Raw genomic sequence first — 54,811 nt, 5'->3', positions numbered from 1 at the left:
ACCATCTGTCAGCGTACAGTTACCAGGTGCCCAATAACAAACTCGTTTCAGAGCTTATGTGGTAAGCATTTAAACAGAAACAGCTAGTATTAAAGTATTTGACCTTCTTGTAAAGAATACAGATCTACTAATCTATATTAATATACTATACTGAACTATTTTAAGCTATATTAGTATTGCCTTTGGTTAAAAATCTAAAACAAGTTAAATTAGACATTGTTAATGAAATTACGCACTTCATATTTAAAACCAGTTTTGGTCCTAATATAGCTACAATTAAGACCTAATAATTAAATAATAGATATTTCAGTTAAAATACTAACCACATATGCTCTCAAACAAGTTAAAACAAATAATGACTTTTTCCAACGGGTTTCTCGAATATGCACCTTCTTCTATTGGTTGAAACACACAGATAGCCCCGTCCCAAACACCTGCAATTGGTTGAGGCAATTTCTCGAATATGCACCTTCTTCTATTGGTTGAAACACACAGATAGCCCCGTCCCAAACACCTGCCATTGGTTGAGGCAATTTAACGAATATGCACCTTCTTCTATTGGTTGAAACACACAGATAGCCCCGTCCCAAACACCTGCAATTGGCTGAGGCAATTTCTCGAATATGCACCTTCTTCTATTGGTTGAAACACACAGATAGCCCCGTCCCAAACACCTGCCATTGGTTGAGGCAATTTAACGAATATGCACCTTCTTCTATTGGTTGAAACACACAGATAGCCCCGTCCCAAACACCTGCCATTGGTTGAGGCAATTTCTCGAATATGCACCTTCTTCTATTGGTTGAAACACACAGATAGCCCCGTCCCAAACACCTGCAATTGGTTGAGGCAATTTCTCGAATATGCACCTTCTTCTATTGGTTGAAACACACAGATAGCCCCGTCCCAAACACCTGCCATTGGTTGAGGCAATTTCTCGAATATGCACCTTCTTCTATTGGTTGAAACACACAGATAGCCCCGTCCCAAACACCTGCAATTGGTTGAGGCAATTTCTCGAATATGCACCTTCTTCTATTGGTTGAAACACACAGATAGCCCCGTCCCAAACACCTGCCATTGGTTGAGGCAATTTCTCGAATATGCACCTTCTATTGGTTGAAACACACAGATAGCCCCGTCCCAAACACCTGCCATTGGTTGAGACAATTTCTCGAATATGCACCTTCTTCTATTGGTTGAAACACACAGATAGCCCCGTCCCAAACACATGCCATTGGTTGAGGCAATTTCTCGAATATGCACCTTCTTCTATTGGTTGAAACACACAGATAGCCCCGTCCCAAACACCTGCCATTGGTTGAGGCAATTTCTCGAATATGCACCTTCTTCTATTGGTTGAAACACACAGATAGCCCCGTCCCAAACACCTGCAATTGGTTGAGGCAATTTCTCGAATATGCACCTTCTTCTATTGGTTGAAACACACAGATAGCCCCGCCCCAAACACCTGCCATTGGTTGAGGCAATTTCTCGAATATGCACCTTCTTCTATTGGTTGAAACACACAGATAGCCCCGTCCCAAACACCTGCCATTGGCTGAGGCAATTTCTCGAATATGCACCTTCTTCTATTGGTTGAAACACACAGATAGCCCCGTCCCAAACACCTGCAATTGGTTGAGGCAATTTCTCGAATATGCACCTTCTTCTATTGGTTGAAACACACAGATAGCCCCGTCCCAAACACCTGCAATTGGTTGAGGCAATTTAACGAATATGCACCTTCTTCTATTGGTTGAAACACACAGATAGCCCCGTCCCAAACACCTGCCATTGGTGGAGCCAATTTCATGAATATGCACCTTCTTCTATTGGTTGAAACACACAGATAGCCCCGTCCCAAACACCTGCCATTGGCTGAGGCAATTTCTCGAATATGCACCTTCTTCTATTGGTTGAAACACACAGATAGCCCCGCCCCAAACACCTGCCATTGGTTGAGACAATTTCTCGAATATGCACCTTCTTCTATTGGTTGAAACACACAGATAGCCCCGTCCCAAACACCTGCCATTGGTTGAGGCAATTTCTCGAATATGCACCTTCTATTGGTTGAAACACACAGATAGCCCCGTCCCAAACACCTGCCATTGGTTGAGGCAATTTCTCGAATATGCACCTTCTATTGGTTGAAACACACAGATAGCCCCATCCCAAACACCTGCCATTGGTTGAGCCAATGTTGACATTTGTCAAACAAGTTTCTTGAACATGCTTCCAGCCTTTCATATGTCGAAACACACAGACTGACCAGTCCCAAACACCTGCCATAGGTTGAGCCAATGTTGACGTTTTCAAACTGGTTTCTTGAATATGCCCCCTTTCCAGGACAGAAGAAAGTATGAGAAAATATGAGTGATGTCCTTACAAAGCTTGATTTTTGGGGGTTGCCAGGACGTTGCCAAGTGGTTGCTACAACATTGCTAGGTAGTTACTGGCCCATTTTAAAAGAGTCCACCTTCAAATCCCTTCTTCATTGTTAGTATGACATTTTTTTAACGTTTAATATTTCACCAGGCGAAAATCTTAAGTCAAATCTTATAGAAAAGCAATAGCACACCGTCCTCAACAAGCTGCATGGTATGAGGTTTCATTCATGTCTGTAGCACAAATGGTGCGAGTTAAACACTGAAGTTTAGAACTTATGTTTAAGGGCTTGTTCAAAACCCTAACATTAAATAATAGTAAGATGGCAAACTTCCTTGCACAAGGCCTTTCAGAACACTTCAATGCAACTTGCGCTGATTTAAGACTTCAGGCAGTTTTGCTGGCAGCCCTAATTATGAATCTGCTCTTTTGAAAGGGTCAGTTTACAGAAGAAATGACAAATGAAATGAACGCTTAAAGATGAAGTATGTCTGAGACAGAAAGAGAGATGTCAGTGGGTGCGGCTATCTAATCAGAGCTTGCATCTCCACACAGTCTTCTTCATTAGAAGTAATTACACCACAATAATGGGAAATGAGCGCGTATGCGAGCGAGAGAGACGGAGAGATCAGACAGAGTCTATGTGCTCCGCGTAACAATGACAAAAACTACGGGAGTTTAAGTATTGGAATCAGTGTTTGTATTTACTACAAAGGGTTTAAAGTCCTATTTATCTTACTTCTGTACATCCCATTCAAATCCAGCTCACAGGCAAACGTTGTTAGTGACGTTTATGTATTTAACTCTGAAGCTGTTTTAACCTAAAGTCTCTGATGCCCTTAATGGCATCACTATCATTTGCCCTTTTGACATTCAATCATGTGCAGGAAATGAATTGTAGATATCAGTAATTAGATTTGCAATCGTTAAAAATATTCATTTCTTACTTAATTCAACAATGCACTACTTACTAGTAAAAACAATATTTTTTTTTTTTTACATACACATCAGCCAAATAAATTTAAACTCAGTTTTTCACAATTCCTGACATTTAATCGTAGAAAACATTCCCTGTCTTGGGTCAGTTAGGATCACTACTTTATTTTAAGAATGTAAAATGTTGGGGACCTGGGTAGCTCAGTGAGTGTTGATGCGGACTATCACCCCTGGAGTCGCGAGTTCATGTGTGTAAACCTCACTCTCACTCTCCTGACCTCAAGAGGTGCACTAGCGACTGATGCTAGAGGCTGTAGCCTTTAGCCTACTTGTTAGCGCACCCGCCTCCCACGTCGGAGATGCTGGTTTGAGTCCCGTATAGAGTGGGTAGAACAGGAGCGTCAGAGTGGTGCCGTGACCCGGATGGGAGTGAGGTTTAGGGGGGTGAGTGTAAAGGTAGCTAGCTGATAGATAGCTGTGCAATATGTATAAACCTCACTCTCCTGACCTCAAAAGGTGCACTAGCGACTGATGCTAAAGGCTGTAGCCTTTAGCCTCTTTGTTAGCACACCCCATGCCAGAGACGCTGGTTCGAGTCCCATACGGAGCGGGTAGAACAGGAGCGGTATACTAGCACGTCCCCATTGACTTCCATTGTAAGTGCCTCACTGGAACCCACATTTTTGCTTTTTAAAAGAAATGGTAAACCCTAGGGCAATAAACAATAACACACACAAGCAGATGTCGTGTGTGCTGAATCAGGTGATCAGTGGGAGAGCGAGTTCGAATCCAGGGCATGCTGAGTGACTCACCAGGTCTCCTAAGCAACCAAATTGGCCCGGTTGCTAGGGTGGGTAGAGTCACATGGGGTAACCTCCTCGTGGTCACTACAATGTGGTTCGCTCTCTGTGGGGCTTGTGGTGAGTTGCGTGTGGATGCCGCAGAGAATAACATGAAGCCTCCACATGTGCTAGGTCTCTGTGGTAACACGCTCAACAAGCCACGTGATAAGATGTGCGGATTGACTGTCTCAGACGTGGAGGCAACTGAGATTCATCACTATGCCACCACGAGGACTTACAGAGCATTGGGAATTGGGCATTCCAAAAAAGAATGCGAAGTGTCAGAATATGGGTCACCATATGACCGTAACGTGGTGATTCGACTACAGAGATGTTATGCATTGTATGCATGTTGTTTTTACGGTGTAATTTTTGTGTGGACCCCAGAAAGACTAGCAACCACTCCTGGAAGCTAATGGGGATCTGAATAAAGAATAAAGCTGGTCATTATAGCAAAAAAAAAAAAAAAAACACTTTCAGAGAGATTTTCCTCCATGTTGCTTTTGGGTTTAATATGCAATCCGAAAAAATCAAACTCACATGATCTATCGGTGCCAATTGTTGACATGTCGAGCTGTTCAAATAAACAGCAATGTTTTAATAGCGCCACAGTCTTACAGTCTTTTCTGTGTATTAAACTGATACGACTGGAGGAATCATTTTAACAACCAAAAATGACACACTATACCTTTAAGGGTGCAGGCATAATGCTCTGATGGGATGTGCACTCACTAAAGAGCACATCTCTTTCACTGCCACCCTCTTTAGCATAGTCAAACCACAAGACTCAATCCACCCCACTGATGTTTAAATGGTTGAACGGGGTTAGAAGCCTCTGTCAGAGATAAGAGGAAGAGAGAAAGCGAAAGGTTAAACAGAACAGAACGGATAAGAAGACGGGCTGACGTGAGGAGATAAAGAATTCTCCCTTCACAGTTTTCATTTCATTCAGAATCTCTTTCTGTGTGTGTGTGTGTGTGTGTGTGTGTGTGTGTGTGTGTGTGTGTGTGTGTGTGTGTGTGTGTGTGTTTCCAGGCCTAATTGGGTGGCATGTCGAAGCAGCTGAGACATAAAAAGACACCCACCCCTGAGCACATCTGAACACCTCAAAGAACTGCAAATGACAGAAACCACCAACTGAAATGTGCCATTCTGCTCCGAGACCTTCTGAGACAACAGAAGAGAAATTCGAGTCATGCTGAGCATGAAGCAAAGGTGTTCGGGATGGTTACTAGGGTGTTTCTAGGTGGTTGCTTACAGTTCCATGTTTAAAGAGTCCATCTCCAAGTCTCTAGATTTGGCTTGGGTGTTTTTGGATAGTTTTATCATACGCCAGGTGAAAAACATTAATAGTAGTACAGCACACTTTTCCTCAGCGAGCCACAGAATTTGATGTGCAACATGAGTTAAGGGCCGTTCACATGCATTTTTGCCCACGTCTGCGCTGTTTGTAGCAGGCAGACATGCGCTAGATGGACATCTTTGCATTTCTAAAACGCAGTCAATAAATGAACAACAATAAAACCAAAACGTGCCTGCATTCAGTTCTATCATTGCACAAAGGGGCTGTTTAAACCAAACGCATTCTTGCCTTTAAAAAACTTCATGCAGCAGAATAAATGGACGAGAATGCAGGTGTTGAGAGAAAACAGGTGTTTAAATTGACATGGCGTTCATAAAGACACTGTTAAACAGCAAGAGACAGCGCAACGGTCAAATACATCTACGTATCTAGAATGTTTACAGATGAAAACATAACGTGTTGTGTGTGAATGGACCCTTTGACTTTCATACTTCTGAGAACACTAATTAAGATATTTAGAAGAATATCTCAGCTCGGTTGGTCCATATAATGCAAGTCAACAGGGTCCAAAACTTTGAAGCTCCAAAAAGCATATAAAGGCAGCATAAAAGTCATCTATAAGTCTCCAGTGGTTTAATCCATGTCTTCTGGTGTGTTTGAGAAAGGGATCAATATTTAAGTCCTTTTTTTACAATACACATCACCACCTTCTGGGCAGAGAGGAGAATTTATAGTAAAGGAAGGACTTGCATTTTGAACCGTTTCTCTCCCACACCTATCATATCGTTTCTGAAGACATGGATTAAACCACTGGGGTCTCATAGATTACATTTATGCTGCCTTTATATGGTTTTTGGAGATTCAAAGCTTTGGTCACCATTCACTTGCATTGTATGGACCAACAGAGCTTAAATATTCTTCTAAAAATCTTCATTTGTGTGCAGAAGAGGAAAGAAAGACACACATCTGGGATGGCATGATGGTGAGTAAATGATGATTTTTGGGTGAACTATCCCTTTAAATCTACTCTTCTTAACACAAGTGGAAATTTGTCTTGGGCATGTTATTACTTAAAAACAAAAATCATAAAAACTCAATCTAAACATCATGAAACAGTAAAAACATCTTTAACACAGTTAATATCAAATCCCAGAATGCTGTCTGGGATTTTCCATGCAATCGAACACTACAAACCCTCGGGCCAGTAACTATTTAAAGATAAATAGACATTAAATAATTACTCTTTTAAATTTAATAGGAAGCTATAACCAGGCTACGTGAATCCAGCGGATCTTGGACTTGTGTTTTTTCAGCTGGTGAAAATTCATAAAAGTGCTCCGGCTAAGTAAGGCCGTGACTTACATCGGCAAACAATGAACGCACATTTCCGCATGGAAATGACAAAGATGAAGCTCATAGATACTACAGCAATGTGATTACATTATCAATAGCACCAATGCAAAGACAAGCGTGTGAGAAACAGGTCTGTGAGCGGAGACCTTTGTAGGTTTTATTATGTTCACTCAGTTTCGTTTGCATCACATATTTAGCAACTGAGTGTCTCTTCACCTATATGCACGTTTGGCGCTGTGGACCTTTAGAAAACAGTCATTTTTGTCACATCTCAAATTCTGTATTGCATTCAATAGCATTCTGGGGTGCCTCCTTGTTAGCACACCCGCCTCCTATGCTGGAGACGCCGGTTTGAGTCCCGTATGGAGTGGGTAGAACAGGAGTCTCACAATGGTGCCGTGACCCGGATGGGAGTGAGGTTTAGGGGGTGAGTGTAATGGTGGCCAGCTGATAGATCGCTGTGCAATGTGGGTAAACCTCACTCTCACTCTCCTGACCTCAAGAGGTGCACTAGCGACTGATGCTAGAGGCTGTAGCATTTAGCCTCCTTGTTAGCGCACCCCATGCCAGAGACGCCGGTTCGAGTCCCATACGGAGCGGGTAGAACAGGAGCGTTATACTAGCACGTCCCCATTGACTTCCATTGTAAGTGCCTCACTGGAACCCACATTTTTGCTTTTTAAAAGAAATGGTAAACCCTAGGGCAATAAACAATAACACACACAAGCAGATGTTGTGTGTGCTGAATCTGGTGATCAGTGGGAGAGCGAGATAAAGAGGAGCCGGAGACACCAGTTCGAGAGAGATAGAGACGCACGTGGCCGCGCAGCATGTGTGCCTGTTTGTCTTATGCTTAAATTTTAACTGTTATATTGTGTCATTAGCAATTAGCTCTAAATTAACCACTATCAAATCTTAATGAGGATGTTGCGATATCAGCCTCATCACCGTTTATCTTCACTTGCGCTATTAACGTCCATCAATTCGTCGCAAACAGCAGACTGAGATACCATCGTTAACAAGGACCACTGGACAGATGATGGATGTGAAAACAACTAGCGGAGATGAGCCTGAGAGATTCAACCATTTTCACCATGTGCACATGTCGCCAAACATAAACGAGCAGAGAAAATAAAATAAACTCGACAGGTGCGCAACATTTGAGCCAAAAGTAATAAAAGTGTTTGCTTTGTTGGCAGATTTTAAGCTCATATTTTCCAGTTTTACATAAACACATACAGTGTACAGGATGCCGTCAACGGCATGTTTAAAACTCAGATGATAAAGCGCACATACTCAAGACTGAATACGTGTTAAACTCAACAAATGATCCATCTCTTGGACAATGTGCTGGTTTTTTTCTTGCTTTGTGACCTCATTCATACAAATCAAATCATCTATTGAATCTACACATACTGATTAGTTAGACAACCACATGATCCATCCATTTAAAGGCATAGTTCATCCAAATATGATCATTCTGTCATAAATAACCCACCCTCATGTTGTTCCAAACCCGTATGACTTGCTTACTTCCTTCAAACACAAAAGGAGAAGAATCTTCTTGCAGCTCTTTTCCATACAATAACAGGGCATAATTATTTTTTTAAAAAGCAGTCCATAATTCGATAGCTTTGTGCGAAGACTGAAATGTTAGCTGTTATTCACTGATAATCTTGGGTTGGATTTATGAAACGTTAAAGGGATAGTTCACCCCAAAATGTTAAATATCTCATTATTTACTCACCCTCATGATATCCCAGGTGTGTATGACTTTCTTTCATCAGCAGAACACATTTGAAGAAAAATAGAAAAATATCTCAGCTCAGTTGGTCCTTAAAATCCAAATGAATGGAGATTTCTAAAATATAGATCTTTTTTGCTCCAAAAGCAGTTGTGTCAATTTAGAAGGCATTATCCACTTGCATTTTAAGGACCGGCTGAGCTGAGATATTTTTCAATTTTTCTTCAAATGTGTTCTGCTGATGAAAGAAAGTCATACACACCTGGGATATCACGAGGGTGAGTAAATAATGAGAGAATTTTAATTTTGACTTAAAGGGGTGAACTATCCCTTTAAGAATAAAATTCTTCTTTATTATTTTCCATCTTAAGAATATTTGACTTCTTATTTCTTACTTGTTATTATACAGATCCACTTATAGGACAAGGAGGGAATTTATTTTCCGAAAAACGTTTGCGTTCCCTTGCAATAGTTGGTGTTACTTTAAAGCCTGGATCCACAGGGGGGGGGGCTGGTCATAAACTTGGCCCACCTTGAGAACTACACCTACACCCACCCACCCCAACTTTTCGGACGACCCGACGGGTCCCATGGCCCACTTTACATCTTAGAGCTGGAGCCAGGCCTGGTTCCCTTGCATTTATTTAACTTAATTACGGTTTTACTACAATAACAATATTTTAACTACAGTCATGGTTGCTACAATATTACACTCAAAAAATTATATTTTAAGATTCATAGAATTTCTTAAATCTCCATAAAATCAAAAAGATGTTTTGACAAAATGTAAAAAAAATGTTTTAAAATAAAAATGGCACAATTAAATTTGATGGATTTTTTTAAATGAAATTAAAATGCATAAATCTTGCAAATAGGCTAAAATATTTTTTGAGTGTGCTCAAGTAAAACCATGCTTAATTTATCACGAGGGAGCGCAAAAACGTATGTGAGAAAATGAATTCCCTCCCTGTCCTCTAAAGGGGCTCCGTAGTGTATCCTAATTTTTCTAATGATTTTCGAGAATTCAACCTCTTCTCCTTCGCTGTAGCTCTTAAATCTCAGGTTTGACCTCAATGACTCTAAATGACATTCATCCTTGAGTGTGTCGTTACCAAACGTGTCGTGCCAGTTTGAATGTGTCAGTATTTTGTTTAAGTGTTTAAACGAAGGCTTTACATTTACATTTGTATTACTAACAGACTATTAGGCTGCATCTAAACGTAGCTATGTTACAAGTACATTGTGTACATACCGAAGAGTTCATCAACTCAGAGGACTCGTAAATGATATTGTCGTTTTTAATAACCCAGTTTAACGGCTTCATCTTCACATTCTAAACAGTTTTCTCGCTGCAGTCCAAGTGTGCAATAACCGCACTTAAAAATACATCCTTGTTCTTTGGCAGACATGCCGCACACTTGCATGCACACTCAGATTGATTGTGTTCCCAGCAGCATTTTATGGGTTCTGTCCAAAAGCCTGCTGGGAGAATGAATCAGGGGCTGCACACGACCAATTTACAGAGACACTGCCTCCGCACGTACAAAGACTCGCCATTAAAGGACACGAGAGAACACTGACCTTGTTTGTGCTTACATCTGTTCAACTGGTTAAAGACAGATTATTAAGACATGTATTAGCAGTGTTTGCTCATACTTAAAGTGAGTGATTTGAACAAACCCCAAACACAAAGTATTCAACTTTAGCACCTAACACATGCCACATTGTTTGTGTTACCAACATTAATGATTCCCCAAATCATGTGGCTTGTTGAGATATCTTTTTTTTATAAACAAGAGGACAATTTTTCCCTGTTGGATGATAAAATCTCATAACTTACATCGAAAGAGGGACCTGAGCTATATATAAGGACAAGAGACTTCCAGATGGATTCTTGTGACTTGGACCCATTAGCAACCACCTAGCAACCATCAAGAGCACCCTAGCAACCACCCAGAAAAACACTTTAATCCTTACTCAGACACTTTCGCCCCAAACTATCAGTGTAATTATTGCTAACGACTTTCAAAAACACTTTCTGGGAAACGATTGCATTCGGAAAGTGAAACAATGAAAAGGGATTAGTGTTTGGATGTGGCCTGAAGCGAACCTGACGCCACATACACATTCATTTAGCTACGTTTACCGCTTTCATCCACAGTAGAATGGCGTTTTCCTCCAATAAAAATGGACTCTCTCCATAACCACATACTTTGGAAAATAATGACATTTGCGACATTCTAGAATGATCTAGAACATTCTAGAACGTTCTAGAACATTCTAGAACTTTTCAACTTAAATAACAAATGACCATAAATTACATTTAATTAGAATTTTTATACAAAGCAATAATAACCTTAAAGGAATATGTCAGGTTCAATACAAGTAAAGCTCATGAGACAGAATTCCTGGCATAATGTTGAGTACAACAAAAAAATTAGACTTGTCGAAAAAAAGAAATCGAGGTCACAGCGAGGCACTTACAGTGGAAGTGAATATGGCCAATTCTTTTATCAATTTTTGTGAATTTTATATAAATAAATTATACAATATATAACATTTACATACATATATTTCATTTAAATATTATTGTATAAAAGCACTTCCATTAATTCTACTGTTAAAACGTGAGCTGTAAAGTTTACGGTGTTACATCATCATGGCAACAAAGTTGTAAAATTGGATATAACTTTACACAGAAAAGGTAAGAACATGTTTAAATCACACTAAAATCATCTTAAGACATGTCTTGTGCCTACATTTTTGAAACTTGAGTGAATATTTTAACATTTGCGGATTGGCCCCCATTCACTTCCATTGCAAGTAAATGGTCTGCAATTATAGCACCTTAGCTATATAACCTTAGCGGTATTCAAAGCACTTTACACTGCATCTTATTCACACATGTTGGTGCAGCTATCCTTATGAGGACTCTCCATAGACATAATGATTTTTATTCTGTACAAACTATAGATTCTATACCCTAACCCTAACCCTACCCCTAAACCTAACCCTCACAAAAAACTTTCTGCATTTTTACATTTTCAATAAAACATTGTTTAGTATGATTTTTAAGCGATTTGAATTATGGGGACACTAGAAATGTCCTCATAAACCACATTTATAGCATAATACCCTTGTAATTACTAATTTGTAACCTAAAAAAATGTTCTCATAAACCACATAAACAAGCCCACCCATTCACACACACACACACACACACACACACACACACATGTTGTGTTTCCATGTTTTATGGGGACTTTCCATAGACATAATGGTTTTTATACTGTACAAACTTTATATTCTATCCCCTAAACCTAACCCTACCCCTAAACCTAACCCTCACAGAAAACTTTCTGCATTTTTACATTTTCAAAAAACATAATTTAGTATGATTTATAAGCTGTTTTCCTCATGGGGACCGACAAAATGTCCCCACAAGGTCAAACATTTCGGGTTTTACTATCCTTATGGGGACATTTGGTACCCACAAAGTGATAAATACATGCTCGCTCACACACACACACACACACACACACACACACACACACACACACACACACACACACACACACACACACACACACACAAATGATGGCAGAGCTGCTATGCAAGGTGCTAGCCTGCCATTGGGAGCAACTTGGGGTTCAGTGTCTTGCCCAAGGACACTTCGGCATGTGGAGTCATGTGGGGCGAGAATCGACCCGCCAACCCTGCGTTAGTGGCCGATCTGCTCTACCTAGCCACAGACACCCCCAAGTGCCTCACTGAAACCCAGATTTTCTTGTTTTTTTTGTAAATAATTTTTACCGTAGGCTAATCTAAATGATGTCTCAAATGCTGTCGAGTGAGCTTAACTTGCCTTTAATAATACAATAATCAAGCAATGTTATCTGCAGCATCTGCAGTGTTCGCATGGGCAAACACCACTCACATTTTCTTCGTAATGCAGAACATTATAACAAGGACGCTAAGGGCATTAATGATCAGTGACGTCACAAAAACCGTATTCATTAACCACTTAAAGAACTGCTTTCAGTAATGACTCCCAAGAGGAAAACAGGTTTGCTAGCGCCTTCATAGAAACAGTCGAATACTCTTATAATTGAATTACAGCATAAATGGTTTCTCTGTAGAACGGTAGCTTGCCAAGCGTGCCCTGTATAATCCTCAGAGATGCCAGCATTGATATGGACAACGTCTTACATCACATGACATGAGTGTGCTGACCGCTGTATTGCAATGGAGGGTTTTGAACAACACGAGGGTGATTAAATGACAACAGAATTTTCATTTCTGAAGATGCACTTAGAGGAGAAAATGAATGCAAACGGAGCATGCGAGCGAACAAGCGTACTGCAGTGCATGCATGTGTGTGTATGAACAGACTGAGTAAATTTGTGTTCTGCTGTTTTTCTGCCATAGCAGACGCAGACGCACGACGCACACGCACACACACACACACACACACACACACACACACACACACACACACACACACACACACACACAGGCTGCTCTTCATGTTTAGAATGCTAATGGCACCCTGTCTCGCTGAAACAGTAAAGGGCACCGCGGCATTAATCACAGCTTCTCTCCACCCTCCATGCCAACACCTGCTCTGTGGCGCACACTACACCTGCTGAGAGCAGAGGACACGCTAAACCTGATAACTCACACCTGTCCTGCCAAAAACACTGCATAGAATGAAGAGGAAGTGTCATAAAATCACATACACACAGATTGATATGAAATATAAAGTAGAATTACTACATCTAACTGAAGGCACTATTTGACATGCAGAAAACTGTCTGTTAGAAAAGAATAAATAACAAATAAAAAAAGGTAAATAATTTAAAGTTGTTATAATGAATAAAAATACCCAATAAATAGTTTTAAAATGCCTGATGAAGATTGTATGACCAAAACAATTGCAATGAATATTGGCAATGAGTTACGATATTTTTTACGCTTTCTTACACTTGGGGCGGCTCAGGTAGCAGAGCGGGTTGGCCACTAATCGCAAGGTTGGCGGTTCGATTCTCGCCCCACATGACTCCACATGCCGAAGTGTCCTTGAGCAAGACACTGAACCCCAAGTTGCTCCCAATAAATCTACCGCCATTGGTGTGTGAATGGGTGAATGAGTCACAGTGTAAAACGCTTTGAATACTGCTAAGGTCAAAAAGGCGCTATATAAGTGCAGACCATTTACCATTTAATAAAATTATAAGTAAATGAATACACTGAGTGACATGTTGTGCTATGTTGTGTCTATGAAACAAGATTAAATAATGGCATTACGCATTTCCTTACATGTCTCGCGGCAGTTACGAGGTGAAATGTCCACTGGGTGGCGCTAAAAGCGAGTCAGATGTTTTTAAGGTTAATGCTCTAGCGAGTTTATAACCTTAAATCTAACCCATAGTGTCAGAAAAGTAAATGTGAGATTAAAAACGCAATCACGTCATTTTGTGGCGCTTCATCAGTCGAGCAGTATTTTAACGTTTACTAATTGGCCCTATTGACTTCCATTGTAAGCGCCTCATTATAACCCAGATTTTTGCTTTTATTTGTTTATTTTGAAAGAAAAAGAGGAACGAGTGGAAATACATTTTTGCTGTAATCCAAATCATGCCACGAGTATTTGTCGATTTAACTTAACTTGTGTAAATCCCGGAATATTCCTTTAAACATCCTGTTTTTGGGTCATTTATTATCCATTTAAGAGTTAAAAACAATGAAAACTAATATTAATCTTGTATTAGCTAAAAATTCCTTTTGATTCTCCACAAAAATCAATAAATGAATGAAGCAAATAATATTTTAAATTTGTATGGTATCTTGTTTACATTTAGGTAATATCAGAGTGTTTTGGAAAGTTATTGGGCATTGCTAGGGTGTTGCTAGGGTATTACTAAATGCTAGTGAAGGTTGCATGTCTGAGGACCTTTAAATGGAAGTCTATGGGATCTTCTGAAATACAATTAAAACCATGATTTTTGAAATATATGATGATAAAATTAGTAACTTTAGCAATTTTGGAGGATTCAGTGGGTACTTCTTGCTAAATCTGAGGATAAAATAGGTTATTTTTATCATTTCTGAGGACAAAGTGGGTAGTTTTTGCAATCTCTGAGGATTAAATTAGTAACTTTTGCAATTTTGTAGGATATTTTGGGTAATTTTTGCTATTTCTGAAGATAATATAGGTATTTCTTTTGTGTTTTTTGAAGACAAAATTGATAATTTTTGTAATTTTTGTGGATAAAGTCGGTAGTTTTTGCAATTTTGCAGAATAAAATTAGTCATATTTGCAATTTTGCATGATAAATAGGTACTTTTTTTGCCATTTCTGAAGACAAAATGGGTCATTTTTAAATTTCTGAGAATAAAGTGAATCATTTTTGCAATTTATGAGGAAACAATTTTGCAAACTTTTGCAATGGGTATTTTTGGCTATTTCTTGAGATAAAATAAGTAATTTTTTGTCGATATCTGAAGACAAAATGTGTCATTTTTTTACCATCTTTTTTTCACTAAAAATTGAGGGATTATCTTCTGTAAAAGAACTGTACCACCATTTATGCATAGTTGTTGCTCTTTCCAGATGAAATGCGATTTTAAAAAAAACGAGTATTTAGTGTAGAAAAACAAGCCTATATGGGAATGTTCACGTTTATTATTAAAAGAGAGGTCCCGTCTCCGGGTGATTTTTGTCCCAAAACAAAATGGTTTCGGCGTTCATAAAATAAAACGTCATCCATAACTTATGTGAAATATTCCAAGTCTTCTGAAGCCATATAATGGTATGGTATGGGTTATGAACGACTTGAGGGTGAGTAACTGATGACAGAAATTTCATTTTTGGGTGAACTATACCTTTAACACAGAGGAAAGCTGCGGTTGATGGGATGTCGTCCAGTGTGAAGCGAGTCCTTCGTTTGGCCTTGCTCTGACGTCAGCGCTTACAGACGCCTTGGCGAGTGAAGCCAAAAATCTAAGTCATATTTAAATCTTCTGAATCTGCGTCCTCCGGAGCAAATGTTGATTACTTTTAATTTCACTTCCTCTGCATCTCTCTCCGCCAGGTTTCGGACCCCCCACCCCCCAATGCCTAAAAATACCTCCTGCACCTCAGAGAGATGTTAAGTGTCTTCTAGCCACATTTGAGAGACAGCCAAAAACATTAGAGAGTGAGAGAGGAAACTGATAACTGTTTAATAGTTTGACAAAACCACATCATGGAAAAAATTAACCCTGATTAAATAAAAGCAATAAACCACTCAAGGCAAACAGAAGAAGTCCATGTGAGCTCCATTCTTAAATAGTCCTAGATAAAGAAAATATTGTGGAAGATCAAGTACTGTGTTTTTTGGCTGTTAGAAGACGCTGTGGGCCCATCGCAAATAATATACGACGTGCTGGCATCTCAAACCAATCAAAGCGATAGATACTGTAAGCCATCCAAGTAACATCAGGTTTTACATGCATTTTTTGAGCATGGTGTAAGACTGAAAGGACTGGCGATGATTGTAGAGGAATGCTTCATTCTAGGCACGCGAGTGATGCACAGAGCCGATGAGGTCATGTTGTAAAGGGCATATGGGGGCCGTTGAGTTTGGCAGGTGTACAGTCAGATGGCAGACAAGAGGGCAAGCTGAACCCTCGCCAAGCCCTGGCACTGCACGGTCCGCCTAGAGACCGGAATACAAACATATGAAGGATGAAACATACTTACAGCCATTATTCCTGTGGATAGAATGCAGCATTTCTGGCAACTTCTGAGGATAATGAAGGTAGTTCTTGTGACTTCCCAGTTCAAAATGGGCAATTTTTGAAATATACGATGATAAAATGAGTAACTTTAGCAATTTTGGAGGATACAATGTGTACTTTATGCTAAATCTGAGGATAAAATAGGTAATTTTTATCGTTTCTGAGGACAAAGTGGGTTGTTTTTGCAATTTCTGAGGATTAAATTAGTAACTTTTGCAATTTTGCAGGATAAATAGGTATTTTTTTTTGCCATTTCTGAAGACAAAATGGGTAATTTTTATAATTTCTGTGGATAAAGTGGGTAGTTTTTGCAATTTTGCAGGATAAAATGTGTAATTTTTGCTATTTCAGAGGATAAAATCTGTAATTTTTTGCACTTTCTGAAGGCAAAATGGATCATTTTTGTAATTTCTGAGAATAAAGTGGGTAGCTTTTGCAATTTACAAGGATAAAAGGAGAAACTTTCGCAATTTTGGAGGATACAATGGGTATTTTTGGCTATTACTTAAGATAAAATAAGTAATTTTTTTTTGCGATATCTGAAGACAAAATGTGTCATATTTTTTATTTGAGGATTAAATGAGTAATGTTTGCAATTTTGATGAACTATTTGTACTTGCTTGTTTTGATTATTGGGGGGGGGGTTACCTCTCCCCCATCCCTCTTGGAAACTACACCCCTGTGTGTGAGACACTTGTATTAGTAGAAAGTAGTAGAAAACACCATCAAAGACGAGTCCATAAAGCCACTGTGATTACACACAATGGAGCCAAGTGTGTTTTACTCCATTGATGTAAGGGTTATTCAATTACGATCGCTTGGAATTTAAAAGACAGGTACAGAGAGCGAGAGCGAGAGCGAGAGAAGAAAAGTGAGTACTCAATGGAGGAAATTCAATACGGCAGATTTCAAATTAAGATAAAGGCAGGACAGGAAAGTTGAGAAGATGACCTTTAGAAAGCACTAATAAGCAGTGTGTGTGCCTCAGACGACACGGCCACGGATCGCTTTCACACTACACACCGAGATATCTTCTACCAAATGTTTAAATGTTCAGCAGATGTTTTTGAGACGTTTATGATTTAGAATGTTTGTAAATCGGATCTTTGTAAGACGTTCAGCGGATGTTTTTGAGACGTTTATGATTTAGAATGTTTGTAAATCGGATCTTTGTAAGACGTTCAGCGGATGTTTTTGAGACGTTTATGATTTAGAATGTTTGTAAATCGGATCTTTGTAAGACGTTCAGCGGATGTTTTTGAGACGTTTATGATTTAGAATGTTTGTAAATCTGATCTTTGTAAGACGTTCAGCGGATGTCTTTGAGACGTTTATGATTTAGAATGTTTGTAAATCTGATCTTTGTAAGACGTTCAGCGGATGTCTTTGAGACGTTTATGATTTAGAATGTTTGTAAATCGGATCTTTGTAAGACGTTCAGCGGATGTCTTTGAGACGCTTATGATTTAGAATGTTTGTAAATCGGATCTTTGTAAGACGTTCAGCGGATGCCTTTGAGACGCTTATGATTTAGAATGTTTGTAAATCGGATCTTTGTAAGACGTTCAGCGGATGTCTTTGAGACGTTTATGATTTAGAATGTTTGTAAATCGGATCTTTGTAAGACGTTCAGCGGATGTCTTTGAGACGTTTATGATTTAGAATGTTTGTAAATCTGATCTTTGTAAGACGTTCAGCGGATGTCTTTGAGACGCTTATGATTTAGAATGTTTGTAAATCGGATCTTTGTAAGACGTTCAGCGGATGTCTTTGAGACGTTTATGATTTAGAATGTTTGTAAATCGGATCTTTGTAAGACGTTCAGCGGATGTCTTTGAGACGTTTATGATTTAGAATGTTTGTAAATCGGATCTTTGTAAGACGTTCAGCGGATGTCTTTGAGACGTTTATGATTTAGAATGTTTGTAAATCGGATCTTTGTAAGACGTTCAGCGGATGTCTTTGAGACGTTTATGATTTAGAATGTTTGTAAATCGGATCTTTGTAAGACGTTCAGCGGATGTCTTTGAGACGTTTATGATTTAGAATGTTTGTAAATCGGATCTTTGTAAGACGTTCAGCGGATGTCTTTGAGACGTTTATGATTTAGAATGTTTGTAAATCGGATCTTTGTAAGACGTTCAGCGGATGTCTTTGAGACGTTTATGATTTAGAATGTTTGTAAATCGGATCTTTGTAAGACGTTCAGCGGATGTCTTTGAGACGTTTATGATTTAGGATGTTTGTAAATCGGATCTTTGTAAGACGTTCAGCGGATGTCTTTGAGACGTTTATGATTTAGAATGTTTGTAAATCGGATCTTTGTAAGACGTTCAGCGGATGTCTTTGAGGCGTTTATGATTTAGAATGTTTGTAAATCGGATCTTTGTAAGACGTTCAGCGGATGTCTTTGAGACGTTTATGATTTAGAATGTTTGTAAATCGGATCTTTGTAAGACGTTCAGCGGATGTTTTTGAGACGTTTATGATTTAGAATGTTTGTAAATCGGATCTTTGTAAGAAGTTCAGCGGATGTTTTTGAGACGTTTATGATTTAGAATGTTTGTAAATCGGATCTTTGTAAGACGTTCAGCGGATGTTTTTGAGACGTTTATGATTTAGAATGTTTGTAAATCGGATCTTTGTAAGACGTTCAGCGGATGTTTTTGAGACGTTTATGATTTAGAATGTTTGTAAATCGGATCTTTGTAAGACGTTCAGCGGATGTCTTTGAGACGTTTATGATTTAGAATGTTTGTAAATCGGATCTTTGTAAGACGTTCAGCGGATGTCTTTGAGACGTTTATGATTTAGAATGTTTGTAAATCGGATCTTTGTAAGACGTTCAGCGGATGTCTTTGAGGCGCTTATGATTTAGAATGTTTGTAAATCGGATCTTTGTAAGACGTTCAGCGGATGTCTTTGAGACGCTTATGATTTAGGATGTTTGTAAATCGGATCTTTGTAAGACGTTCAGCGGATGTCTTTGAGACGTTTATGATTTAGAATGTTTGTAAATCGGATCTTTGTAAGACGTTCAGCGGATGTCTTTGAGACGTTTATGATTTAGAATGTTTGTAAATCGGATCTTTGTAAGACGTTCAGCGGATGTCTTTGAGACGCTTATGATTTAGAATGTTTGTAAATCGGATCTTTGTAAGACGTTCAGCGGATGTCTTTGAGACGTTTATGATTTAGAATGTTTGTAAATCGGATCTTTGTAAGACGTTCAGCAGATGTCTTTGAGACGTTTATGATTTAGGATGTTTGTAAATCGGATCTTTGTAAGACGTTCAGCAGATGTCTTTGAGACGTTTATGATTTAGGATGTTTGTAAATCGGATCTTTGTAAGACGTTCAGCAGATGTCTTTGAGACGTTTACGATTTAGAATGTTTGTAAATCGGATCTTTGTAAGACGTTCAGCAGATATTTTTGAGACGTTTACGATTTAGAATGTTTGTAAATCGGATCTTTGTAAGACGTTCAGCAGATGTCTTTGAGACGTTTATGATTTAGAATGTTTGTAAATCGGATCTTTGTAAGACGTTCAGCGGATGTCTTTGAGACGTTTATGATTTAGGATGTATGTAAATCGGATCTTTGTAAGATGTTCAGCAGATATTTTTGAGACGTTTATGATTTAGGATGTTTGTAAATCGGATCTTTGTAAGACGTTCAGCAGATGTTTTTGAGACGTTTACGATTTTTTTTTTTGCAAAACCAACTGTACAGTCCTCTTGTTATTTTTCATTTCAAAAGTAATATGCAAACTTAGAAAATGAGTCTTTTTAAAAAAAATTGGATGCAATAGGCTGACATACTAACTTTTGTGATGACGACAGTGGGTAAATTTTGCAATTTTTGGAGGATAAAATGAGTAATCTTATTTAAAATTTATAAACAGAATATTTTGAACCTTTTCAAAGATTTCAATAAAAAGAGATTCATAACAAACAGGTGCTGTGACTGCTTGTGTCTTTCAGCATTTCTGTGCGTTAAGATGAGCAGAACGGATCCAATTATACATGAATATTTGAAATTTGTTAATTGTTTGCCCCTTTTGAACCAAACAAAACACTAAAGTTTTCAAGGTAAATAAATAATAAAATCAGTAGTTTAACCCTCTAACACTAGCCCTAACCTAACCTAACACTAACCTAATGTACAACCGTTTAGGCTCATTTTCGCTGTTTTTAAAGCTGAAATGTCTAACTTTTTCCGTGTTAAAATACTTTCTTCTATCCCAGCTTAATATGCAGAGACAACTACAACTAAGCTATTCATAGGTTAATTTTCTTAAAAACTGTATACACAGGGGCACTATGAAAGTTAACCTACCCAACAACATTGACTCGACCAATGGCGTGAGCTGAGGCGGGACTATCTGTTTGTTTGACCAGTGACAGACAGGGAGCGTATTCAGAAAGGGGTTTAGAAATCATTGTTTATTTTTGCAATTCCATTCGGTGCTGCAGAAATTACATAATTCAGCTTTAAGTAGGTTATGGTGGTATAATCTACCTCAGATAAGCCTGCCAAAATATTGCAAATTATTTTCGATTACATTACCTGCCATTCAGATGGTCTCTTTCTGTCCAAGTTTATGCCATTTAGTCCAAGGTCTGGCTATGCGAATCTACACCAATAGTGATGTTTCATATCTATGGTCTTACTTGAAAAAAAAACCCCACTCTCTTTACTTTACAAAGCCACACATTTTGAACCCCCTTTGCATTCACCTGCGGTCTAATTCAAGTGCTGCTTTCAGAGGAAGGTTTAGACAGGCTGGTTCCATCTGTACAGCATACTAAAAGCCTGATGTCGCTGTGTCTGTAAAGCACCAGCAGTCATCACGCATTCAGGCTGTGTTGGTACTGGTGCAAGCACAGAACAGACACCTTTGATGTCCAAAATCTCCAGTAGGAATTCCTTTTTTATTCCAACCTATTTTAGTTTTTTTTTAACAAGGGTGTATCAAGGTGAACAAGTATTTTACCTGCTGTCTCAAAGGCTGTTTTTGTAATGGAAAACTAGCTTGCAACATTTCAGCAAATGTAATATGTCCCCTAGAAACTCTTACACACAAAAAAATGTCCATACTGTCCACAGTATTCTTACGCAGTACTGCAGAACTAGTAGTAGTAGTCTGGAACGGATTCCTCTGCCACGCTTTCTGCCCAGTGTGTTTATGGTATAGTGGGCTTAAACGTTTATCGCCTTTTAATTAGTATTGCCTAATTGTTCATAGGGAGTCAGGGAGGGCGAAAGGGCGTGATGAGTCTAAGAGGTATTGCTAAAGGTTGTTTGAAAACATACTTTATTTTTGTAATTCCATTTGGTGCCACTAGTAGCGCAGAAATTACACACGCGGTAACAACCTGCAGTACTAAAGGGGGCGATCGAGTTACCTTCAAAAGTTTGCGCCATTAAACTAGATGTGTTGCTATTCAGCAAAGTGGCAATAAATATATTGACTTTAACTTACTTTTTTTAACAATATTCTCTTTAAAAATATTGCTCCGCCATGACAGTAGTTTTCTTGAAAAAGGAAACTCGCTGTAGAAATGGACAGTTCACACTAATGTCCGCTATTGCGCCCCTAGTGGCAACGCTGAGAATGCAACGTGCACTTGTGTTGTTTTATGAATTGCAGTCTGAAACATTTTGGTACACAACAACGGCAAAAAATCTAGCTTGCTTAGGATAGGGTATACTTCATTGTTCCCTTCTGTCGTGCAATAAGTTGAGCGCTAAGCCTTTCAAAGTATACTCTTTCGACCGCGAGCCTGTACAGATGCATTCGACACATGCCCGACACAACTGCTTTGTATATTCTTTTAGCACAGTCAATGCCAGCTTTATTTGTAGACTACACACCCAGACATGGACTGTCCACATGTCAAGAAAAACTGGGCTGTACGCAGACAATACATGTGTAGACTTAGCGGCATGCGTAAAACTGAAGTATACTATTTCATCATTGTTTAATGAATAAATAAACCATATATTCAAATACAAGTGCAGCCAAGGTCAACATCTCAAATTGTTCATCTCTTTTGGAACGAGAAAGACATCGGTCAGCTTGTACAAAAGGCTAATGCACATCACTTTAATATAAGGATTATGGGGACCCTGATGAATACAGATGCGTTTTAGCGTGAGAAAGTGGGAGACCCTATTCTCTGCTGAAAATCCCCTTGTTGATATTCACACATCGTATGTTTACATGGAAGTTCCTCGGGTTCCCCGGCCGACCTCCGAGCAAAGATCTCTCTTGATGCGGAAAAACAAACAGGATGCCTCGTCTTCAGAACCTCACAGCAGGAGACATCAGGGTTTAAAACTGCACGTGGGCCTGTCCGCACACAATGATTGATGAATCCACGTCCCAAACGTTCTAGTAACCGACAACCTCGGTACCACGTGATAACCGCCCAATGATTGTGTTGTGTCGTTTAGGGGCCCTGGGAGTAAAAGATATATTTGCAACATATTTTAAAGGCCAGGATAAACAACTGTGAATCACGAACAAACATTTACCCATGTTCAATACCCCGTTGAAGAGCTCATGAACCTGCCAGTCAAAAACATCTATCTCCGTCAATCAATGTGACATAACATCAACAAAACTAACCATGTGTTCTCGGAGTTGTGCCAGAATCTAGTGAGCTGACTATGTAGGCAGCATATAAAGGAGGAAAACACGAGTCTTCTGAAGGCATACAATCCCTTTGTGCAATGAATTGAATGAAATGGAAGTCGTTACTCGCTCTTAAATGAGGCTATATGGCGGCTGTGTCAATAAAATGTGTGACCAGATAAATCAGCCTGATCTTATGAAATGACATGAATGTGGCAACACTTTTACTAAATTATATTACGTGGTTTCTCACACGTATCGTGTCATTTCCGAGGTGTGGTGTTACAAGCGAAAAAATGCCCTTCCGATCAGATGTGGTTTTCAAGCTTGATGTTCTATTTACGTTTTAAATCAACAAAATCTACCTAAACATGTCCTATTTTACCCTAGGACTATTCTGCTGTGGGTTTTAAAACGTATGTAGCCGTAACGTTAAATTATTAAAATTGATTATGAGTCGAGTCTTCATGTTAGGAGCACTACAAGAATGATGAATGAATGAGTTTTAGCAATTGTTTCACTATATGAACATGCACTACATGAACATCTTTGACCATAGTGATGCACTGGTTTTTCAACAGAGTATGTGAGTGGAACGGAGCGGTAACAATTTCCCTGCCATGCTTAAACCATTCTTTAAATCACTTTGTGGCAGGGCGGAGGGCGGGGCTGAGTCGTGATCATACACACCCGGTCCCTTATCAGGCTAATCAAGCCTCCGAGAGGGTTAAAGGCCGACTGCGGAGGATTGTGCGGGAGAGAGAGATTGTTTACAGACATGTCCGTCATGTGTGTGTTTGTGTCTTTTGCTTCAGATTTATATTAAAATATTATTTATATCGTCAAGCCAGTTCTCTCTCCCCTCTCTCTCTCTCTCTCTCTCTCTCTCTCTCACTGCCGCTCTGCGTTGGCCTTTTCCCTCTCGTTTAAATTTTACAGTGTTTTTTGGGGGGATACTAAACAGTTACAGGAAGTACCCCCCTATTCCCTCCCCTTGTCCCCTCCCTCATCCAGGTAGACTGGGATGACTCTCGGAGGCTTGATTAGCCTGATAAGTGACCGGGTGTGTATGATAACGACCCGGCCCCGCCCTCCGCCCTGCCACACACTTCACTCAAGCTCCACTCCGGGTCGTCCATTTCCTGCTCCTCGCTCGCTCCGCGCTCCTGAATTAGAGAAACCCCGCTCTGTGTTCGCTCCATGGCAAAACGAGCACCTCACTACCTCTCCACCTTAAAGTTATTTTAGTATGATTTAATAAAATTACCTAATGAATAAATATTACCAGAATGAAAACAAAACATTAAATTAAATCAAATTAAGAAAATGACTAAACAAACATTATTAGGCTTCTGTATTATTGCCTAATATTTTCAGTTATTGCACTTCTTTTTAATAAACCTTTAATTAAAAAAGTATTTTTAATTTTAAATCTACCTCTATCTGTTCGCGTTTGCTGAGCTTCTTCATCTGCAAATTTATAAGTGGCCTACGGCGCTAAAATACCTATTATATATATATAAAATATTGATTAGTTCACTTGGTGTTTTAGGTTGTTAATGTGGGACAAAATAGCCTACAGTTAAAATTGCGATGCATTAGATTACAATTATAATAAGATTATTCTAAATATTTAATAGAGGATATATATCGGGGGTCTGGGTAGCTCAGTAAGTAAAGACGCTGACTACCACACCAGGAGTCACAAGTTTGAATCCAGGCCGTGCTGAGTGACTCCAGTCCGGCTTCCTAAGCAACCAAATTGGCCCGGTTGCTAGGGAGGATAGAGTCACATGGGGTAACCTCCTCGTGGTCGCTATAATGTGGGGCAAGTTGTGCGTGGATGCGGTAACACGCTCAACAAGTCACGTGATGAGATTCGTCCTCCGCCACCCGGATTGGGGCGAGTCACTATGCCACCACGAGGACATAGAGCGCATTGGGAATTGGGAGTTACAAATTGGGTGGAAAATAAGTAAAAAAATAGAGGATATATATATATAATTCTGCATATCGCAGCCCATTTCAGTTTATCGCCACCGTTTCGCGGCGGGCCCACCGGGAAAAGTCACGGTTCTCCCTATGGCCAGTCCACCCCTGCTGTAAACACAGCAAGCAAAAGTAAACTTCATGCTGGACGTCGAATATTACCAAGTGCTGCTAGATTTTAAATTTGTATTTATATTTATATTTTAATCACATTCTTTCTGGTTATACCAGAAATCCATCTTTCCTTCATGCCAATAGTGTTTAACACCGCTTAACACGTGCTGAATTATTGCATTAAGGGCCATTAACAGGTGTTGTTCCCGTGATGAAGCCTTAGTGGAGCGCTCTTGGAGCGAGAAAAAACAATGACGCTCAGATTTTTTAAAAACCTGCTCCTCGCTCCAGACAAAGTCATGCCGCTCCACTCACATACTCTGTTTTTCAACGTCTTGCACAAAAGCACCACATTTTTTAGACGACATGTCAAGTTAAGAACTAATAAGGCGTTTTGCACAGCGTCACACATTTTTTGCGTAACTTTATCGTACTAAAAATAATGTAAACTGAATAGCAATAGTGTGGAGAACCCTCAATTATAGTTTCTCAGTGAATCTCTGACCGAGGGTTGAACAGAGTTTCCTCTGGAGCATGTGTGCGGCACTCTGAAGCGACAGACCTGTCCTTTCTCACGCTATCAAGCTAACGTAAACACATGTGACTGAAACAGGAAGTAGAGGAGTTTGCTGTAATTGAGCAAAGGTTCTCTGCCTATTTTGGTGTTGCATATGCTGAGAAACAATAACAGAACAGACAGATTTGTTATGTACTTTTTTTAGTTCAGTGTGTGGACAAAAATGTACAAAAAAAGGTAAATGAGTAGCATATTCTGGTTGGATATTTTAACCTGTTTTATAATTCTATTTCACATTATTCTCAAAATATTATGAGAAGTGACAATTGCAAATTGAAATGGTTTAATAATTATTTTATTGTTAGCGTTAGTTTCTGCACAATGAACAAATGAGCCGACTGGTTCTTGCTTTGATTCGCAATTTAAATTTAAATGTGTTTGATTCGTTTATTGACGTTTGCTCATATAAAGTTCTGAACCGGTGTCAGTGTTATGCTTAATATAATTATTATTTGACACGTAGGGTGGTCATTTTTTAAGTCATAGAAGGAAGGATTCTTCTTATTTTTATATTATAATATTGCCTGTGGGCTAAGCCCCGGATAACACAGAAGTCTAGCGGTGCCTCTAATGTACTCGCCGGTCACACAAGCTAATCCTTATATACAGTCAAGCTACGCTTTTACAAAAATGGTTAGCTACTACACTATCAGCTACAAACATAAAGTAGCTAATGACATTAAAGCTAGAGGCAGAATCTGTTATATAACTTGTATATTTAAAATATAGGCTAGCCGATAAATTGTAGCTACACCACGAGCTACTTACAAAAACTTAGCTAACTTCACAAATGAGCTTGATTAGCTAATGTACATTGAATGACATTAATCCTTGTGCGACCTTCGGTCCGTTTTTTAGATCATTTTGGGAGCTAATTCCAACGACTTTTGCCAAAGGTGTGTATTTTTTGGTGAGTTTTGAATTTTCAACCTTAGTTCCTATAATACATCTATAATACACTGTGTACACAAAATAGTTACACTCGGGACCCTGTGTAGCTCAGCGAGTAAAGACGCTGACTACCACCGCTGGAGTCACAAGTTTGAATCCAGGGCGTGCTGAGTGACTCCAGCCAGGTCTCCTAAGCAACCAGATTGGCCCGGTTGCTATGGAGCGTAGAGTCACATGGGATAACTTCCTCGCATCCGGTGGGGTGCGTTGTGCATGGATGCCGCGGAGAATAGCGTGAAGTCTCCACACGCGCTACGTCTCCATGGTGCCACGTGATAAGATGTGCGGATTGACAGTCTGAGATCACGGAGGCAACTGAGATTCGTCCTCCGCCACCACGAGGACTTGGAGCGCATTGGGAATTGGGCATTCCAAATTTTGGGCAATATTTGATCCCAGTGCCATTAAAGCATAAAATCATGAATTCTAGGATATTATGCTTTCATTCCGGAGCCCTGGCTTCAGAATTTACATTTTTTATATTTTCCACCAGATGGCGCCATTTTTCTCATGTTTAGTCTATGGAGCAAATACAAGCTTTTCCCCTATTTTCTGCTTCCTGTATTATAGAGCACTGCAGGACAACTGAATAAATGATGCATCTGACAGTGTGTGTGTGTGTGTGTGTGTGTGAGTGAGTGTGTGTGTGTGTGTGTGTGTGTGTGTGTGTGTGTGTATAAATACAACAGTGGCATAATGTAAAAAATTGGCATTTAAAGGGTTAAAATCCTGAAAATGAATGAATATTTCGTAGTTATGATCAAGACTGATGTTGGTTAAAAAATGAACTTATTGAAAGTAGAAAATAATATTAATATATAATATTATTATGCCAGTTTTTTGAGGCGGACATTTTTGTCCTCTGAGTAACTTATCAAATTGACGCACAATGGTTAAGGGGGGGCTACATCTTTTTAAATATGAAATCAAATGAAATAATTTATCTAATGCAGACCCTCCAACATTTATCTGGCACCAAACAATTAGGGTGACAGCTTTAAATAAAATCTAGACAGATAAATTCAATCTAAATACAATAAACAGCATCAAGCATTGATGATGAGCGCAGCAGCATTTAGCTAAATATTTTACTACAAAATAGAAGACGTAAAATGGCACACAAGGTTCTCAGTTTAATCTCTGAATAGTGTTTTTATTGACCGGAGCTATTGTCATGCTACTGAAAAATTTAATCAAGTTATTTGTTGAAGATGAAGTGTGTAATTTCGTGCAACTAGCGTTAGCTAGCTAGCTAAACATTGTTTACACTTTTTGGCATAATTCAGAAGAATGGTGTATTGAACAATTGTCTCTCTACGTTAAGCACAGATACACAGAGAGCACACGTGCATCACCATGATGTCTATTTGATGTATATGTTTACATCTGGAAGACATGTTTCTAGGTTGTTTGCTTATCTGGAATACATCTATAAGAAGTTTCCTCTTGGATGACTATAAGACATTCAGCAGATGTCTTCGAGACATGTTTGTAAATCTGATGTTTTTAAGATGTTTAGCAGATGTTAATTAGATTGTGATGCTTTCCGGATGAAAAGATCTAAAACAGACATCTTGGAGACGCACGTGTGCCATCTGGAAAGGTACCTAAACATTAAAAAGATAATTATTTATTGACTTGTCTCGCCTCTGTCTTCTCTGGTCTGTCTGAGTAATACAAAAAACTTTCAGATTTGCTATGTGTGTTAAGAGAGCAATGATTAAACCACGGCCTGCCACTTCAGAAATACAAAGGTGTGCGGCTCTATTAGCACGGGACTAATCTTATGGGACCCGTAATGCACTGCGGCTAAGAACATGAGTGGCACTGCAGGAGAGGGATAAGAGAGCTGCTGCTGAGAGTGTTGATAATTCCCAACTGGCTTTCTGTCGCTCCAGACATCTGACTGAAGATTGTTCACCTCAAATTCAGGTGTCTGTTTTGTTTAGTCATGTGCAGACAAGATGATCAGCAATTTGCATGACGTAAGCGTTCTAATACTATTAATGTGTAATTCTTTTATTCATAGTTACATTAAAAAATGTAGCGCATAGGCTATAAATGATATGCTTCTGTTCACTTGCGTTTCTTTCTGATTTCCCTCTCAAACTCACCACCAGAGTAAAGCAGAAACATTGAAATAACAGAATATCAGAGGGCTGCTGGGAAAGCATACTGAAATATTAATAAGCAGCTGAAAGTCTGAGTCTGGCTTTAGTGAAAAGTTTTCAACGGTGCGGCCGCCTTGTCTATAGAAAGCTTAAAAATATGTGCATTTCAAAATGTGCTGAAGAGATGCATGCCAACAAGTGCCCGCTTCAAATATGACCATACACACGCACATTCTTGTTGTGATTGCCACTTTAGATGCCCCGTCTTACCTGGCAAATGAGGCAAACTAAATTAATTGAGAAAGACAGGCCCTTCTGCCAACTGACAGGCCAGCTTAATTGAAACTATCAATCACAATTCCTCTACATACGACACACACACACACACACACACTCACTCACACAGACTCACACACACACTCACTCACACAGACTCACACACACACTCATGCACACACTCACTCACGCAGACTCACACACTCACTCATGCACGCACACACACACACTCACTCTCACTCACGCAGACTCACACACACGCTCACTCGCACACTCACGCTCACTCACACACTCACTCACACTCACGCTCACTCACGCTCACACACTCACACTCACGCTCACGCTCACTCACACACTCACTCACTCACACACTCACTCACACACTCACTCACTCACACACTCACACTCACACTCACGCTCACTCACACACTCACTCACACACTCACTCACTCACACACTCACTCACTCACTCACACTCACACTCACACTCACTCTCACTCACACACTCACTCACTCACACTCACACTCACACTCACACTCACACTCACGCTCACTCACACACTCACTCACACACTCACTCACACTCACACTCACTCTCACACTCACTCTCACACTCACACACTCACACTCACTCACACTCACACTCACTCTCACACTCACGCTCACTCACACACTCACTCACACACTCACACTCACTCTCACTCACACACTCACTCACACACTTACTCACTCTCACTCACACACTCACACTCACTCTCACACTCACTCTCACACTCACACTCACTCTCACACTCACACTCACGCTCACTCACACACTCACACACTCACTCACGCTCACTCACACACTCACACTCACGCTCACTCACACACTCACACTCACACTCACTCACACACTCACACTCACTCTCACACTCACACTCACGCTCACTCACACACTCACTCACACACTCACACACTCACACACTCACACACTCACGCTCACGCTCACTCACACACTCACTCACTCACTCACTCACTCACACACTCACTCACACACTCACTCACTCACTCACTCACTCACTCACTCTCACTCACACACTCACTCACACGCTCACTCACACGCTCACTCACACGCTCACACTCACGCTCACTCACACACTCACACTCACTCACTCACTCACTCACTCACTCACTCACTCACTCACTCACTCACTCTCACTCACACGCTCACTCACACACTCACTCACACGCTCACTCACACGCTCACTCTCACGCTCACTCACACGCTCACTCTCACTCACACACTCACTCACACTCACGCTCACTCACACACTCACTCACACACTCACTCACTCACTCACACTCACACTCACACTCACGCTCACTCACACGCTCACTCACACGCTCACTCACACACTCACTCACTCACTCACTCTCACACACTCAGACTCACGCTCACTCACACACTCACACACTCACTCACTCTCACACACTCAGACTCACGCTCACTCACACACTCACTCTCACTCACACACTCACTCACACACTCACTCACACTCACTCTCACTCACACACTCACTTACACACACAGTCACACACTCACTCACTCACACACTCACTCACACGCTCACTCACTCACACACTCACACACTCACTCACTCACTCACACTCACGCTCACTCACACACTCACTCACTCACACACTCACTCACTGACTCACACACTCACTCACTCACTCACGCTCACTCACACGCTCACTCACTCACACACTCACTCACACGCTCACTCACACTCACGCTCACTCACTCACGCTCACTCACACACTCACACTCACTCACTCACTCACACTCACGCACTCACTCACACTCACTCACACACTCACTCTCACTCACACACTCACTCACACACTCACTCACACTCACTCTCACTCACACTCACTCTCACTCACACTCACTCACACACTCACTCTCACTCACACACTCACTCACACTCTCACTCACACTCTCACTCACACTCACTCTCACACTCACGCTCACTCACACACTCACTCACACTCACTCTCACTCACACTCACTCTCACTCACACTCACTCACACTCACACACTCACTCTCACTCACACACTCACTCACACACTCACTCACACTCTCACTCACACTCACTCACACACTCACTCTCACTCACACACTCACTCACACACTCACTCACACTCTCACTCACTCTCACTCACACTCACTCTCACTCACACTCACTCACACACTCACTCTCACTCACACACTCACTCACACTCTCACTCACACTCACTCTCACACTCACACTCACTCACACACTCACTCTCACTCACACACTCACTCACACTCTCACTCACACTCACTCTCACTCACACTCACTCACACACTCACTCACACTCACTCTCACTCACACACTCACACACTCACACTCACTCACTCACACTCACTCACTCACTCACTCACTCACTCACTCACTCACACTCACACACTCACACTCACACACTCACGCTCACTCACTCACGCACTCACTCACACTCACACACTCACAGTAAGAAACTTACAATGGAAGTCAATGGGGGCCAGACCATAAACGCTAAAATACACACCATTTCAAAAGTATAGCCACAAGACGTTTTAACATGATTTTACAGTGATAAAGTCTCGTACTAACCATATCTGTGTAAACTCATATCTGATTTTACAACTTTGTTGCCATGACGACATAATGCCAGGAACCCTAATCTGGTAAACAGCGTAACGTCTGTAAATCCCTGATTTTATTGCTCAAAAATAATTTTAACATTTAACGTCTTTTGGCCAAACTATTGAAACACTGTCAATTTGAACGTTTACAGACTGGCCCCATTGACTTCCATTCTAAGTGTCTTTTTTTTATTTTTATTTTTTTTATTTTTTTTTTTTATTCTAAGTGTCTTACTTTTAAACAAACGAGGGAGGATGACATTATTATTTGCGGTAAACAACATTATGCCACAAATGATTTTAATTGAGCTTAAATAGCTTTGAACCCAGAACATTCCTTTAATTGTTTAGTTTTTTCCCACTAAAGGCAACTTGTTTCAAGCACACTGTATATTCAAACAAAAATGTAGCAAGGTTTATGCCTAAAACCAAATTGAAAGCATGCATTTAAAGATGCTTAGACATTTTTTTACAGAGAAAAACACAGATTTGTATTTATTTTATTTGCAGTGCAGGTTTGGGAATAGAAGCACACACTTGCATTTTCATCACAGAGTATTGCACTGAGCAAGGAATCAAATACGAGTGCGAGCATGCAACACCAACACAGTGTGTTTAAATAGAATCCAACGCATCTCTGCAGGGACTGATGCATGCATGCACCGGACGAGCCGATCAAACATGCCATCGCAGGATGGAGGGAACGACAAGAAAACAAAAGGAAGAGTGCATCCCACTCTCCTCGTAGGAAAGGGTTAACCCCATTACAACAGACCAATCAGAGCGGAGAGCAACACTGCAAAACCGCCGCAGAGAGGAGGAGAGAGCGCGAGCACGCGCGGCGCAACAGAGGGGTACATAAGCAAGACATGGACGCATCACAGTTGGAAGACTGCTTGTATGCGGTCAATACTGACAGATAAGAATAAAGTTAGTGAATGAAACCGTTAACGCTGCTCTGTGTCACTCCATTGACACTGTTGACAGGTCACGCGAACAGATTGTCATTGACGCTTCTGTGCGTGTTTAGAGAACGCACTGAGATCCGATGAATGCAAAAGTGTGCGGGACATGCACTTGTGGATCTGGGATGACACTGATGAAGCTGTCGCTACTTTATGTTGCGTGACAAAGGTAAGCGCGCGACATTGAATACATCTGGGGATTCATTTGGACTGAAATGTAATGTCGAATGCACGCTTATGCATGCCTGTTTTTTGCGTATGAAACGATTGAAACACTTCAATCTCAAAGACAAGTGGGCGTCAAGAGAAATCAAACTTAGAAGGTCATATCTACTAATATCTTTTCTAGATTAGTAGGTTATTTTTTGTCTTTTTTCAGTAAATAAATATCTAAACATTCTTAAAACAAGATGCATTTACTTGACAAGCAAAATTGCATGAGATATTTTGTCTTGTTTGAAGAGAAATCTTACTAAATTTAATGAGGTTTATGCTTAAAACAAGAAAAAAAAACTATATGTTGATGGGGTAAGACAAATAAACCTAATTCACAGGGAGAGCAAGCTACCTCATTGGCATTAGTTTTGTTCTTCGTCTTGTTTTAAGCATAAGTTTTGTCAGATTTCTTTAAAAACAAGACTTAATATCTTGTTTTAAGAATATTTAAATATGTTTACAGGAAAACGAGACAAAAGTACTAATTAAGATTTGTTTTTCTGTTTTTTATTGCAGTGAAATGCCATCTTTTGGAGTGCAATATGTAAAAATTGGACTTACAAACATAATAATCTCAATTAATCCGTTGCCTTATTAATATTTACACTTAGTTAAAGGGATAGTTACCCAAAAATGAAAATTATGTCATCATTTATTGTGACTTTCCTGCTTTGTTGGAACACAAAAGGAGTTGTTAGGCAGAATGACGGTCTCAGTCACCATTCACTTACATTGTATCCCCCCCAAAAAAGACGCAATGAAAGTGAATGGTGACTGAGGCTAACATTCTGCTTAACATTTCCTTTTGTGTTCCACTGAAAGAAAGTCATTCAGGTTTGGAAGAGCATGAGGGTGAGTAAATGATGACAGAATTCGAGTGAACAATAGAGGCAAACAAAAATGTGGTTGATTTTGCCATCTAAATACTTATTTTAAGCAAGGGTGTAACCAAATATTCACGATTTGGGGGACCCGTGGCAAACCTTTTAGAATCTGTCATTCTGTGCATTTATATGCAACACTCTGTTAACTACCAAAAATCAACTTATTCAATGAGATTTTAAATCATCAGATTTTCTCTGCTTTTGATGTCAAAGCGTTAACAGGGGTGGCGCTGTTACTTACCTCAGTCCGGGTGGCGGAGGACGAGTCTCAATTGCCTCCGCTTCTGAGACCATCAATCCGTGCACAGTAGCGGTTCCACACGCACCGTGTGGTGCCGCTTCTACACGCCCCCAAAGTTGTTGACATGTGGGCGGGGTTTGGGATGGTGTAGTGCCGCTTCAACACGCCTCCAAAGTTGTTGAGTGGGGGTGTGGGGGGGCACTTCAACACGCCCCCAAAGTTGTTGACCTGTGGGCGGAGTTTGGGGTGGTGTGGTGCCGCTTCAACACGCCTCCAAAGTGGTTGACCGGGGGTGGGGATGGCACTTCAACACGCCCCCAAAGTTGTTGACTGAGGGGGTGCCTCCACTGCCTAGTGCCGGCCCCCGCAAGATGCCGCCCTGTGCGATTGCCCATGTCGCCCATGCCTAAATCCACCCCTGTCCGTGCATCTTATCACGTGACTCGTTGTACATGACACCGCGGAGACTCATGCTACTCTCCGCGATCCACACACAACTTACTACACGCCCCATTGAGAACGAGAACCACTAATAGCGACCACAAGGCGGTTACCACCGACAATATTAGAGATTACTCCATGAACATAAAATGGGTTTTAAAAATGCATAAATTCTGAAACTGTGAAAGAACTGTTTGAAAGCGCCGCCTCTGTCGGTAAGGAAAATTTGGTTAAACAAAAACAAAATGGGCGAAAATTTGTCTGCTAGACTGTAAAAAATGTCCGTAATTTAACGGTAAAATAATGTAAAATAGTACAGTTAAAAAAAAATATTATTGGTTAACATTTAACAATAATAAATTAACATATACAATAACAAATTATTATATATTTAACAAGACAATACCTGTGATTCTAAGGTAAAATATTGTTGTTTTCTTAGATGTGAAAAGTATGATTTTACAATACAATTAATAGTAAAAACTTATATTAGGTTTAACAAGAGAATACAAGTACTTTACAGAAAACTATTGTAAAATAAATCATTCCCAGTAGTCCCTGTGTGACCAATCACATTTCATTATATTTTATGGGAACAGTTATGTCAGATTATTAAACATAACCCATGTAAGATTGTGCATGTAAATGCACTTCTTTAAAACCCAAATTGATCAACGACTGTTCTGAATGTTTGGCAGGGCATGTGGTTATGGTCCTGATTATATGCCTACCGGTACTTTTATGACATAGGCACATATTTATGCACATGTGTGCATAATGTTATTAGCTAATCACTCCCTGTAAACACTATTCTGACTTTGGTTAGCGTATTGACGTCTCTACTGAGAGTTCACTTGAAAACTGGATCGATTCTGTTTATTGTTTATTGTTTCCCCTGAACTGTCAAAGACATCTGGGGAAAATTTACAGTTTAAAAATCTCATTCACCGCAGAAACAAGATCACCTCATTTCTTTCGGGAAAATCTGAACATGTGATAGTCGTGTTCTTGCATGGCTGACCTTAGACCTTCCCTAAAAGGCATTGGTGTGAAAAAGAATGTTATACCCTCACATGGACCTTAAGCAAGACCAGAGCCGGTAGATACCTTGAGGAACACGTTGAGCACATTGTATTTCTTACTTGATTTTATTTGGTTGGCTTCATGCAGCTTCTGAAGAACTGAACGTTGTCGTTTCTATGCTTATCTGTCCTCTGTGTGTTTCTATTAGGATTGTTGAAGACTAAGAAGAGAATTGTTTCTAAAGTGCTTCAGAAGGCCAAAGGAACACCTTCAATACGCCCCTCTACCATTGGGTCACGCAGTCAACTGCGGGCTGTATTTACGAGTCGGGTTCCCACTTTTCTAGCCTGCAAGGACGTACCCTAGAGAGGATTTTGGAGTGACTTTATCATTTGCCTTTGGAAACGATGACAACTAAAGGTTACCTCCAGTGATGGGACAGGAAATGACATATGGACAGTATACTCTGGCTCCTCATACTCCCCTAAACAATTCAGTGACCTTGGTTTCTTTGGCACATGCACATCAGGAAAAGCAAATCAATATGGATTTATCGCCGTCAAGGGCCAATAAATGTGTAGTAACAGGAATACATCACTAAAGGAAAGGCATAGCAGTTCTAAGTTTCTATTTTTATCCAACCATGTTGCCAGATTTCTTTCCAACCCAACTTCTAGCTATTTTATAGTTTGATTTAGCGCTGTGTCCAGTCTATCAGGTCAGCTAGTTTATACACAGGTGATGGTGTGGACAATTTATCTCTGAATCGTTCACCATTTTCCAGGACCAGAGAGAGAGAGAGAGAGAGAGAGAGAGAGAGAGAGGAGAGTACAAGAGAGAAAGTATGAAAAAGCTGGCATTAACTCTGGACATGGCACTGGACCAAACATATCGTTTGATTTGACAAAATAAAAGAAGGTGCTGGCGAACTGTCTTTATGACCATAAAGCTGAGTGAATTCTCTGCTGGATTATGAGGATTAAGAAATGCAGAATGCTTCCATGAAAGGCCATGCCTGGGACTGATGTACAACTTGTACCCCTTCCAGACTCTCCCGTCTTCACAGCCGACTCCTGAGGCTGAGAAAGAAGCTGGAAGGGAAGGGGTAAGTCATAATGTGTCAAATAAACTAATCAGAGAGTCAGGCAAGAGCCAACCAGGATATGTTGCTTGAACCATCTAGAAAACAAGTTTGGGTTGAGATGATTTGTGAGAAGTTACCTTTTGTATTTCGGCTCATGAAATCATTGAAATCCCACCACGGTGTCAGTTGGGATGAGCGAAGTCTACTTCGGTTGTCCGCTTGCACAATGCACGTGACGCAATTTACATCGTGCATATAGGCCACGTCTTTGCGCATCTTTGCATTGACTGTGCTGAAGAGTATAACCAAGCAGTTGTTGCCAAAATAGTTTACTTGAAAGGCTAGAGCGCCCGACAGTCACGAGACATAACGGCACGTGGAAAAATGAAGTGTACGCTAGCCTTAAGGCACCTACACACGCAAGAGTTGACAATGCATCATAGAACTGTAAGTTTAAGCTTTCGAATATCCATTGATTTCAATGGAGCCGGTGCGTTGCATAGCCGGATAGGAAAAACGCAAGCGTTTGCGTAAGTGACGCTCTGACACGGCAACCAAAAGTGTTTACAATTGAACTTTGGTTGCTACGGGTGACCATTGAGAAATTCAATAGGCCACATCCACCCTTATCCATTTACAGTACGTTTGAAAACTGCCGGGTTTTTTTTAATAATGAAAAACATTGTATAATACACTTTTTAGTGTTTTTTCTTGATGCGCGAGCATGTAACAATGCGTACGTTAATTTAAACGCACAAGCAGAAATTGCAAGCCATTTAGAGCCATTTAGCGGGTATGGCCCGCGGATAATCTCCTAAATACTCAAATGGCCCTTAATGGGATAGAGGTTCCCTGCCTTAGAGAGTTGGGTCCAGTTGTGCTTCGGGAAATTTAAAAGCCATTTAAGGAATAGTTCACTCCAAAATGAAAACTCTCCCATTGTTTAATTGGCCTTCATATTAACTTTCTTTCCTTAGAGGAACACAAAAGGAGATTGTGGCAGGGCGGAGGGTGGGGCCGGGTCGTGATCCTACACACCCGGTCCTGTATTAGGCTAATCAAGCCTCTGAGGTATAAAGGTTGACTGCAGAGGCTTGATTAGCCTAATACGGGACCGGGTGTGTATGATCATGACCCGGCCCCGCCCTCCGCCCTGCCACAGAGATATTAGGCAGAACGTTAGCCTCACGCACAATTCGGTTTCATTTTATATTTCTCTATACAAGCAAAGACAGAATTTTCATTTTTGGGAAACCTCTCCCTTTAATCAATTAATTAGACCACAATAGTCTTAGTTACCTTGATGTTTCCATCTACCTTGATTCCCATCATACTGATTAAATAACAAAAGACTTTATCGTCGTCTAGCCCCTGGTTCACACTTATCTCGACAATACCCATTCTCTTGCACTCTAGATTCACCATCCATCCTCACAGTGATGAATGAAACATAGCACTAACGATGCAGTCACATTCCCAAAAGGAGCAATCCATCACTGCACTACAAATGAAAATGCATTGTGGAGAAGAAATGTAACCGTAAGTGCATCTATCCTTAGTAGCGGCTAATACAGCATGGCCAGTGCATGACGAATGCATTAACAGTCAACATACAAAAGAACATCAAAGGAGATGTTAGGCAGAATGACAGTGTCAGTCACCATTAACTTTCATGACATATTGGAACTGTTCCAAAACCCAGTTAGCGGTCTTCTATGGCTGTGGTTCAGGTGGTAGAGCGGGTCGGCCACTAATTGCAGGGTTGGTGGCTCGATTCCCGGCCCACACGACTCTACATGCCGAAGTGTCCTTGGGCAAGACACTGAACCCCAATGGCAGGCTAGTGCCATGCATGGCAGCTCTGCCGTCATTGGTGTGTGAATGTGAATGTCTACATAAGCAGCAATATAAGTGTGGCATTCAAATAGTGTTTCTCACGCACAGCGGGCAGGAGGCTCGATTCGCAATTGATTTCAATACAGGTTACACAAGAGGAACAATGCAATGCCATGTCTGGCATGTATACAGTAATAAAATGTCCTCTCGCTTCTTCCAGCATTTTGGATTTATATTCCACTAAGCTCATCATAGTGCAATCTGGGATTGCCTTCCCAGAATTTGGCCAAAATGAGGTACCTTAGGATGCAGCATGGAAAAGCCTTCATGCTTCCTCTGGAGGCAGCTCACTTGGTTTTGAAACAGACCCATATTGCCCTTGTGTGACCTTCAGGACATTTTTGTCAGTTTTTTTGATCATTTTGGCTGTGTTAATGCCAACGGCATACATTTAGCCAAAGGTGCCTATAATATATCCTATAATACACTGTGTACACTTAGGACCTTCAGGACAAAAATATCCCCATTGAAACAGCAATATATGATCCCAGTGCCATTAAAGAATAAACTCATGAACTCTATGATATTATGCATTCATTCCAGAGACCTGGCTTAAAAATGTATGCATTATATTTTACACCAGATGGCGCCATTGTGCTCATGTTTAGCCTATGGAGCAAATACAAGCTTTTGCCCTATTTTCTGTCTGCTGTTTTATAGAGCACTGCAGGACAACGGAATAAATGATTCAGCTAAAATCGTGTGTGTGTGTGTGAGAGAGAGAAAACAAAACAACAACAAATTATGTAAACAAACTGGCATTTAAAGGGTTCAAATCCTGACAATTAATGACTATTTGGTAGTTATGATTAGGACTGATGTTAGTTAAAAAAAAATCTGTCTTTGAACATGGAAAATAATATTAATATATAATATTATTATGGCAGTTTTTTGACACGGACATTTTTGTCCTGTAAGGACCTCTGAGCTACTTTTTTAAATTGACACACAAGGGTTAAATGCACTGGCAATTTTATTGGATTTGCAATTATCTCTTTAGATCAGTGGTTCCCAAACCTGTCCTAGAGCTGGAGCCCCCCAATACAACACATTTTGGATGTCTACCTTATTTGACACAATTCATGTCATGAGTTAAATCAGGTGTGTTGGAGACAAAGGAGACATCAAATTTGGGAAGTGTGGGAATGACCCTAAAACCAGGATTGGGAAACACTTCTCCACCCTGGTTCTGAAGAACTCCACATTTTGGATGTTACAATTATCTAACGCACCCATAATCTGCTAATGAGTATATCAGTAGAATCAGGTATGTTAGATAAGGGTAGTAGCGTATGGTGAGACACTTGGACCCGGATTGGGATTAAATGCTAGATAAACTATTGTTAGATCATTTGGATAATCCTGCTGTCTTGTTTTGCAGGATAATGCACGCCCCTCCCGCAACAGAGGAAAAAAGCACCATGAGTAACATAACCGTCCTTGACATCACAGAGTCCGTGAGTCCTGCCATGATGGCAGCCGGCCCCTACCCCTACCCACTCAGCTTCCAGGTCTCCCTGACCGGGTTCCTCATGCTGGAGATCGTACTGGGCCTGAGCAGCAACCTGACGGTCCTGGCCCTCTACTGCATGAAGTCCAACCTGGTCAACTCCGTTAGCAACATCGTCACCATGAATCTCCATGTGTTGGATGTGTTGGTGTGTGCATGCTGCATACCCCTAACTATTGTCGTATTGATGCTTTCACTACAAGGCGACACGGTCCTCGTTTGTTGCTTCCATGAGGCTTGCGTGTCCTTCGCCAGCGTGGCTACGGCAGCCAATGTGCTAGCCATCACTTTAGACCGATATGACATCTCTGTCAAACCAGCCAATCGAGTACTGACTATGGGACGGGCAGTGGCCCTGTTGGGTTGCATTTGGGTACTATCTTTCATCAGCTTCTTGGTGCCATTTATCGAGGTGGGTTTCTTGGGACCAGAACCCACTAAAGCCAATCAGACCGCTGTAGTACACGTTAACGAGTATTACACTGAACTGGGACTATACTACCACCTAGTGGCTCAGATCCCAATTTTCTGTTTGACTGCTATCATTATGTTGATGACGTACGCCAAGATCTTGCAAGCACTCAACATCCGGATTGGTGCGCGCTTCCACGCTGTGCAGAAAAAGAAGAAAATGAGACGAAAAAACAACGTTTCGCTTATGTCGACGTCCGAGCAGCAGCTACCCGAGATCACGGATGCATCGCAAAGCGGTGTTGGTAACCGGGGGAATGCACCGCTAGGCATGCGCACGTCAGTGTCAGTGATTATTGCCCTAAGACGGGCCGTGAAACGCCACCGGGAGCGTCGGGAGCGTCAGAAGCGTGTTTTCCGCATGTCGCTCCTCATAATCTCCACGTTCCTCCTATGCTGGACACCCATCACCGTTTTAAACACTGTGATTCTCAGTGTAGGTCCCAGCGACCTCACCGTCAAACTTCGACTAGGCTTCCTAGTCATGGCGTACGGCACCACGGTCTTCCATCCCCTCCTCTACGCCTTCACGAGGCAGAAGTTCCAGAAAGTTCTGAAAAGTAAACTGAAGAAACGCGGTGTGTCTATTATCGAGGCAGATCCACTGCCGAACAACGCGGTCATACGAAACTCTTGGATCGACCCCAAGCGGAACAAGAAAGTGACATTCGATGATCACGAAGCGAGACAAAAATGTCTGTCGTCGGAAGATGCGGACTGAACGTGGCACTATATTGCACAGACTAGTTCTCAGACATGTTGTTGTTAAGCTTAATCAACAACATTTGTGGCATAATGTTGATTAACACAAAAAATTATAATAATAAATAATATTTACAGATTGCCCCATTCACTTCCATTATATCCCTCAGTGTAACATTGATTTTGACTTTTTTTAAAGGAAGGACGAGTCGAAAAATGTTTTTGTTGTAATCAACATTATGCCACAAATGCTGTCGATTGAGCTCAACTTCTATTGAACCCAGAATATTCCTTTAAAGCACTGATATATATAAAAAGGAACCTTGTGATGTGAATATAAAGGCCAAAGTAAACGTTTGTTTTCCACATGCCGCATAGATTATCTGACGCAAATTTTGTCATCAGTACATTATGCATACATCAAACGCATCCATTTGGACTCGTGGACAAAAGAGTAAACTTTGAAAGGCTGAGCGTTTGAGCATGCGCGAGACGGAACGGCATGCGGAAAAACGAAGTATTTCATGGCCTTTAGCCTTAAAGGGGAAGTGTGCATTTCTTCGCCATTAGCTTCACCAAACAGAATAGCAAAAATAACGAGCGTTTTCAAACAGCTTTCCAGAACACTCCCTCCGTGTGCCATTGGTTGATTTAGTCGCGACCCAAACTTGCGCCATTGGTTGAGCCAATTTTGCTATGCTGCTCAAGTTGGGATGCTTTAACAAAAAGAGCAACATTTAGTTGGCGCCGTAGAGCCAGCGTTTACTCTTATAAAGGGTAATCAAATGACGGATGCTTACTTATAGTTGTCTCTGCATAGTCAGCTGGGAAACAAAGTATTTAAAACATTAAAGAAATGACACACTTCACCTTTAAATGAGCAGGTATCAAATAATCTGTTACTGTTAATTATAGGTTTCCTAGAATGATACAATTGCAGTTACAGCGTGCATGTCCCTTATAAACCACTGTATGTCAATACATTAAAACAGAGATTTGTACATACTCTTTATTAGCCAAGTACCTCCATTATGACTCATAGCCTGTGTATACATGAATTTGTAATAAACTCGTGGGGGAAAAAAGAAGTCTTTGACATGAATGCATACACATTGCAATATGCTGTATTGCCCTCCATGATAGCTGTTGAATGTGTTCTTAAAGGAATAGTTCACTCACCCTGATGTTGTAACAAGCACGTTTGACTTTGTTTCTTCTTCGGAACACAAAAAATCCAACAACAAATATGTAAATGAAAGCGAATGGTGACTAAGGCTAGCATTCTGGCTAACATCTCCACTAAGGAAACAAGTCATTCTAAATGATGTCATAATTCTAATTCTTTTGGTGGACTGTCCCTTTAAGAATGATATTTAAAGAATTTTAGAATTCATTGATTTATAATCAATCACAAGGTCTTATTGGATGATACTGATTCAGGAAATGTTTTGTATCCAAACAGGGTAAATATTTCTTCAGTAACATCTAGAAAAGCAACATCTAGCCAGAAACATATGCCATCAACAGCTCATGCCTTCCCAGTCCTGTTATTTTCTAGAATAAAATCATGTTTGCATATGAATCCTCAGTCCATGCCAAGTCAAGTCAAATCCAGGTCATCCAGTGACCTGCAAATCAAGGCTCTACCTCTCTTAAAGTGTCGACACATCAAACAACCAACCAGCCATTCAGTATGCTGCGGTGACCTTCCATAATTCCATACGTCCAATTCTTTCAGGTAAAATATGAGACAACTAAACAATATTTGGTACTATACTGCCCAACGCCGCTAAAACAAGTAAATACACCAACACTGAAACTGGAAAAACTATATTTTCTCTGAATCCGAGCATAGTTTAGTCAAATCCGTCTATCACAGGACATTAGGAATGGAAACTGAGAACCAGTTCAATAAAAAAATCCTGGAGCCGAATGATTTTCATGACACTCGGTTCCATTAATAGTCCAGGAACATGCATTCTTCCACTACAGCAGATGCAACACTGATGAAAAGTGCTGCCATTCTACCATACTGAACACACAGCCAGAAAAACACAGCCAGACCACTGTAGTCCAATTCCCGAACGAATGACTCTTATAAGCCGGTTCTTTTGAATCTTCAGTGTGACCAGTGTAGTGCGGTTCATGAAAAAATTATTCTAATGAGCCGGTTCTTTTGAATCAATGATGCAAAACATACTTTGCGACCAGTGTAGTCAGATTGCCGAACAAATGACTCTTATGAGCCGGTTCTTTTGAATCTACAACGTGAAACACACTGCTTGACCACTGTAGTCCTATTCCTGAACAAATGACTCTAATGAGCCAGTTTTTTTGTTGTTGTTAAATCTACGAGGCAAAACACACTGCTCAACTTATGTAGTTCGATATCCGAAAGAATGACTCGTATAAGCTCGTTCTTTTGAATCTTCAGTGTGACCAGTGTAGTACAATTCATGAACAAATGACTCTTATGAGCCGGTTCTTTGAATCTTCTGCGTGACCAGTGTAGTACAATTCATGAACAAATGACTCTTATGAGCTGGTTCTTTTGAATCTACAATGCTAAACACACAGCTTGACCACTGTGGTCCGATTCCCGAACAAATGACTCTTGTGAGCCGGTTCTTTTGAATCTTCAGTGTGACCAGTGTAGTGCGGTTCACGAACAAATGACTCTTATGAGCTGGTTCTTTTGAATCTACAGCACAAAATGTACCGTGTAGAGTGTGGTCCAATTCCTGAAAGAATGACTCTAATGATCCGGTTCTTTATAGAGAATTAAAAACGTATTGAACTGCAGGTTATTCGTTTCATCATGTCAGACTCCATATGAACTATTGGGTGTTATTTGTACTTAAAGGTTGCAACAATGCGACTGATTGGATGGTTGTAGATATGACAATGTGTAGTTAAAGAATTAATAAAAAAGTGTGCAACATGGGCGTTACTAGGGTTGGAAGAGATAAGTGGCTTAGCCCCTATAGAAATGCACACACAGTAAATAAATACAAAAAAGGGGTGGATATTTGAAATTCGTAAATTCTGCAATAGGGTAGAGTCCGCAGATCTGTGGAGAATTAATTGTATCATTGGTCATTAGTGTCACACTGAACTAATCTGCATTGTACTGATGAGAAAAGCATGCTTTTGAGGGGGTTGTTGTCCTTTTAACCTTGTGAGCCAGTGTAGTTCCACAATTGTGGCCTACAGCGCCATCTAGTGACCATCAGTAACCTAACAAGCACCACACAGAACAGGGTCTTTAAGATTTAAATGTGTAGATTTATCATTTCAACCATTCACCGAACAATTTAAAGAGTTAAATACATATATTTAAGGTCTCCTATATATATATATATATATATATATATAAGTGGAAACTCATCCAAATTAAATGTGCCTCTGTTGCTAAATTATTATTATACATATCCAAAGCATCTGTAAAATGATCCACTTTGTTTTTCGCGGAGAGGTTGTAGATCAGACGTATATGCCGGTGAGTTAACCTCCTGTGCTCAACTTTGTATCCTGGAAAGACATGAAAAAAATTAAATCCAGAACTTAAAAATGCAAGCTGTGAACTTGACATTAAACTTTGCAATTAAATGCAAGTTTTCAATTTTAGTGGCATGAGATTATTTACAGTGTGCATTTACATCAGTGCAAACTGATGCAACAATGTTACATAAGAAGAAATTAGGACAAATCAAGTCTAAACTGAGAGGAAACGGTTCCGACGGAGCGCCCTTTCGTCCTGTTATTTACCTGTTTGGCACGGTCCACACACTGAATGTACAGAGAGGCGATGTTAGAGCAGGTCAGAGTTTGGCCTTTATTTTCTGCATAACACTTCAATATCTGACTCTGTAGATCCGAACACACTGGCTTTATCTGGTATCTCCTAGAGAAAGTGAGAAAACCAGAGATAGCATGTGGTGCTAATGTTATTTGAAAACAAATTAAAAATGTTCTCATGAAAGTACGCACGATCGGTCACTAACCTGAAGCGGTTGTGTGTGTCCTCGAAGCCTTTCTTGTAATTTTCAGATGTGACTTTAGTAAACTGTGCAGCCTGTATGACATCATAGAGACAGACAGCACACATAATATACAGCATCAGAGAAACTCTTTGGGTCTTAAGTCTCATTTAAACTGGTCAGCGTCTTTTTCATGTTATGACATATTCCAATCGGTCTACCATTTTTTGACAGATTGACCAATAATCGGTTTAACCGATGTTTTTAACCGATATTTATACTTTTCTGTTTAATCGGTTATAATTTTTTAGTATGGAATTTACAGATAAATGTGCCCATTTTAGTTACCATTGAACAAAATGGCATAAATAAAAAAATATATTAAATATCGGTAATACATATCGGTTTTCGGACATTTTTAAACATAAAAATGAGCAGTATCGGTAATAAAAAAAACAAAAATCTATATTGGTCTATCTCCGGGTTATCAGCTCTCATGTCATGACATATTCCAATCAGTCTACCATTTTTTTAAGAGATTGACCAATAATCGGTTTTAACCGAAATTTTTACTTTTCTGTTTAATCGTTTATAATTTTTTAGTATGGAATTTACAGATAAATCTGACTGTTTTAGTTACCATTGTACAAAAGGACATAAATAAAAATATATATTAAATATCGGTTCTGCATATCGGTTTTCTGACATTTTTAAACATAAAAATGTGCGGTATCGGTAATATACAAATGTGCAGTATCGGTAATATAAAAATGTGCAGTATCGGTAATAAATAATAAATAAAATAAAAAATACAATATCGGTCTAGCTCCGGGTCATCAGCTCTCATATTATGACATATTCCAATCGGTCTACCACTTTTTGAGAGATCGACCAATGATCGGTTTAACCGATGTTTTTAACCGATATTTAAACTTTTCTGTTTAATCGTTTATCATTTTTTAGTATGGAATTTACAGATACATGTGACTGTTTTAGTTACCATTGTACAAAAGGGCATAAATAAAAATATATATTAAATATCGGTTCTACATATCGGTTTTCTGACATTTTTTGCAGTATCGGTAATAAATAAAAAAAGAAAAGAAAATCTATATCGGTCTATCTCCGGGTCATCAGCTCTCATGGCATGACATATTCCAATCGGTCAACCATTTTTTGAGAGATCGACCAATAATCGGTTTAACCGATGTTTTTAACTGATATTTATACTTTTCTGTTTAATCGGTTATAATTTTTTAGTATGGAATTTACAGATAAATGTGCCCATTTTAGTTACCATTGAACAAAATGGCATAAATAAAAAAATATATTAAATATCGGTAATACATATCGGTTTTCGGACATTTTTAAACATAAAAATGAGCAGTATCGGTAATAAAAAAAAAAAATCTATATTGGTCTATCTCCGGGTCATCAGCTCTCATGTCATGACATATTCCAATCAGTCTACCATTTTTTTAAGAGATTGACCAATAATCGGTTTTAACCGAAATTTTTACTTTTCTGTTTAATCGTTTATCATTTTTTAGTATGGAATTTACAGATAAATCTGACTGTTTTAGTTACCATTGTACAAAAGGGCATAAATAAAAATATATATTAAATATCGGTTCTGCATATCGGTTTTCTGACATTTTTAAACATAAAAATGTGCGGTATCGGTAATATACAAATGTGCAGTATCGGTATTAAATAATAAATAAAATAAAAAAATACAATATCGGTCTAGCTCCAGGTCATCAGCTCTCATATTATGACATATTCCAATCAGTCTACCACTTTTTGAGAGATCGACCAATGATCGGTTTAACCGATGTTTTTAACCGATATTTAAACTTTTCTGTTTAATCGTTTATAATTTTTTAGTATGGAATTTACAGATACATGTGACTGTTTTAGTTACCACTGTACAAAAGGGCATAAATAAAAATATATATTAAATATCGGTTCTACATATCGGTTTTCTGGCATTTTTTGCAGTATCGGTAATAAATAAAAAAAGAAAAGAAAATCTATATCGGTCTATCTCCGGGTCATCAGCTCTCATGGCATGACATATTCCAATCGGTCAACCATTTTTTGAGAGATCGACCAATAATCGGTTTAACCGATGTTTTTAACCGATATTTATACTTCTCTGTTTAATCGGTTATAATTTTTTAGTATGGAATTTAGAGTTAAATGGCCTCGGGGAAGACCCAGGATTAGGTGGAGAGATTATAGCTGGTTAATGTGGCTCGGGATAGGGAAGTTTGGGGCCCCCTGCTGGAGCAGCTGCCCCTGCGACCCGACTTCGGATAAGCGGTTGAAGATGGATGGATGGATGGTGCCCATTTTAGTTACCATTGAACAAAAGGGCATAAATAAAAAATATATATATTAAATATCGGTAATACATATCGGTTTTCTGACATTTTTAAACATAAAAATGAGCAGTATCGGTAATAAAAATTAAAAACAAAAAATCAATATCGGTCTATCTCCGGGTTATCAGCTCTCATGTCATGACATATTCCAATCAGTCTACCATTTTTTTTGAGATTGATCGATGATCAGTTTAACTGAAGTTTTTAGTATGGAATTTACAGATAAATATAAAAAATCGGTAACACATATCGGTGTCCTGACATTTTTTGCAGTATCGGTAATAAATAATAAAAAAAAGAAAATCTATATCGGTCTATCTCCGGGTCATCAGCACTCATGTCATGACATATTCCAATCAGTCTACCATTTTTTTGAGATTGATCGATGATCAGTTTAACTGAAGTTTTTAACCAATAGTTGAATCGGTTATCACTTTTTCAACTGTAACTTCTAGCCGGAGGTCTGTAAATATTTAGTTTATTTTGGTATAGGTGATGTCAACGTTTAATGATGCATCATACAAATATTTTGTATATTTAGTATTGTGTAGTAGTGCATCTGGTCACATGACATGTTGGGGGGTACGGAGGGTAAATCATTTCAATCTAAAATCAGAGGCTATTGGGAATTAATATTTTGCACTCTAGATAAGATGTGGAAAGCATGTTAAAGAAGAGCTTAAAGAAGATTGCCTTTTCTTGCAGTTTGGCAACCTGGTCCCGGAACAGACCGTCCTGCTTTTCCAGATCTTTCTGCTTCTCTTCCAGCTTCTGCGCCTGGCGGGAAAATCCACTGTCAGCCTGCAAATCTTCCTTAAATATCTATAAAATCCTGTAGTTAAATGACTTCAATGGAACATGCAATTACTTATTTGGTCCACTAACTTTCACACATGAAACCTTGTAAATTGCCATAATGGTGACAGAATTTACTTTTAACCAGCTATGTATGGAGGGATATATCAGACTACTTTGGAAAAATAGCGGGCATGATACATTTGCTATACTTTCATGGTTAATGTCATAAAGCCCATGGCGAAATAAATTAAATGGAAGTACTATGACGGCATATTTAACAATTAATTAATTCAATCAGTCACACAACATACAAGAAGCTGATCTCAAATCTCTTGTGAAAGAATGAAAGAGCATGCCATTGACAGAATGAAGCATCATTATGCTTACCTTTCTATCCATCCACTGCGAGACATGAGCCGATCAAGAGAGAGAGATAGAAAGGAAATAAGTGACAGTGGAGTTGACAGATATTCAGATATACAGATTAGTAGAGAAATCACAAAAGCATCTTGTGTGCTTCAGAGGAAGTTCAAATTGGTTAATCTGATTAGTGACCTAGAAATAATGCAAATCATAAAAAGTTCTTAAGTTTGTCATAATTTCTCTTTTTTTTAGAATCTTAAAACTTCAAATGAAACCATCACTACCATTGCACCCCATAGTAGCATCACACAAGCTCTGCCAATATTATCACATACTTTACTTGCGCCTTTGTGTGATGAGTGTAAATGTCTCTGCAAAATATGCACAGACATTTACACTCATATCACACACACACACACACACACACACAACACAGAGTTCCTGTTTAGAAGATCATTTTACATAATACTGCGCTATGAGATGATCATCCTGAATGTTCAGCTGCTCTCTCCTGATGGCATCTGCTAGAGTATGTTGATAGGACACCTTCTCTTCTTCCAGAACCTTCTGTACCTCTTTCTGAATCTGGAGTCGGGCTGCGGCTTCAGCTTGGGCCTTAGCTTTAACTTTCTCTTCCTCCAACCTAATAAAAACACACACAAAAACATATGCACACATTCAGTAACAATGAATACTATTTGTACCTATCAAAAATCACTTTATTGCAAGTATGTTGTTTACATGAATGTTACTGTTAACAAATCTTTAATTCTGTTCTTATTGTTGCGGAATCTTGAGTTCAATTGTTACTGTTGCGGAATCTTGAGTTCAACTGTTACTGTTGCGGAATCTTGAGTTCAATTGTTACCGTTGCGGAATCTTGAGTTCAATTGTTATTGTTGCGGAATCTTGAGTTCAACTGTTATTGTTGCGGAATCTTGAGTTCAATTGTTACTGTTGCGGAATCTTGAGTTCAATTGTTACTGTTGCGGAATCTTGAGTTCAATTGTTACTGTTGCGGAATCTTGAGTTCAATTGTTACTGTTGCGGAATCTTGAGTTCAATTGTTATTGTTGCTGAATCTTGAGTTCAGTTCTTAATGTTGTTGAATCTTTAGTTAAATTCTTACTGTTGCTGAATCTGGAGCTCAGTCATCTTTATCTCCACTTTCAGGAGCTTCTGCAGTTCTTCTTTGATCTGTGTCCTGAGCTCTTCCTCATTCACTAAACAGAAAATCACAAAGGAGTTTCTGTTAAGACTGATTTGAGCAAATGTGTACATAAGTAAAGAGATGTGGAGACTTTGCTGGTTCAGTCAAAAATGAATCAGAGAAACTTTGGTAAGTGTACCTAAAATGAATAATTAGCTGGACAACATAACAGATCCCCGACTCACCTTTGGTCTGTGTTTGTGGTGGTGGGGAAAGAGACCCCACTGGGTTAAGAAAAGGAGGTATAACAGGCTCCTCAACTAAAGGAAGATGAGGAGCTGGGGGTTCCTCAATGGAAGATGGATCCATTTCCACCATGGAAGGTGTTTTACTGGACAATTCCACAGCTGAGGTGGATGGAGAGGGTGGAACCGTTGACTCCTCCACAAGAGATGGAAGAGTGACAGGTATAGAGACTGAGGAGGGTGAGGCCACAGACCCGACAGACATTAATTCAGGTACACTTACAGGATTCTCAGGTGGAGGTGATTGTATGGGCAGCAGCATCACAGGTGAAGTGGAGAATTCAGGTATGTCTATAGGCTCAATGGGCTGAGTGGATGGTGTGGGTACATCCACAGCTTCAACATGTGTGGCGATCGGTTCAGATAGAACAATAGATTCAGTAGGTGAGGCTATAGATTCAACGGGGAAGACTACGGATTCAACAGAGGCTACAGATTCAATGGGTGATGCTACAGATTCAACAGGTGATGCTACAGATTCAACAGGTGACGCTACAGATTCAGCAGGTGACGCTACAGATTCAGCAGGTGACGCTACAGATTCAACGGGCGAGGCTACAGATTCAACGGGCGAGGCTACAGATTCAACGGGCGAGGCTACAGATTCAACGGGCGAGGCTACAGATTCAACAGGTAAGGCTACAGATTCAACAGGTAAGACTACAGATTCAACAGGTAAGACTACAGATTCAACGGGCGAGGCTACAGATTCAATGAGTGAAGCTACTGATTCAACAGGGGCTACAGATTCAACAGGTAAGACTACGGATTCAACAGGTAAGACTACAGATTCAACGGGCGAGGCTGCAGATTCAACAGGTGACACAACAGATTCAACAACTGCACATACAGATTCAATAGGTGGGGTTACAAGCTTAACAGGTATATCTGCAGATTCAGTAGGGAGGACAACAGGTTTGACAGGCATGGTAATGGGTTCTGCAGGCACATCCAGGCGTTCTACAGGTGTTATAACAGGTTTCGAGGTTATTGCTTCAACAAGAGTAGGTGGAGGGTGGGCTTCAGGCACAGTAGTATAAGTTATGGTTTCAACAGGTGTACTGGTTTGTTCCACAATTAGAGGATCAATTATTGTTTCACTAGATGCTTGCGAAGGTACATTTATGAGTTCAGCAGGTGAATCAACAGGTTGGGGTGGGGTTACAGATGCAGGCTGAGCAGGTGAAAATAAAACTGTATTCTCATCACCTAGCTGAGGAGTCAAAAGACCCACGGGTTGAGCAGGTAATGGGGCAGACTGTACAGTTGGAGGTGGTGCAGGTGATTCTTCAGTCACAGGAATAAGGGGTACTAATGGTGTTATCGGCTCTGAGAGAGGTGGAGGTACCAAAGCACTGGCGTATGATGGTGGATGAGGCATTACAGGTACGTGATGCTCACCAGGGGGTGAATGCTCAACATGAGGGGCTACAGGAGGGGTGCTGGGTGAGAGTTTGGTTGAAGTTTGAAGGCGCACCACACTAGGAGACTCCCTCATACGATCAATCACGCGTTCTGAGAGCTGTACGTGATAAGGAATAAAAAAACATCAGCAAATAAAAGTTTTTCCCCAACACTTATGAGATATGCAAGGGAAATTGAACCATAGTGTCAATGGATCACAAAAGTGACTGGTGTGATCAAATTAAGATTTAGTTTGGGTTAATTTTTTTGTGTTTCTCAATGTTTTTTAAAAACAAAATGCAACATGCTTGTTGTGTATGTTACTGAAAATTAAAGCCTTGTAAATAGTACTGTGGTGCTACATTAGATCAGTGATAGTATCAGATGGTAATACATTGGTATTTTGCCATATACCATGGTACTGAATGACTACCATATTCCTTCACCACCATACTATCATAGTATGTCCAAAAAACATGATAGTGCCAATGGACAAGTTAAAAACAATATGGTACATAACTAACAAAATTGTACCATGCATTACCATTTCCTTGTACATCAATGCATATGGATGCTTTGTAAAGTACATGGAAGTACCAAAAGTTCCATGGTCTTTTTTCACAACATACTGTATCTATACAAGCCATCTAAATGTTTTCAGAAGGTGTACATGTATGTGTATGTGTAATGTTTACCATCTAAGTCTTTCAATTGTATGCAACAGTTCAACAAGCATGACCTGTAGACTATATTTAACCTATATGCTCTATAGGACATTTTGTTCCACACCAACCAGTCAATGCATATCTTAGCATTTACACGAAATTGCAATGTCAAAGATTACTAAATCAGTACAAGTACGTCGCAACTTGTTATTGTTTTGCATTGGATGCAAATAGAAAATGCATTTGCATTTCAGTTGTACAACTTTAACGTTAGTCAAAAAAGGGTCTGCATTAAAAACTAGCTAATTTAGTTAATGCAACTCTATAAAGGCATGTTAAGTTTGTTGGTGTAGTAAACTTACCCGAATGCCCTTCACGAATGAAACCCCCTCCTCATTGTCCGGGTCAAAGGCAACGTGGCGCGAGCTGCTGCTTCCCCCCATAACTGCTGGGTTTTACAGCTATTTCTGCAGTTTAATATGATCGTTCTTGCGAATAAAACAATATGGGGGTTTGTGTTTCTTGTAGGAACAGACGCAATCTAGTGCTGTCTAAAATCCGAAAGCCCGTGTTGGAAATGCAGCCCTTCCCACTTCAGCACCCAGAGGAATCTCTTTATTGGGCGGCACGTGCAGCTAAAGATTAGCTGATGTTCTCTCTAGTGAAAGTGTTTTATTTATTTTTGATAGTACATGTACATTATTTGATAGTCCTAAGTACATTACTTATGACCTAAGTATCTTAAACAGACATGATTTTGCTTAACACCAAGCTAAAAGGTGTGGCCACTTCCAGCGTGGGGTAAATTACTAACTACTAATTACATCTTCTTCAGTGTAATTAGATTACTGTACTAATGACTCTGAAAAGTAAAAACCCTAATCAACCTCGACTAGTTAAAAAAATACAAGGATAGACATGTTAACTGTTATTTTAATTCTTTCAAATAAATCATGTAAAATTAAAATCAATTATTCATGAACAGGCCAAAGAATTTAAAGGGGCAGCCTTAAATTAGAAAACATAAATCTTAACATTAGACATTACATTTCAATTTTAAATTCACTATTGTTTTATATAGAATTGCTCTATAGTCTATACAGTATTTAACACAATTACATGAAAAGTAACTAATTAAATTGCTGAAAAATTAAGAGTAATCCCTTACTTTATAACAGTAATTCATTACTTAGTAATGCATTACACCCAACACTCAAAAATTATCATTTATATATATATATATATATATATATATACAGGTGAAACTTGAAAAATTAGAATATCGTGCAAAAGTTCATTAATTTCAGTAATTCAACTTAAAAGGTGAAACTAATATATTATATAGACTCATTACAAGCAAAGTAAGATATTTCAAGCCTTTATTTGATATAATTTTGATGATTATGGCTTACAGCTTATGAAAACCCCAAATTCAGAATTTCAGAAAATTAGAATATTACATGAAATCAATAAAGAAAAAGGATTTTAAATACAGAAATGTCAGCCCTCTGAAAAGTATAATCATGCATATGTACTCAGTACTTGGTTTGGGCCCCTTTTGCATTAATTACTGCCTCAATGCGGCGTGGCATGGATGCTATCAGCCTGTGGCACTGCTGAGGTGTTATGGAAGAACAAGATGCTTCAATAGCGGCCTTCAGCTCTTCTGCATTGTTTGGTCTCATGTCTCTCATCTTTCTCTTGGCAATGCCCCATAGATTCTCTATGGGGTTCAGGTCAAGCGAGTTTGCTGGCCAATCAAGCACAGTAATACCATGGTCATTGAACCAGGTTTTGGTACTTTTGGCAGTGTGGGCAGGTGCCAAGTCCTGCTGGAAAATGAAGTCAGCATCTCCATAAAGCTTGTCTGCTGAAGGAAGCATGAAGTGCTCTAAAATGTCCCGGTAGACGGCTGCGTTGACTCTGGACTTAATAAAGCACAGTGGACCAACACCAGCCGATGACATGGCTCCCCAAACCAACACAGACTGTGGAAACTTCACACTGGACTTCAAGCATCTTGGATTGTGTGCCTCTCCATTCTTCCTCCAGACTCTGGGACCTTGGTTTCCAAATGAGATGCAAAATTTGCTCTCATCAGAAAAGAGGACTTTGGACCACTGAGCAACAGACCAGTTCTTTTTTTCTTTAGCCCAGGTAAGGCGTTTGACATTTGAAGCCCATGTCCAGGACCCGTCTTGTGTGTGGTGGCTCTTGATGCAGTAACTCCAGTCTCAGTCCACTCCTTGTGAAGCTCCCCACACATTTGAATGGCCTTTTCCTGACAATCCTCTCCAGGCTACGGTCATCCCTGCTGCTTGTGCACCTTTTTCTTCCACACTTTTCCCTTCCACTTAACTTTCTATTAATGTGCTTTGATACAGCACTTTGAGAACATCCAACTTCTTTTGCAATTACCTTTTGAGGCTTTCCCTCCTTGTGGAGGGTGTCAATGATGGTTTTCTGCACAACTGTCAGGTCAGCAGTCTTCCCCATGATTGTGAATTCAACTGAACCAGACTGAGAGACCATTTAAAGGCTCAGGAACCCTTTGCAGGTGTTTAGCTGATTAGAGTGTGACACTTTGAGCCTACAATACTGAACCTTTTCACAATATTCTAATTT

The 54,811-nt window shown here is 39.8% G+C and overlaps 2 protein-coding genes across 8 annotated transcripts; one reads left to right on the top strand and one right to left on the bottom strand.

Annotated features, from left to right (window-relative positions):
• Positions 1-16,300: 16,300 nt before the first annotated feature.
• Positions 16,301-44,281, top strand: gpr22b (G protein-coupled receptor 22b). Of its 3 annotated transcripts, XM_052123165.1 has the most exons (4): positions 32,082-32,835; positions 35,680-36,576; positions 37,972-38,094; positions 39,833-44,281. In XM_052123165.1, the coding sequence occupies exon 4, from the start codon at positions 39,837-39,839 to the stop codon at positions 41,151-41,153; it is 1,317 nt and encodes a 438-aa protein (XP_051979125.1). In that variant the 5' UTR covers positions 32,082-32,835; positions 35,680-36,576; positions 37,972-38,094; positions 39,833-39,836; the 3' UTR covers positions 41,154-44,281. The 3 variants fall into 3 exon arrangements, with proteins under 3 accessions (XP_051979126.1, XP_051979125.1, XP_051979124.1); XM_052123166.1 differs by lacking the exons at positions 32,082-32,835; positions 37,972-38,094 and adding an exon at positions 16,301-16,371 and having other exon boundaries at positions 39,833-44,280; XM_052123164.1 differs by lacking the exon at positions 37,972-38,094 and having other exon boundaries at positions 39,833-44,280.
• A 138-nt stretch (positions 44,282-44,419) lies between these two features.
• chchd3b (coiled-coil-helix-coiled-coil-helix domain containing 3b) lies at positions 44,420-52,771 on the bottom strand. Of its 5 annotated transcripts, none has more exons than XM_052123267.1 (10): positions 52,549-52,771; positions 50,341-51,639; positions 50,058-50,253; positions 49,792-49,885; positions 49,125-49,305; positions 48,687-48,701; positions 48,195-48,278; positions 45,139-45,209; positions 44,903-45,038; positions 44,420-44,665 (listed from the first exon to the last, which is right to left on the bottom strand). In XM_052123267.1, the coding sequence occupies exons 1-10, from the start codon at positions 52,627-52,629 to the stop codon at positions 44,639-44,641; spliced, it is 2,184 nt and encodes a 727-aa protein (XP_051979227.1). In that variant the 5' UTR covers positions 52,630-52,771; the 3' UTR covers positions 44,420-44,638. The 5 variants fall into 5 exon arrangements, with proteins under 5 accessions (XP_051979227.1, XP_051979229.1, XP_051979230.1 ...); XM_052123269.1 differs by having other exon boundaries at positions 50,058-50,507; positions 51,327-51,639; XM_052123270.1 differs by having other exon boundaries at positions 50,058-50,288; positions 51,327-51,639.
• Positions 52,772-54,811: the final 2,040 nt, after the last annotated feature.

Source organism: Xyrauchen texanus, chromosome 49, assembly GCF_025860055.1.
Source record: "Xyrauchen texanus isolate HMW12.3.18 chromosome 49, RBS_HiC_50CHRs, whole genome shotgun sequence".
NCBI lineage: Eukaryota > Metazoa > Chordata > Actinopteri > Cypriniformes > Catostomidae > Xyrauchen > Xyrauchen texanus.
This window is presented reverse-complemented; position numbering and strand designations above follow the sequence as displayed.

Bases quoted from the DNA above. Each gene is read 5' to 3' on its own strand.
- gpr22b (XM_052123165.1), top strand. From the start codon at position 39,837: ATGCACGCCCCTCCCGCAACAGAGGAAAAAAGCACCATGAGTAACATA.
- chchd3b (XM_052123265.1), bottom strand. From the start codon at position 52,629: ATGGGGGGAAGCAGCAGCTCGCGCCACGTTGCCTTTGACCCGGACAAT. The intron at 49,886-50,057 runs GTGAGTCGGGGA...TTTTCTGTTTAG, and splicing joins ACCACAAACACAGACCAAAG to TGAATGAGGAAGAGCTCAGG. The intron at 49,306-49,791 runs GTAAGAATTTAA...TGTTTTTATTAG, and splicing joins GAGCTCCAGATTCAGCAACA to GTTGGAGGAAGAGAAAGTTA.